Source organism: Somniosus microcephalus, chromosome 4 (assembly GCF_052327205.1).
Source record: "Somniosus microcephalus isolate GS21.2 chromosome 4, FLI_Smic_1.0, whole genome shotgun sequence".
In the NCBI taxonomy this organism is placed as follows: Eukaryota; Metazoa; Chordata; class Chondrichthyes; order Squaliformes; family Somniosidae; genus Somniosus; species Somniosus microcephalus.
Window position 1 is genome coordinate 339,084,801 of NC_140990.1, and position 72,089 is coordinate 339,156,889.

Below are 72,089 nucleotides of genomic sequence, written 5' to 3' on the forward strand. Positions count from 1 at the left end.
GAAATAAAGATTGAGTTATTTCAGTGTGATCCTTGAGCTCTGGGGCTCCTCGCCCATATTATGAGGTGCCCACCATTGCATTATCGACCTCATAATATTCTGATTGCTAACACTCTGAGCACAGTCTCTGCTTTACTGCGTCCAAATGATACCTATATTCCTCAGACACAGAATATCCACCGGGATCATTTGCTTCACACCCTGAATGTAATGGAATTGGATTAGACACGACTGTGGAACTGTGGGCCACTTCTTCATTCGCTCCGTTCTCAGAACAACGACGGGCAACCAATATCTAGCCCGGGTCTAAGTGGCACTGAGACTGCAGTGTGCAGACTCATCAGCAGAGTGAAGCGCTGCCGAGCACATGAAGCTAGGCTGACACTGCAGTGTAGTATCGAGGGAGACCTGCACTGTCAGAGAGGCAGTACTGAGGGAGCGCTGCACTGCCGGAGGGGCAGTACTGAAGGAGTGCTGCACTGTCGGAGGGCCAGCACTGAGGGAGCGCTGCACTGTCGGAGGGTCAGTACTGAGGGAGCGCTGCACTGTCAGAGGATCAGTACTGAGGGAGTGCTGCACTGTTGGAGGGTCAGTACTGAGGGAGCGCTGCACTGTTGGAGGGTCAGTACTGACGGAGTGCTGCACTGTCGGAGGGGCAGTACTGAGGGAGCGCTGCACTGTCGGAGGGGCAGTATTGTGGGATCGCTGCACTGTCGGAGGGGCAGTACTGAGGGAGCGCTGCACTGTCGGAGGGACAGTACTGAGGGAGCGCTGCACTGTCAGAGGATCAGTACTGAGGGAGCGCCGCACTGTCGGAGGGTCAGTACTGACGGAGCGCTGCACTGTCGGAGGGTCAGTACTGAGGGAGTGCTACACTGTCGGAGGGTCAGTACTGAGAGAGACCTGCACTGTCAGGGGGGGCAGTACTGAGGGAGTGCTACACTCTCGGAGGGTCAGTACTGAGGGAGTACTGCACTGTCAGAGGGTCAGTACTGAGGGAGTGCTGCACTGTCAGAGGGTCAGTACTGAGGGAGCGCTGCACTGTCAAAGGGGCAGTACTGAGAGAGTGTTGCACTGTCGGAGGGGCAGTACTGAGGGAGTGCTGCACTGTCGTAGGGGCAGTACTGAGGGAGTGCTGCACTGTCGGAGGGGCAGTACTGAGGGAGTGCTGCACTGTCGAGGGGCAGTACTGAGGGAATGCTGCATTGTCAGAGGTGCCGCCTTTCGGATGAGACGTTAAACCGAGGCTCCGTCTACCCCCTCAGGTGGACGTAAAAGATCCCATGGCACTATTTCGAAGAAGAGCAGGGGAGTTATCCCCGGTGTCCTGGGGCCAATATTTATCCCTCAACCAACATCACTAAAAACAGATTATCCGGTCATTATCACATTGCTGTTTGTGGGAGCTTGCTGTGCGCAAATTGGCTACCGCGTTTCCCACATTACAACAGCAACTCCACTTCAAAAGTATTTAATTGACTGTAAAGCGCTTTGAGATGTCCGGTGGTTGTGAAAGGCGCTATATAAATGTAAGTCTTTTCTTTCTTAATGGGGGCCACTAAATCTTGCAAGCTTGCAGCCTGTAAGCGCTGAGTGTGCAGCTCCAGTTCTATTCTGGGCCATTCTGTTTTAATTCCAGACCTGATCTGTAGACTTTCACTATTTTTAATTTGCCCCCTTTTCTCACTTATTTCCTTGGGTCATCTATTCACGTATTCTTTGTTTCTTTCATGTTTCTCTCTATTACCTGACTAAGATCATCTTTTACATTCTGCAGCCAACTCCTGCTTTTTTTTTTAAGCAGGTTAAAGCTTGCTCAACCCATTTTTTAAATTTGCTTTTGGGATGCTGCCAGCACTGGCAAGGCCTTATTTATTGCCCATCCCTCGCTGCCCTGTCATACGTAAATAAAGCCCCTTTTTGGTTCACAGCCTGAGGCTCTGTCTGGTAAGAGTGTACGTGATATATTCCAGCTGCCTGGGTATAGAGTAAGGGGTCCATGTTTTTATCCCTGAGTTTAGTTTATCTAAATATTTAGGTAGAAAAGGGTATACTCCAGATAGTAAGGTGTTGTATCCATGTGTTAATGGAGACACGGAATGCAGGAGTTGGTTTAACAGGTGTTTACTGAACAAAGTCTGGAGGTGAACTAAAAGATACAAGACACTATACAGGCTTATATAGCCCGAGTGGCCACTACCGGCATTACAGTACACAGGGGCTCTTAAAGGCACATACACCACAATTCCTCCCCTTTTAGACAACCAGTACATAACATTTTAAGTAACCATTAATTAACATGTTTACAAGAACAATAATCTACACATTTGCTACAGTTAATCAATTATAAGTCAGTCTCTCTGGAGGCTTCCTGACTCGGTCCGGATAACGCCTCGGTGGTGAAGTAGTTTTCGGTGGTGTAGTAGGTTCTTTTGGCAAGGTCGATTCGGCTTGAATGCCAGTGTCGGGTTCATCTGGTTCCAGTATCACCGGATCGAAGGTAGATACTATGGGTATCTCTGCTTCATTAGGCGTATAGAGTTGTGGTGTAGGTTGTCCCTTTTTGGATGACTCCATGATCTGGTCAGCATGGCGCCTTATTATGCTTTCTCCAATGTCCACGGTATACATCAGCGGTCCTAGTCGTGTGCAAATAGTTCCAGGCTGCCATTTCTCGGTACGGTAGTCCCGGGCCAAAACCTGTTGACCTATCTGGAAGGTTCTAGTTGGCCTTTCATTCATGCCTTGAAATTGCCGGTTCTCCACGTCCCTTCTGATGTTTGGCTTGATCAAATCCAGCCGGCATCTTAGGCTTCTATTGAAAAACATCATGGCGGGAGTTTGGTTAGTAACCACATGTGTTGCATTCCTGTATGCAAACAAGAAGTTATCTACCTTATGCTGTAGATTTATGTCTTCATTACCCATGGCCTTTATGGCCTTCTTGAAGGTCTGGACAAACCTTTCAGCCAATCCATTGGTGGCGGGATGGTATGGGGCGGACGTGTAGTGCTTAACCCCTTGTTTTTTAAGAACTTCCTGAATTCTTCGGACACAAATTGCGGTCCATTATCAGAACAGATCTGTTCAGGCAGCCCATTCCTGGCAAATATGGTCCTTAATACTGTGATGGTTTTTTCCGTGGTGGTGGAGGACATCTTTATTACCTCCGGCCACTTGGAGTGTGCATCAACCGCGATTAAGAACATTGAGTCCATAAATGGACCAGCAAAGTCGATGTGTACCCTTTGCCAGGGAGATGAGGGCCACTCCCCTGGATGTAGAGGGGCTTGTGGTAGGGCGTTTTGGACCTTCTGGCATCCTAGACAGCTCTTGGTCATTTCTTCGATGTCTCCATCGATACCTGGCCACCACACAAACGCTCTGGCTAGGTTCTTCATTTTCACTCCACCCAGATGCCCCTCGTGAAGCTCCTTTAGCACTTTATCCTGGAGTTTGGGTGGAATCACCACTCTGGATCCACACATCAAGGTTCCTCGGCACACTGACAGCTGTTCTCTTCTTTGCGAGAATGCTGGCAACAGTGGTTCGCCATGTGCTGGCCATCCCTTCACCGTTAAATCGTAGACTCGTGAGAGAGTCGGGTCATTTCTCGTTTCCTTTTCAATGGTAGAATTTGTTACTGGTAGACATTCTACTATGGTTGAGTGGAACATCTCCACTGGGTCCACTGTAGGTGCCTCTTCCACCGTTGGCAACGGTAGGCGCGATAAACCGTCAGCATTCCCATGCTGTTTTGATCCTTTGTATTCTATGTCATATTGGTGTGCCCCTAGGAAAAGGGACCACCTCTGTAGCCTTTGCGCTGTCATAATGGGAACGCCCTTTTTAGGGTTGAATATGGAGACGAGGGGTTGATGGTTAGTCAACAAGGTAAATTTTTGTCCGTGTAGGTAATGGTTGAATTTCTTCACTCCCCATACCAGGCTGAGTGCTTCCCTGTCGATCTGGGCATAGTTACGCTCAGCTGAGTTCAATGAGCGTGACGCAAAAGCTATCGGCCGCTCCGAGCCATCAGGGAATTTATGCGATAATACCGCTCCTACGCCGTAAGGGGATGCATCGCACGCCAGTCTGATTGGCAGTGATGGGTTGTAATGAGCCAAAACTTCCTTGGACGTGATCAAGCCTTTGCATTTATGGAAGGCACGTTTACAGTCTTCGCTCCATTTCCAAATTACTCCCGTTTGTAGCAGTTCGTTAAGAGGGTGCAGAACAGTTGACAAGTTCGGTAAAAATTTATGATAGTAATTTATCAATCTCAGGAACGACCTTAATTGTGAGACATTTTCAGGTGCTGGGGCTTTTATGACCACTTCAATTTTTTCAGGTGACTTATGCAACCCTTCCTCGTTAATTATGTGGCCACAATATGATATTTGTTTCTTGAAAAATTCGCACTTGGGGCGATTTGCTCGTAGGCCCCGTTCTCTCAGCCTAGTGAGCACCTGCTCCAAATTGGCAAGGTGCTCGTTGTCGTTTTCTCCTGTTACAAGGATGTCGTCTAGGTAGCATTGAGTCCCCGGAATCCCTTGGAGGACTTGCTCCATAGCTCTTTGCCAGATAGCTGGAGCGGATGCTACTCCGAAAACCAGTCGATTGTACTGGTACAGGCCTTTGTGTGTGTTTATCGTGAGATACTTTTTAGAGGCCTCTTCAACCTCCATCTGTAGATATGCCTGTGCCAAGTCAATTTTGGTGAAACGTTTCCCTCCGGATAGTGAGGCGAAAATATCTTCTATCCTCGGAAGAGGATACTGTACCGTGTGAAGGACCGGGTTTAGAGTCACCTTGAAGTCCCACAGATGCAAATTTTTCTCTGTTCTTCAGATTTACCATTATTCAACGTTTTCTTCATGACCGGGACGATGGGTGTTGCCCACTCGCTCCAATCTATCTCGGATAACACGCCTGCCTTTTCCAAATTCTCCAGCTCTGCCTCGACTGCTGGACGAATTGCGTATGGCACCGGCCTTGCCTTAAAAAACTTGGGAATTGCTGCATCTTCCACTTTTATTGAGGCGGTGACGCCTTTCAAGGTTCCTAGTTCCTGTTGAAACACTTCTTTGGCGTTGGCCAAGATGTCTTTTAATCGTTCAGGTATGACGTCATCATCATTTTTTTTCTTACTGGTCACCGTCAGTGCCTGAATGGAGTGCCAGTCTAAACGTATCTTCCTGATCCATCCATGTCCCAACAGCGGTGGACCACCATCTTGCAGAACGTATAAATACAACTTCTGTATTTCCTTGCCGTTGTATACAACAGGCACCCTTATTTTCCCCCTGGGGTATACTTTCTGCCCCGTATATGTTTTCAAGATAATGGAGGTGTCTTTCAAAGGTATATGCGGAAATAGCCGCTCGTAATCCCGTCGACTTATGACGGTCAGAGCTGATCCTGTATCGAGCTCCATTTTAACTGGGGACCCCGCTATCGTGAGGGTAACCCAAATGGTCTGGTAATCTTCTTTGGCAATTACATTATGTAATTTGAGACAGCTTAGTCTCTTGTTTCCGGAGTCGCTATCGCTCTTCTGGTCTTCGGAGCTACTGTCCATCATCATTTGTACTTTTCTGTACTTTTCCTTATTGATTTTTTTTCTGTCAGTGGATTTTTTTTTCCAGATCGGCACGCACGTGCAATGTGTCCCATCTTTCCGCATTGCCTGCATGCTTTGTCCTTGAACCAGCAGTCCCTCTGGTCATGGGTGGATCTGCCGCAGCGATAACATCTCTCGAAACCCTGTGTCATTTCATGGGTGCCGAAGTCCTGTGGCTTTTGCTGTATCTCTGCAGCTCCTCTTGCTGCTGCTTCGTATGATACAGCCACACTGAAAGCCTTGTCCAGTGTTAAATCTTTCTCCGAAAGTAGCCTTTTCTGTGTTCCTTCACTTAGGAGACCGCAGACGAATTTGTCTCGAAGAGAATCTGCCAGTCCTGCCCCGAATTGGCAGTGCTTTGACAGCTTCCTTTATTCGGTGAGGTAATCAGCGTTACTTTCATTCTTGTGCTGATTCCTCCTGAAGAATTTGAATCGTTCCGCTATCAGCAGCGGTGTTGGGTTTAAGTGCTCCTGTAGGGTATCAACAATCTCCTTAAAATTCTTGTCCATCGGTTTGGCTGGAGTGATTGAGTTTCGTAACAGCCCGTATGTCCTTGTGCCCATTAGATTTAGAAGTACCGATGCCTTTTTATCATCCTCTATTTCATTCGCTGTGCAATATACCTCCACTCTTTCCACATATGTGGTCCAATCCTCTACATCACTATCGAAAGCAGTAATATTGCCAGTCTTAGGCATCCTGAAAAAAAAATAGCACCTCCCGTGCTTTCCTTTCTTCCCTGCCGAGAAAAAATGGCGCCTCCCGCGCTTTCCCGCCGCTGCTGCTGCTGACAACGCTGTTCTCCACGGTTTTTATTTATACAGATATTTTTAATAGTCGGAGACTCGTTCCCGCCGGACTCTCTGGGACTTTTCCCTCCCTCTGCTTGGTCCGAACGCCGACCTGCTTTGCAGCGCTGGCCGTCTCCCGAGTGCTCCACCCTCCGTCTCTGTTGGCCTCCACCTTCACTGCTCGGCCCCGCTGCAGGGCCAGCCGATCGAGCCCCAGCCCGCCGCCCAGGAAGGATTATTGCAGTACCTGCCACCAGCCCGGCTAGCTGGTGAAACCAGTTTTTTCTTTTTTTTTCTTCGACCTTTGTCTGAGGAATCGATCTCCTTGAGGTGCTGCCGAATTGCAGGTAAGTCCGTTTCCAATTTGTCGCCACTGTTGTATCCGTGTGTTAATGGAGACACGCAATGCAGGAGTTGGTTTAACAGGTGTTTACTGAACAAAGTCTGGAGGTGAACTAAAAGATACAAGACACTATACAGGCTTATATAGCCCGAGTGGCCATTACCGGCATTACAGTACACAGGGGCTCTTAAAGGCACATACACCACATAAGAGGTGTGAGGTCCACTTGCAGGAATGGCTAGTGACACTGAACCTGAGAAAATAGCTGGCCCTTTTTTAAATGCGAGTCAACCTGTGGCTTGCATACAGGCACAGGTTCTCAGTGAATCTGTCTGAAACTTGCAAAGTATCAGCTGGTCAGATACCCCCATAGTTAGAGATAGAAAACTCAGCAGCACCACCAGCAGGACAGTCAGGAGCACTGCAGCTGCTGACACCAATCATATTGAAAGCCCTCCTCAGATTGGGTAGCGCTAACTTCCTCTCCAACTCGGGTTCCCAACTCTGGTTGGAGCGTATTCCATAAGGCTTCATCACATAACCGCTCATCTCCAACCACTCTGCCCGACACTCCCACCATCTTAATCTAAATGTACACTCTCGGGAGCCGCAAGCCTACATTTCGTTGTACTGCACTTGTACACTAACAATGACAATAAAAGTTGATTTGATTTGATTTGATTTGATTTTGACTAGTTGCCTGTCTTGTCAATTCGAGATTGAGGCTCTATCTGCTCTCTCAGGTGGACGGAAAAGATCCCATGGCACTATTTCGAAGAAGAGCAGGACAGTACTCCCTGATGTCCTGGCAGCACCTCCCAAACCCGTGACGTCTACCACCTAGAAGGACAAGGGCAGCAGGTGCATGGGAACAACACCACCTCCAAGTTCCCCTCCAAGTCACACAACATCCTGACTTAGAAATATATCGGCCGTTCCTTCATCGTCGCTGGGTCAAAATCCTGGAACTCTCTCCCTAACAGCACTGTGGGAGCACCTTCACCACACGGACTGCAGCGGTTCAAGAAGGCGGCTCACCACCTCCTTCTCGAGGGCAATTAGGGATGGGCAATAAATGCTGGCCTTGCCGTCGACGCCCACATCTCATGAATGAATTAAAAAAAAATGATCATTATTACATTCCTGCTTGTGCGCAAATTGCCTGCCTCGTTTCCGACATGTAAAGTGCTTTGGGACGTCCTGAGGTTGTGAAAGGCGCTATGCGAATGCAAGTCTTTCTTTACTGCTGCTGGTAGAAGCAGGTTCAATAGTAACTTTCAAAAGGGGGATTGGATAAATACTTCAAAAGGAAAAATTTGCAGGGTTATGGGAAAGGGCAGGGGAGTGGGATTAATGGGATAGCTCTTTCAAAGAGCCGGCACAGGCACGATGGGCTGAATGGCCTCCTCCTGTGCTGTATGATTTTATGATAAGAGAAGGTAAATCAATGTGCAGCGATTGATAGGTGCCAGTCTTGGATTGTGAATGTTTACTGACTTCGCCAATGGCCCAGTGAATGTAGGTGCACCAGTGCCGTGCTAAGCCACACAGGCCAAAATGCTCTAACTCCAATTCCTGATTTGCTGTCTTGGCAAATGTCAATGTTCCAATTGCCCTCAGTGCTCCTAAGAAAGGTGTCCCTGTACCAATATCTAATTGGAGAATTCCCCCCGCACCCTCCCACCATGGCAAGCTGCCATTTTCTGGCTGCACAGGCAGGTGACGGAGATGTACTCGTGGTGGTGGCGGTGCCTGCCAGCCCCATTTAAATTAGGTGCCCTCTCACTGACCCCACAGGCCCTGGTGAGATTAGCGCTAGGTGCAATCCCAGTATAAATGCCAGGGTTGCTAAAGTCCTTTAGGGAAGGAAACCTGCCGTCCTTACCCGGTCTGTGCCTATATGTGACTCCAGTCCCACATCAACGTGGTTGACTCTGAACTACCTTCCGCAGTGGCCTAGCGAGACACTCAGTTGTACCAGAGCCTCTAAGGATGGGCAATAAATGCCGGCCTTGCCAGCGATGCCCACAACCCGAGAATAATAAGGCATGCCCACTATTATGTTACCAGCTCCATAATGTTCTGATTGCTAACACTCTGAGCACAAGACTACGCTTTGCTGCTTCCAATTGATACCCATATTGCTCAGTCACAGAATAGCCACGAGGATCATTTGCTTCACAGTTTCTACCCTGTATGTAATGGAATTGAATTAGACACAGCTGTGGAACTGTGGGCCATTTCTTCAGTCACACCATTCTCAGAACTGACCTTGTTCCACCTTTATTTTGGTACAGACAGGTTGCCGCGTGCTCCAGTACTCCAGGACATTCTCATTTATTCAGACTGAGACCCTCCAGCAACTGTGTCTTTACAATGAGCGCCTCCTCTATTTGGCTTTTCTCTTGACAGGAACTTTGCTGAGGTTTACTGGAGAGCACTCAAACAGGGCCATCTCTGAATTGACTTTTTAACCTTGAAAACCTTTCAACAAACTAAAGTCCTTCAGTCAGTGTCACTCACTCCTCACAAGTATTATTCACCATCAGGTCTCAGCATTGCTTACCTTGTAGCCAATGTGAATTACAACCCGTGTTTTATCCAAAACAAGACAGTGCTCTATTCTGGGAGCCATGACAGGGCAACCGAGCTTGATTCGTTTCTGATGAAAAGAAAAGGAAGGCTTGCATTTCTATAGTGTTTTTCACCACCTCAGGACCTCCCAAAGTGCTTTACAGCCAATGACATACCTAGGTCACCATCACTCTTGTAATGTAGGCAAATCGGCAGCCAATTTGCGAACAGCAAGATCCCACAAACAACCATGTGGTAATAACCAGATAATCTGTTCTAGTGATGCTTGTTGTTGAAGAATAAATATTGGCCCCAAGACACCAGGGAGAACTCCCCTGCTCACCTCCGACAGTGCAGCACTCCCTCAGCCCAGCACTGGGAGTGTCAGCCTAGATTTTGTGCTCAAGTCTCTGGAGTGGGACTATGAACCCCCAACCTCAGCGTCCCTGTGCTAACGAAGGGAAGCAAAGCAGCTAAGGATCCCAGTCTCGTGTACGCGCGGCCGTCAGATCTGATGTGCTCACAGGGAAATATGCTGCCGGTGCCCACTGTCCAAGCTGACATGCTCAGAATGGCCATTGAGCTGAGGTGCCGGAACACGGCAGAGCCAATGGGTAAATTCATCGATCGCAGGGCTACAACACTGCATTGCTCATTCTCCAACCAGCACTATCTTTGACAACTGCTGCACTTAACCCCATATCCAGCATGAATCAGGAAAGAAGGGAAGGTAACAACCAAAACACCAAGCATCTTGGGAACCAGTTCCAATTTTACTGAGGAAAAATGTGCATGTATATCACACCATAGGATGCCTCAAGTACTTTGCAGCCTATAAATTGTTATTGTCGTCACTGTTACATGGGCTGCAGCCAATTTGCATCTCGTGAGTTCCCACAAAAGGCAAATTGGGCAAGTGACCACAAATCTATATTTAGGTGCTGGTGATTGAAGAAGGAATGTTGATCATTACAACTCCTTCCTCTTCTTCAAATAGTGTCACGGGATTTTTTTACATCCGTCTGACCAAGTGAATGTAGCCACCGTTTAAAGTCCCATCCAAAGAGACCACTGTCCCCCCAGTACTAGGGCAGGGTAGCCTAGTGGTTATGGTATGGGATTAACAATTCTGACACGGTGAATTCAAATCCCACCATGGCAATCCGGGAAATTGAATTTATTAAATCTGGTGATTTGTGGGCTGGTGCCAGTTAACATAACCATGAAATGATACCAGATTGTCATAAAAACCCAATTTGATTCACTAACGTCCTTCAGTGAAGGGAACCTGTCATAGAAATTTACAGCACAGAAGGAGGCCATTTGGCCCATCGTGCCTGTGACTACCGTCCCACTATGTGATTGACTCGCCCAGCAAATAGGGCTGGGCAGAAAATGACAGTGTGGCCCATATCCTGGGAACAAATAAAGAAGAAAACATATTGTACTGGAGAAATAACAACAGAACATGCTGGAAAAACTCAGCAGGCCAGGCAACATCCGCGGAGAGAAATAGAGTCAACGTTTCGGGTCAAACCCTTTATCAAGACTAAAGAGGCACAGGGAATGAAATAGTTTAAGAGGCCAGGCTGGGAGAGAACAAGGAGTGGGACTTTAAACGGTGGCTACATTCACTTGGTCAGACGGATATAAAAAAATCCTGTGACACTATTTGAAGAGGAAGGAGTTGTAATGATTAACATTCCTTCTTAATCTAAATGTACACTCTCGGGAGCCGCAAGCCTACATTTCGTTGTACTGCACTTGTGCACTAACAATGACAATAAAAGTGATTTGATTTGATTGATTTGAAGAGAAGTGAAGAGACATTAAGAGGTATTCAAAACGAGACGAGATGGTGATAGGACTACTGGAGACAAAAGACGGCTCTAGATTAGGTGTGAAATGCGCTGGCAGAATGGGAGACAGCTAGAGCCGTCTTTTGTCTCCACTAGTCCTATCACCATCTCCTCTTGTTTTGAATACCTCTTAATGTCTCTTCTTCTCTTTTGTTCGCTCCCAGCCTGGCCTCTTAAACTATTTCATTCCCTGTGCCTTTCCAGTCTTGACAAAGAGTTTTGACCCGAAACGTTGACTCTATTTCTCTCTCCACGGATGTTGCCTGACCTGCTGAGTTTTTCCAGCATTTTCTGTTGTTATTTTGGATTTCCAGCATCTGCAGTTTCTTTTAGTTTTTGCTTGTAATGTTTCAATATCAGTTCTTCTAGTTTAAAAACATTCACTGGAGTATGAAGCACTCAGCCAATTTACAGCCAACTGGAAGGAAACTGTTGCTTCTCACTGGCCTCAGAAAAGCGAAGAGCTGTTGAAAGATCTGACTGTAATTGGAACTTGAAAGGTCAAAGTTTGAAAGCGGAATTTTGTGACTGGTGTCACTTGAAAAAGAAGGAAGACGGGCTTGCATTTCTCTCGCGTCTTCCACGGCCACTGAGCGCCCCAGAGCGCTTTACAGCCAATGAAGCACATTTCGAAGTGTAGTCACTGTTGAAATGTAGGAAACGCGGCAGCCAATTTGCGCAGAGCAAGCTCCCAGGAACAGCTATGACACCTGGCAACGGTGCTGTAAACTAGATGTGCAGCAACTTTTGGACTCGGAATCTGAGCCAAGTTTACTGATTTAAACAAAAACAAATTGCAGTTTAGCTGAGGAAGCCTCAGTTATGAACACATACCAGTAACTTCAGAAACTGCTGAGTTTATAAAATACACCAGTGAGTACTCTTGTAAAATGAATATTACAGTAATTGTCACTGTCTCAGCTTCAGTCCCCAATCGTCACCATCAGCACGTGCTCTGGGATTGCTGTGCTAAACCACAGCTTGGGAGATAATTCAAGGATTTTTATTGGTCTATATCTTGAGGGCTAAAAAAAAAGAACTTGCATTTCTATAGCGCCTATCACGACCACTGGACGTCTCAAAGCACTTTACAGTCAATGAAGTACATTTTTTTTAAGTGTAGTCACTGTTGTAATGTAGAAATGTGGCAGCCAGTTTGCACACAGCAAGCTCCCACAAATGACAATATGATCATGGCCAGATAATCTGTTTTTAGTGATATTAATTGAGGGATAAATATTGGCCCCAGGACCCTGGGGAGAACTCCCCTACTCCTCTTCGAAATAGTGCCATGGGATCTTAATGCCCTGGGAGAGCAGACAGGGCCTCAGTTTAACGTCTCATCCGAAAGACGGTACTTCCGACAATTAATAGCAAGTTAAATGTATATATACAGGCAAAAGAGAGACTGGTTAAAGCAAGAGGGAGATAGGGTGAACATGAAACAATAGTGAAAGACTAAATCGAGAGCGTGAAGCAGGGAATTGGAAAAGGAGGAGATCAAGGACATTCAAAATAATGGTCGATTTTATCAGTGCATGATGAACATTTACACAGAGAAAAAGGATATTCACACATTAATCAGGATGTACACAGAGGGAACTGGTATAGTCACAGAGGTAATGGGAGTATCTGATCCACACTAATCGCATGAAAGGCTTCTCTCTCTGTTAGCTGAACAAGGAAAGCAGCATGCTATAGCCCTGCTGATTACCACCTCCGACCATCCCACAGCTGATCAATCAGTTGAATCAGCCATGTTGACCACCACTTGCAGGAGGCAAGGGCACAGAATGCACTCTGGGTGAGGGACTTCAATGCCCATCACCAAGAGTGGCTCGGTGGTACCACCACTGACCGAGCTGGCCGATTCCTGAAGGACATAACTGCCAGACTGGGCTTGTGGCAGGTGGTAAGAGAACCAACACGAGGGAATAACCTACTTGACTTTGTCCTTGTCCTCACCAATCTACCTATCATAGATACATCTGTCCATGGCACTATTGATAGGAGTGACCATAGCACAGGCCCTGTGAACACCAAGTCCCAACTTCACACTGAGGACACCCTCCATCGTGTTATGTGGCACAACCATCGTGCTGAATGGGATAGACTAATAACAGATCTAGCAGCTCAAAACTGGACATCTGTGGGCCATCAGCAGCAGCAGAATTGTGTTCCACCGCTTACTCACCAATAACCTGCTCATCGATGCTCAGTTTGGGTTCGGCCAGGAACACTCCACTCCAGACCTCATTATAGGTTTGGTCCAAACATGAACAAAGGAGCTGAATTCCAGAGGTCAACTCAACTCAACTCAACTCAACTTTTATTGTCATTGTTAGTGCACAAGTGCAGTACAACGAAATGTAGGCTTGCGGCTCCTGAGAGTGTACATTTGGATTAAGACATTTAAACATTCAACATACATTTGGCTTGTAGTATATAGAAGGTGAGAGTGACTGCACTTGACATCAAGGCAGCACTTGACCACATGTGACACCAAGGAGCCCTAGTAAAACTGAAGTCAGTGAGGAGCGGGGGAAAGTTCTCCAGTGGCTGGAGTCACACCTGACACAAAGGAAGATGGTTGTGGTTGTTGGAGGCCAATCATCTCAGCCCCAGGACATCGCTGCAGGATTTCTACGTCCCTGCTGATCAGCTAGCTGGCTGGTCTAATGCAGTTATCAGATCCTGAAATCACTAAGAGACAGCAACATTCATCCCAGCTGCCAGGCCGGGAAGCCGGAATGCAGGGTGCTATCTAATCTGCCACCCTACTGCCACCAGGGCAGCAGCCTGTGCTTCAATGGAGGTGAAGGCACCAAGTGGTCTCCAGCTGCTTCTCAGGTGGGCATCTGCTGCAGATTGCAGTGCAGTTGCCACACACTCCATTGATCTCAGCAACAATGTGAAAGCTTCCCTGATGTTGTTGCACATGAAGGCTACCAGTTGTTACATACTCTCAAAGATTGACCTCAGAGCCTGTACGCAGGTATGATGTTTCTCGAACATCCTTCTTTTCAGGCAAGTACCCACAGGTTCTCAGATCCACAACTCCAATGACATAAACAGTATTCTCCTCTTCCTCTGTCAGGAAGATGGCACATCCTCACCCACTGATCACTCCTCTGGCTCCCTTGTGTTCTGTGAATCACAAAGTGCCACATTCTTACTGCACGAAACAAATAAAGGAAACTACGATGGTATGAGGCGCAAGTTGGCTAGGATGGATTGGGGAACATTACTTGACAGTGGATAGGCAATGGCAAACATTTAAAGATCGCATGGATGAACTACAGAATTTGTTCTTCACTGTTTGGCATAAAAATAAAACAAAAAAGGTGACTCAACCGTGGCTAACAAGGGAAATTAGGGATAGCATAAGATCCAAGGAGAGGGCATATAAATTGGCCAGAAAAAGCAGCAAAACTGAGGATTGGGAGCAGTTTAGGATTAAGCAAAGGAGGACAAAGGGATTAATTAAGAAAGGGAAAATAGAATATGAGAGTAAGCTTTCAGGGAACATAAAAACTGACTGTAAAAGCTTCTATAGATATGTGAAGAGAAAAAGATTGGTGAAGACAAGCGTAGGTCCCTTGCAGTCAGAATCAGGGGAATTTATAATGGGGAACAAAGAAATGGCAGAACAATTAAATACATACTTTGGTTCTGTCTTCACAAAGGAGGACACAAATAACCTTCCAGAGATTTCAGGGAATATAGGGTCTAATGAGAGGGAGGAATTGAATGAAATCAGTATTTGTAGGGAAATGGTGTTAGGGAAATTGATGGGATTGAAGGCTAATAAATCACCAGGGCCTGATAATCTACATCCTAAGGTACTTAAGGAAGTGGCCCTAGAAATAATAGATGTATTGCTGGTCATCTTCCAAAATTCTATAGACTCTGGAATAGTTCCCATGGATTGGAGGGTAGCTAATGTTACCCCACTATTCACAAAAGGTGGTAGAGTGAAAACGGGGAATTATAGACCGGTAAGCCTGACATCAGTAGTGGGGAAAATGCTAGAGTCCATTATAAAAGATGTAATAGCAGAGCACTTGGAAAACAGTGACAGGATCGGACAAAGTCAACATGGATTTACAAAAGGTAAATCATGCTTGACTAATCTACTGGAATTTTTGAGGATGTAACTGGTAGAATAGATAAGGGAGAACCAGTGGATGTGGTGTGTTTGGACTTTCAGAAGGCTTTCGATAAGGTCCCGCAGAAGAGATTGGCGTGCAAAGTTAAAGCACATGGGATTGGGGGTAAGGTACTGTCTTGGATAGAGAACTGGTTGGCAGACAGGAAGCAAAGAGTTGGAATAAACGGGTCTTTTTCCGAGTGGCAGGCAGTGACTAGTGGGATACCACAGGGATTGGTGCTAGGACCCCAGCTATTCATAATATATATTAATGATCTAGACGCGGGAACTAGATGTAATATCTCCAAGTTTGCAGACGACACAAAGCTGGGTGGGTGTGTGTGCTGTGAGCAGGATGCAGAGAAACTTCAGTATGATTTGGACAGGTTGGGTGATTGGGCAGATGCATGGCAGATTCAGTATAATGTGGATAAATGCAAGGTTATCCACTTTGGTGGCAAAAACAGGAAGGCAGATTATTATCTGAACGGCAATAGATTGGGAAAAGGGGAAGTGCAACGAGGCCTGGGTATCCTTGTGCACCAGTCGCTGAAGGTAAGCATGCAGGTGCAGCAGGTGGTTAAGAAGGCAAATGGTATGTTGGGCTTCATAGCGAGAGGATTCGAGTACAGGAGCAAGGATGTCTTGCTGCAGTTGTACAGGGCCTTGGTGAGACCACACCTCGAGTATTGTGTGCAGTTTTGGTCGCCTTATCTGAGGAAGGATGTTGTTGCCATGGAGGGAGTGCAGTGAAGATTCACCAGACTGATACCTGGGATGGCAGGAATGACGTATGAAGAGAGATTGAGTTGATTAGGCTTATATTCGCTAGAGTTTAGAAGAACGAGAGGGGTTCTCATTGAAACATATAAAATTCTAACAGGACTAGACAGACTAGATACAGGAAGGATGTTCCCGATGGTGGGGGAGTCCAGAACCAGGGGTCACAGTCTAAGGATAAGGGGTAAGCCATTTAGGACTGAGATGAGGAGGAATTTCTTCACCCAGAGAGCGGTGAACCTGTGGAATTCTCTACCACAGAGGGCAATTGAGGCCAACTTATTAAATATATTCAAGAAGGAGTTGGATATATTTCTTAAGGCTAAAGGGATCAAGGGATATGGGGAGAAGGCAGGGACAGGGTACTGAATTTGGATGATCAGCCATGATCTCATTAAATGGCAGAGCAGGCTCGAAGTGCCGCATTGTGATAGGATACTCCTGCTCCTATCTTCTATGTTTCTATGTTTCTATGTAATGGGAAAAAATAGTCTGATTGGAGTCTTGAGTTCTACTTTCCAACCAATCTGCATTATGGTAAAAATAAAAGCATTAATTATATTCTGAATAGAAGTAGGCTCGGTGCTATGGAAGAGCAGAGCGATTTGTGGGCACGGGACATTAAAGGCAGCACTTTAGGTTTATAAGGCTGTGAAAAAGCAAATGGAATTCTGGGTTCACAGGACATTAAAGGTTGTCAGAATCCAATGGAATTCAAGGTTTTATCACAAGAGGTACAGAACATATAAGCCGAGAGGTAATGATGAGCCTTTCTAAAATCTTAGTAAGACCTCAATTGGAGTACTGTGCGCAGTATTGCTCTCCACACTATAGGAAGGATATTGAGGCTTTAGAGAGGGAACAACACAGATCCACTAGGAGGCTGACTGGTACGAGGAAATACAAATGCAAAAAAAGACTCGGAATATTGGGTCTTTTTTAAATAGAACAACCCAAATTTCAGGGTGATATGACAGAAGTGTTGTGTATGTAATATGTGTGCTACTTTGAACCTATGGACAGGACTGCACTACTTGTTGGGCGTAGTGATACGCAGTACCACTCCTGGCCATAGGGGTATAAATAGTACTGTGGGTACTGATCTCCCCTCAGTTCCCGCCTGTGGGCATGAAGTAAAGACCTATGTATAGTCCCTAACTCCAACCAGTAAAGACCTGTTTGAGTTATACGTTTAAGCCTTTGTGTTAATTGTTCAATACAATACACATACTTAACACTGGCGACGAGTCTGATTCGGACCCTGCGGCAGTCACTCCACGGCAGCTTCGTCCACAGCCAGGACGTTGCAGAGAGGTTTCCACCCTCTCCACCCCACTGGAAGACATCCTGACCTCGGAGCCTCCATCGGCGACCGTCAGCTTCTTCTCCAGCTTGGTGGTGGGTAAGCCGTTGTCTGAGCCGGGCAGCGACGCGACAGGCAGTCGACCGCGTTGGCCGCACGAACGGGGCTGGGGGAGCTGGAGGAATAGGGCGCGAGAGCCGCTTCGAGCGGGAGGCGTTTCAACAGAGCGATCGCATCTCCTGATAAGAGCCGAGAGCCGCTTCGCGATCCAGCGATCGCATCCCCTGATAAGGGCCGCACTCGGGCGATCGCGGCGAAGATAAGGGCCGCACTCGGGGGCTGAAGGGAGACGGCGTCGGGGACGGGTGAAGACCGCCAAGCGCGGGAAAACCACCATTTTGTGGGCGGAGGACGACGGCAAGAGCGGGAAGCCGCCATCTTTGATAACAAGTAAAGAAAAGAAAATCTGAGAAATTGCAAATCTACAATGCCTAAACACGGGAATATTAGCACCTTTGATAGTGACCTCGAAGATTGGGCCATATATGTTGAAAGAGTAAAAAATTATTGTAAGGCCAATAAAATTCGTGACCAAGATAAAGCTCTAACATTATTAAATTTAATGGGTGCGATCACATACGGGCAATTGAAACACCTATTATCACCAGATGAACCGACGGATAAGACGTTCGATGAGATTGTTACTGTCCTGAAAGATCATCTAAACCCCACGCCGCTGATGCTAGCGGAACGATTTAAATTTTACGACAGAAGGCAGCTACAGCATGAAAGCAATGCTGATTATTTGCTGGAATTGCGTAAATTAGCGAAATATTGCCAGTTTGGAACGGGACTGACAGAGGCACTTCGAGACAAATTTGTGTGTGGTTTATTTAAACAGGATACACAAAAGCGACTGCTGGAGGAGAATGAGCTGACGTTTGAGAAGGCGGTCACTATGGCAGCAGCACACGAAGCCGCAGCGAGAGGCACGGCAGTAATGCAGCTACGGTCACCGGAGCTCAGTGCACACAAATTGGGTGTGAGTTCTGGCAAATGTTATCGTTGTGGAAAGACAACGCATGATCAGAACCAGTGTTGGTTTAAAAACCAAGAATGTAGGACTTGTGGTAGGCTTGGACATATAGCTAGAGTATGCAGGTCAGGGAAGAAGACCAGCAACAAGAAGTCACCGCAAGGAAAATACGCAAAGGTACACAAGGTGACCGAACAGGAGTCCGATTCAGACGCTAGCAGTAATGAACTGGCTAGCTTAAGCTGTAATGAACTGGCTAGCTTAAGAGTACTCAACGCTGGTAAGGGTGCAGACCTCCAGACAATTTGGGTCACTCTTCAGATAGAAGGAGTCCAAGTAAAACTGGAATTGGACACTGGATCGGCATTGACGGTCATAAATAAGAAAGATTACAGAAAGTTATTCCAACATATTCCCCTACAGGATACGGGGATTATATTGAAAACATACACGGGGCAAAGAGTGTACCCCATCGGGAAAATAGAGGTTGCAGTGGTCCACAAGGGCGAAGACAGTCAAATAATGGACTTATATGTGATATCTGAAGGAGGTTCTCCACTACTAGGACGAGAGTGGATTAGGAAAATGAATATGGACTGGCATTTCCTACAAACAATAACGAGTGAGAACTCGGTGAAGATAGTCGGCCCAGACTCTGGAACGGATGATGGTAAGCCCAACTCAGGTGCAAAAGACAAAGTTTCAGCACAGAATTCCACTGAGCAACAACAACATAGTTTAACTGTGGATTCTGAGTCTGGCAAGTCTACTGATGTGCCCATTTCTGAGGGACACCGGGCTCGAACTCAACTCCATTTCAAACTACAACAGCAATTAGAACAAATGCTTCGCCGTTGTGAGCAAGAGTTGAATGCAACGAAAGAGTTCTTTGATATAGAGTTGGAGAATCTGGAAAGACAACAGAAGCAGCTGATGGAGAAAATGGAGCAGGAGCACACAAAACGTCTGATGTCAGAGGAGTTAACGGTCAGCCAACTCCTGCATATGCTGAAGGCCAGGACTCTGAAATGGGAAAAACTTGAACACGAACTTCAATATTCAAACGAAAGGGGTTCGGAGCTCTCAAAGGTTATTGGAAGAGCTGAGGTGGCAACACAGACTGAGATGACTGCAACAGAGCAGCCCTTGGATGCCAAAAGTACGCTGACTCACGTCAACGTAGAACAACAGACCGCTGAAACAGTTGCTCCGGTAGAGGGATTGAATAGTCCGATCAATCAATCTCCAAAAGAAGTTGAAGTAGTAAAATCTCAAATGAGGTCATTAGTAAACGACTTGCTGAAAGCCCAGAAAAAGCTGGATGAAGAGGTACCCATGAAGAAGTCTCTTCAGGAAAGATGTCTGGACTTGGAACAAAAGCTGGCTAACGCCCAGCTGGGTATGGAGGAAATAGAAGACCCTCTCGCTGGCCTAGATCAGGACGACACCGAATATTACTATGTCCTGTCCTGCCCAACTTGTAACTTCGACTCCCACCATACAGAAATCATGGAGGAGCACCGAAAGTCTACGGAACATCGGGAGAAGGTGGCTCTACTACGGAAAAAGGAGGGAGAGAAGGAGGAACTGCGCATGCAGCTGGCAGCTGACAGTGGAGCCCAGAGAGTCTCCAAGAAGCAGAAAAGGAAAAGTCGAAACAGAAGATGACCCATCTGAACCATTATTACCTCTACCAGATCACACACGTGGTCCCTCCAAACGGAGCCAATTCAGTTCGGAAGTTCAAACTGTTAAATCCATGGAAGGACTATTGAATGAGTCACTCCAGCAACGTGAACCGACTCCACCACAGAGATTGAATCTGTGAACTGTTTTCCGCAGAGACTGAATCTGTGATCTGTTTTGACATGAAGTTATCTATGTATCTATGTTATTCTGTTATGTAAACCTGAAGTTATATATGTATATATGTTATTACGTTATGTTAAATGGGGAGATGACTGTAAAGCTAGGAAGGGAGGAATGTTGTGTATGTAATATGTGTGCTACTTTGAACCTATGGACAGGACTGCACTACTTGTTGGGCGTAGTGATACGCAGTACCACTCCTGGCCATAGGGGTATAAATAGTACTGTGGGTACTGATCTCCCCTCAGTTCCCGCCTGTGGGCATGAAGTAAAGACCTATGTATAGTCCCTACCTCCAACCAGTAAAGACCTGTTTGAGTTATACGTTTAAGTCTTTGTGTTAATTGTTCAATACAATACACATACTTAACAAGAAGTGTTTAAAATTCTGAAAGGATGGAACAGAGTAGATAGAAGCAGACAGTTTCCAATAGTTGTGTGGCGGCTTCAGCGGCATTTCCCCCTGCTCGCCGCCTGAGGGCGGTTTTTGAGGCCTCGGTGCGCTGCTGCCGTGCCTTCTGGGCCCCTCTCCTCACCTGTTTCTCGAGTAATTGTTCTCATCAGAGTAATTAGGCTAGTTAATAAAGTTGTCCTTGTCTTGTTCCTCTTTTGGTAGGACCAATCAAAAATAAACAAATAAACTGTAACTAATAGAACTTTACATAAACGTTAATAAATCAAATTAGAATTTGGTTATCCAAATTAATTATGCACTCCAGTCCCCGCGGCGCCCACCGGTCGCGGAAGTCCTCGAGCGTGCCGGCGGACACCACATGCTCCATCTCCAGGGCCACCCGGGCGCGAACATAGCTGCGGAAGAGAGGGAGGCAACCTGGCTGGACGACCCCCTCGACCGCCCGCTGCCTGGACCAATTGATGGCTTTCTTAGCCAGGCCCAGGAGCAGACCCACGAGGAGGTCCTTCAACCCGCTCGCTCCCCTCCGCACCGGGTGACCGTAGATCAAGAGCGTGGGACTGAAGTGCAACCAAAAATCGAGGAGCAGCCCCTTCAAATAATGGAAGAGGGGCTGCAACCTCTCACACTCCGTGTAAATGTGAAAAACGGACTCCTCCAGGCCGCAGAACAAACAGGCGGCCTGGGAGACCGTGAACCTACTTAAAAATATATTGCACGGGACTGCTCCGTGCAACACCCTCCAGGCCAAGTCCCCAATAGAACAAGGGAGGACTCCCGCATAGAGAGCCCTCCATTGGGGACCTCCGCCTCCGCCGGAAGGCAAGGCGGCACGCCACGGCGTGTCCGGACGGTAGGCGAAGATGACAAAGTGGAAAGTGTGCAGGAGCAGCCTGTACAGGAAACCCCTCCGCGCGGAATGAAAAGGCACGGAGGGTATTTCCTCGAGACGGCTCAAGTTGTGAGGCGCCGGTTCCCAAGGGGGGTTTCGGGGCTGGGCGCCGATAAGGAATTCCGTCTGAACAGGGGAAAGCTCGGACGGGATCGCCCCACGCGCTTGAGCCGCCTCGATACACCTCGTGGCGCCGGTGCACAGCGTCGCTTTCATCGACTCGATGGCATTGACTGCGAGCTGGACGTTGGCCCAAGACATGCGCCGCGCCAACTCCTCCGGCGCCATCCAGCCCGCTCCTCCGCCATCGAGCAGGTCCCCGACTCTAGTCACCTTGCCAGGCACAGCCCTGCCCTCCGCCAGCCACCTGAACCCGTAGACGTGGAGGTGCGGATTTCTGAACAGCGGCTTCCGAAGGACAGCCGCCATTCCTGACGGGGGAGAGCTCCGCCTGGAAGTGACGTAGTTCCAAACCCATAGCAGTTCCTGGTAGAAGACAGGCAGCTCCCGCAGGCTGGCACGCGTGCCGCCCACTTCCAAAAACAGGAGCTGCATGTCGTAATTGAGGCCGTGCAGCTGGCGGAAAAAATACGTCGCCAGCGCACACCATCTCGGAGGATTCTTGACGTACAGGTATCTCTGCAGCGTCTGAAGACGGAAAGTCGCAGCCTGGGTGCGGAGGCACACCAGCGCCTGACCGCCCTCCCTAAGCGGGAGACTCAGAACCGCGGCAGAGACCCAGTGCTTCCTTTTGCCCCAGAAGAAGTCGATGAGCTTCTTCTGTATCTTGGCGACAAACGCAGGGGGAGGGATCAAAGTGACGAACCGGTACCACAACATGGTGGCCACCAGTTGGTTTATGACCATCGCTCGACCCCTGTAGGACAACACTCGGAGCAATCCTGTCCAGCATCCTAAGCGAGTGGTGACTTTGGCCTCCAACTCTTGCCAGTTCGCCGGCCAGGCGTCCTCGGCAGGGCTAAGGTAGACTCCCAAGTAGAGGAGGTGCGTGGTGCTCCAGGCGAAGGGCCTGAACTCCTCCGGCAGGGAGTCCACCCGCCACTGACCCACCAGGAGTCCGGAACATTTCTCCCAGTTGATCTTGGCGGAGGATGCGTCCGAGTAAATCTGCTGGCATTCCCGCATCCTCCGCAAGTCAGCGGGATCCGTGACCGTGAGGAGCACGTCATCGGCGTAAGCCGAGAGGACCACCTCCACGCCCGGCCCTTGCAGAGCCAGTCCCGTCAACCTCTTCCGCAAGAGGCGCAGGAAAGGCTCTACGCAAACGGCGTATAACTGGCCGGACATGGGGCACCCCTGACGCACCCCCCTCCCGAAGCGAAGGGGCACCGTCAAGGACTTGTTAACTTTAATCAGACACTCTGTGGCAGCGTACAGAAGTCGGATCCAGGCGACAAAATGCGTCCCGAACCCGAATGCGCGCAGAGTCCCGAAGAGATACTCATGATCTACCCTGTCGAACGCCTTCTCCTGATCCAGGGAAAGGAAAGCGACCGACAGACCAGCCCTCTGGGAATGGTGGACCAGGTCCCGGACCAGAGGAATGTTATCATGGATGGTCCGGCCCGGGACCGTGTGGGACTGGTCGGGGTGGATCATGTGGGCCAGCACGGCGCCTAGGCGAGCAGACATGGCCCTGGCAAAAATTTTGTAGTCTGTGCTGAGGAGGGAGACCGGGCGCCAGTTCTTAAGGAGGCGGAGATCGCCCTTCTTAGGCAGCAGGACAATAACCGCCCTGCGCCAAGAGAGGGGCATCTCCCCGGTCGCCAAACTTTCCCCCAGGACCCGTGCGTAGTCGCCCCCCAAGACGTCCCAGAACGCCCTGTGGTACTCCACGGTCAGCCCGTCCAGCTCCGGGGACTTTCCCCTGGAGAGCTGGCGGAGGGCGCCGGTCAGCTCCTCCAGACTCAGAGGAGCGTCCAATTTTTCGGCGCCCTCCAGGCCGACCTTCGGCAGGTCCTCCCACAAAACTCTGCGCGCATCCTCGCTGGACGGATCCGGAGAGAACAGAGCCCCGTAATAGGTGTGGGCCTCCGCGCTGATTCCCTCCGGATCCGAGACCAGAGATCCGTCGTCGGCCAGCAGCCCCAAGAGCTGCTTACGGACCCCCCGTCTTTTTTCCAGCGAGTAGAAGAAGGGGGAGCCGCGGTCCAGGTCCCGCAGGAACTGGATCCGTGACCTCACGTACGCGCCTCGGGACCCGACGAGCTGCAGGTCCTTCAGCGCACCCTTCTTCTCTTCGTACACCTTCCGCAGGGCTGGGTCCTCGACGGCTTGACCGAGACGGGACTCCAGGTCGAGCACCTCCTTCTCCAACTGCCCGACCCGGGCCTCCCGCCTCTTGGTCGACCCCTTCGCGTACTCCTGACAGAAGAGATGGACGTGAGCCTTGCCCACATCTCACCATAGCCTCAAGGGGGGGAAGCCCCCCCGCTTCCTTCTCCAGTCGGCCCAGAACCGACGAAACGAATCCTGGAACCGCGCGTCCTCCAGCAGCAGGTTGTTAAAATGCCAGCACGTGGACCCCCACCGCGCGCGCAGCAGAACGAGCTCCGCCCACACCAGGTGGTGGTCAGTGCATGGCACCAGTCGCATGGAAGCCGCCAGAACGCAGGAGACGTACGCCCGGGAAATATAAAGGCGGTCGATTCTGGACCATCCTCCTCCAGACCTCACGCTAGTGAAGGCACTGGCGTCGGGGTGGAGATGTCGCCAGACGTCCACCAAGTCGAAGGACCCGACCAGGTCCCTCAACTTCTCCATCGCCGCCGGGCATCGCTGGGGGGCTGAACGGTCCCTCGCCTCGAGGGTGCAGTTAAAGTCCCCCCCCGAGGATGACGCACTCGCCCGCGTCGATGGAGCCCAGAAGAGCGGACACTTCTTCAAAGAAGCGCACTTGCTGTGCACCGGCCTGAGGGGCGTACGTGTTCACTAGATGGAGCGGCACGCCCCCCAGGCGAACAGTGACCTGGAGCAAGCAGCCCGGCACGTGCTCCTTGACCCCCAAGATCTCCGGCTGAAAATGCGGGGCCAGCAAGATAGCCACCCCGCTGGAAACGCTGGAGAGGTGACTCATGCTGACCCCTCCTTGCCACTCCAGGAGCCACGTGGCCTCGTCTCCCGGAACGGTGTGGGTTTCTTGCAGGAAGCACACCGCATACTTCCCGTCCCGAAGGACCGAAAGGTTATTAAATCTGCGGCGAGCCTCCCTGCTGCCGTTGATGTTGAGGCTGGCTATGGATTTCTTCATAACAGAAGCATAGTGCAACCTCTACCTACACCTAACGGGGGGAGGGAGCGCAGCCGCTAGTCGACCGCCACTCCCTCAGCAGCCCAGTGAGGAACGACCTGAGCCGACGCAGCTCGAGCGGGCTCACGTCCGCATCCGCGCCCATGGTCTTGACGGCGGCGTGGACCGACCCGATGAGCAGCGCCAGCTCCGATCACCTGGCGAGGGCCAGCCGGGTCTTGTTTTGACGACCCTGGCACACGGCCACAAAATCCCGGAGTTCCCTGACGGGAATGAGGGGAGACTCGGCGAGGGGCACGAGGTCATCCATCACCTCGTCGGCGATGGAATCCAACTCGTCCTCCGCGCCCATCACCGAGTCCCCGTCCTCCTCCAGGGGGTCACCACCAGTGGCCGACCCGTCCGTCGCGCAGTGTGCAGTGAACGGCTCGGCCGCATCGGCCGGCCCCGCCTCCGCCCGGATCCCACCCCCAGGATCGGTGGCGGAGGATTCCTCCCTGGGCTCCTCCGGGGGCGCCGGGCCAGAAGACGGCGGCGGTTCAGAGTCCCCCACCGCCCCAGATGCCAGAACGCCCGGAGAAATCGGGGAGAAAACAAATTGAAATTCCACCAGGACGTCCGGCGCCAGAGGCACAGTCAGGGGGCCTTCCTCCTCCTCGCCACCAGTCTCCGACACAGCGGATGGGGTGTCCTGGACTAAAATTTCAGCCAGGTCGAGCAGCCCCTGGGAAATGTCCGGGTCGCATTGGGCGACCGACCCAGACCCCAGGCTGCCCGACCCGGCGAGGGGTAATAGGACAGATAAAATATCGATTTCTGCCGCGGGTTGTTCCGCGACCCCCCCCATGGGCAGGGTCTCGTCCCCATCCCCGGGAGGCACATGCTGGACAGACACATCTGCCTCAGCCTCCCGAGGGACAGGCGACCCCTGCCAATCGCTGGTGATGGTGACAGCGGGGGATGGGGGGCGCAGTACCCGCGGCGGGCGACAACTCCCCCTGCTCGGAGGGACCTCCCTCCTCCCGGTCCTCCTCCTCTTCCAGGGGGTCGCGCCTTCTTTTTAACATGGAGGGAGCGAGGGAGACCTCCATGTCTGCAGGGGCCCCCTCCTCTGCTCCCTCCGGCGGAGCAGGTTTGTCGGGTCCCTCGGGCCCGAGCCCGGCCGCAGGTATCGGCGTTTCCGCCTCGGCGGTCGCGACCACAGGCTCGGGCACGAGATCCCTCCCACCCTCGTCTGCCCCGACCAACTCCGTGATGAGCGCGGGTGTCAGGGGCTCCAGGTTCAAGGGCTCGCCCTCCCCGGGGGGACCCACCCTAAGGTGTTTGGCTTTCCCCCGCGCCTTCCTCCCCCCCGCCGGAGGCCTTGATGGCATCGGCCTCCGACGATGACCGCGCATTGGTTGTTTGGGGGGCGCGGCCAAACCCGGGGAGAGGAGCAGCGGCGGCGCCCGCCTTGGCCGCACCAGACGATCTGGCGGCCTTGGAGGTGGGGCAGTTTTTCCGGATGTGCCCCACCTCCTTGCAGGCGTGGCACCGCACACCGTCCGCCGTCCAAAAGGCGCGATAGGCGGTCGCCTCATGGAGGATGACAAATGCCCCGTCGGTGTCCTCCTCCCGCGCCAGCTGAATAAAGACCTGGCGCCGGAAGGAGAAGACGTGCCGAAGGCTGGCTTCCCGGCAGCTGAGCGGGATAGGTGCGATCCCCGACCTCACCTCCCCAAGTTGGCGCAAATGGGGGAGGAGGAGCTCACCAGGAATATAGGGCGGGACGTTGGAAATAACGATCCTCCACGCGGTGGCCTCAAGAGGATCCACCGGCAGGAAGGCCCCGCCCACGGTGAGCCCCTTGGTGACGGCCAGGGACACCGCCCGCTCCGACCCCAGGAAGAACACAGCCTTCCCGTACATTTTTGAGGCGGCGAGGATGGCTGAAGGGCCGACAACCCCAGCCATGGCCTTTACGCACGCCTCAATTGTCATTGTGGGGTGGGTGTAGCTCTTCACCCCAAGCTTTTTAGTTATTAAAGAGAAAGGTGATGGGGCGGCAGAAGCAGCGGGAGCAGCCGTGGCTGCGGCTGCCACCGCCACATATGACCTAGCCGGCCCCGCCACTGGCGAAGAAGTAGACGCCATTATGGGGTGGTTTTTATAAAGGGCTACACCCACCCCAAGTCACAGGCCTTAAGGTGTTAATGGCCTCCGGTTTTTATTTAAAGTCTTCCCTTGAGCAGAGGGAGCTGTTAAATTAAAGGCACACCTCTCCCCTTGTTGAATGGAATTGGGAGAGGGGCCTTCTCCCCTCTGCTCAAGTGGCAGTTAAGAAAAAGATTAACGGAGGTGCCTCTTGAGAGAGAGAGCAGAGAGAGACAAAGAGAGAGAGGGGGGGTGGGAAGGAGGGAGCCGCAAGCGCAGGGTTGCCACTCAGGATGGTGGGTGGGTGGGTGTCGGCAGGGGTGCACTCCCCGATGGAAAAAATAAAGTCTCTGAAGGTGTTCTTCTGGCAGGGGGAGAAGATGTCTTCGCCTGGGAAAGCTGGAGAATGCCCAGGCTCAGCCCTACACCAGGTCTTAACAATGTATTAATGATTTAAAGGCTTCACCTAGGCAGCTCCAGCTGTCCCAGGCCAGGCAATAGAAGGGGTGCTTATTAGTGCTGTGTGTGGCCTAGTATTCTACAAGAGCCACACACACACACAGACACCCCTTGGTGTTCCGGCCAGTCTTCTTTCCTCCCCCCACCTACAATACAAAGTCTTTTGGGGAATGCACCAAATGACACCCACCTGCAGATGTTTCAGTGGAAGATGTTAGCCTTCCCTCCTTCCAGGCAGTTGATGGTTGGTGTCGATGCTGCTCCTCTCCCCTCTCTCCCTCTCCCGGAATGGAGGCCAATTTGGGGAGGCAGTGGTGGAAAGGCCTCTCCTCTAGTAGATGTTGGCCTCCTTTTCCCTCCGTCCTCCCTCTCCAGGCACCTCAGTTGTAGTTGTTGCTGGTAGATGGTAGTGGTGGTCTGGGGTTTCTCCTTCACCTCCACTCCCTGGTCAAGGAGACCACCACTTTCCACTCTCCTGCAGCTCGACCAGCAGCACAGAGAGCAAGGCAGAGAATGAATAAGGTTGTCCTTGTCTTGTTTCTGGGCCTCTGGCCTCACCTGTGTGTTGTTAATGTATTTGTCTCCTGTCTCATTTGAATAATTATGTCACGTGGCCACTCTGGCCTGTATTTAAGCTTCCTGTTTCCTGTCCTCTTTGCTCAGTCCTGGGTTCGCCTGCCTGCAGGTAGCAGCTCTCTCGAGTCTCTCTGTGTTTTCGAGTTTCAAGGAATCTCCTTTCGAGTGTTACTATGTCTCTGTGTTTTCGAGTCTCAAGTGAATCTCCTTTCGAGTGTTACCCTGTTGCTATGTTCTCGAGTCTCAAGGAAGCATCTTTCGAGTTCTACCCGGTCTCGAGTCCTTGGATAGGTCCTGCGCTTGGGTCCACTACCGAAACCCTAGCAAAACGGCCCCATGAATGCACGGCCCCATGACAAGTTGAGGGGTCAAGAACATGGGGCCATTGATCAAATGCAAGAGACCTAGAACAGATGGCTGGAGAAACTTCTACACTCAGTCTGTTGTGAGGATGAAGAATTATTTTCCAGGGTTAGTGGTTGAGGCAGAAACTTTGTCCATATTGAAGATTAGATTAAGGTCAGAACATGTGGAGTCAGGGGACAAATAGCAGAATGGAGAGCAAGTTGGCTACAAAACAGAAAACGGAGAGTAGGGGTTAAGAGGTAGTTACTCAGGCAGGCAAAAGGTGGGAAGTGAAAGGTGGGAGTCCATGTACATAGATCATTAAAATGTCATGAACAGGTGCAGAAAATAATCAAAAAGGCTAATGGAATGCTGGCCTTTATATCGAGAGGACTAGAATACAAGGGGGTAGAAGTTATGCTGCAGCTGTACAAAGCCCTGGTTAGACCACACCTGGAGCACTGGGAGCAGTTCTGGGCACCACACCTTAGGAAGGACATAGTAGCCTTGGAGGGAGTGCAGCATAGGTTTACCAGAATGATACCCGGACTCCAAGGGTTAAATTACGAGGGGAGATTACACAAATTAGGGTTGTATTCCCTGGAATTTAGAAGGTTAAGGGGTGACTTGATTGAAGTTTTCAAGATATTAAGGGGATCAGATAGGGTAGATAGAGAGACACTATTTCCGCTGGTTGGGGAGTCTAGGACTAGGGGCATAGTCTAAAAATTAGAGTCAGACCTTTCAGGAGTGAAATTAGGAAACACTTCTACACACAAAGGGTGGTAGAAGTTTGGAACTCTCTTCCGCAAATGGTAATTGATGCGAGATCAATTGTTAATTTTAAATCTGAGATTGATAGATTTTTGTTAACCAAAGGTATTAAGGGATATGGGCCAAAGGCGGGTATATGGAGTTAGGTCACAGATCAACCATGATCGCATTGAATGGCGGAGCAGGCGCGAGGGGCTGAATGGCCTCCTCCTGTTCCTATGTTCCTAAGTGGTGTTCCACAAGGATCAGTGCTGGGACCACTGTTGTGCACCATTTACATAAACGATTTGGACTTGGGAATCGCAAGTACAGTTACAAAATTTGTGGACGACATCAAATTGGCGGGGGGGGGGTATCGTTAATAAAGAGGAGGACTGTGACAAAATACAGGAAGACATTAATAAACTTGCAGAATGGGCGTGTAATTGGCAAATTAACTTTAATATAGACAAGTGTGAGGTGGTACATTTTGGCAGGAGGAATAAAGAGGCCACGTACTGCTTGGAAAATAAGTGTTCAAATGGGATAGAGGAGCAGAGGGATCTGTGGGTACAGAGTCACAAATCACTAAAAGTAGAGATGTAGGCCATAAAAAAAGCAAACATTTCTAGAGGGATAGAATTGAAAAGCGGAGAAGTTATCTAAAACTTGTATAGAACCTTGGTTCTCCATCACTTGGAGCACTGTAAACAGTTTCATATCATAAAAAGGATATAGAGGCCCTGGGGAAGGTACAAAAAGGATGATACCAGAACTGAAAGGTTCTAGTATGTACTGGAAAGGCTGAGTATGTTTAGAGTGGACAAGTCACCTGGGCCAGACGGCTTGCATCCCAGGTTGCTAAGGGAATTGGGGGAGGAGATAGCGGAAGGGCTTGTCATAATTTTCCAATCTTCCCTAGATGTGGGGAGGTGCAGGAGGATTGGAAAGTGGCAAATGTGACACCATTGTTCAAGAAAGGGTGTAAGGACAATCCTAGTAACTACAGGCCGGTCAGTTTAACATCAGTGGTGGATAAAGGTTTAGAAAAAAGGAAAAAATTAAAGGGCATTTGGAGAAGTTTAAGCTAATTAAGGAGAGCCAACGCGGATTTGTAAAAGGCAGACCGTGTTTGACTAATCTAATTGAATTTTTTGATGAAGTAACTGGGAGGATTGATGAAGGGAATGCAATGGATGTTGTCTACATGGATTTTTGGAAGGTGTTTGACAACGTATCACATAGAAGGCTGGTTAACAAAATTGAGGCTCATGCAATAGGTGGGTCAGTGGCAGCTTGGATAAGGAATTGGTTTAAGGACAGAAAACAGCGAGTTGTGATAAATGGCTGTTTTTCAGACTAGAGGATGGTAGACAGTGGCGTTCCCCAAGGGTCAGTGCTGGGGCCACTGCTTTTTTTGATATATATAAATGACCTGGATATTGGAATACAGAGTAGAATCTCTAAATTTGCCGATGACACCAAACTTGGGGGTGTGGCAAACAGTGAGGATGATACCAATCGACTGCAACAGGACATAGAAAGGCTAGCAGAATGGGCAGACAAGTGGCAGATGGAATTTAATACAGAGAAGTGTGAGGTGATGCAATTTGGCAGAAGGAACAGGGGGAGGCAATATAGATTTAATAGCACAGTTTTAAAGAGTGTGCAGGGACAGCGGGACCTGGGAGTTAATGTGCATAGGTCCCTGAAGGTGGAGGGAAATATTGAGAGAGTGGTTAGCAAAGCATATGGGATCTTGGGCTTCATAAATAGAGGTATTGAGTACAAAAGTAGAGAAGTTATGCTGAACCTTTATAAAGCGCTGGTTAGGAGTATTGCGTCCAGTTCTGGTCACCACACTTTAGGAAGGCACTTGAGAGGGTGCAGAGGAGATTTACCAGAATGGTTCCGGGGATGGGGGATCTTAGCTACAAGGACAGGTTGGAGAAGCTGGATTTATTTTCATTGGAGCAAAGGAGGTTGCGGGGTGACTTGTCGAGGTGTACAAGATTATGACCGGTTTGGATAGGCTAGACGGGGAAAGGCTGTTCCCACTAGTTGATGGTACAAGGACCAGGAGACACAGATTTAAGGTTTTGGGCAAGAGATACGGGGGGGACATGAGGAAAAGCTTTTTTATGCAGCGAGTGGTAATGACCTGGAATTCGCTGCCGATGGAAGTGGTGGAAGCGGAGACACTGAGCCTAGAAATTGGGTATAGCCCCGTTTGGGGCGTTAGAATTGGCGGAGCGCAAATTTTATAGCCAGACGCAGCTTATCGACACCTCGTGCGATATTGGGTTGCAGCGCCCCAAAGGTGATTGAGGCGCGAGTTCAGGCGTTACACGGGGCACCTAAGGCGCTAACATGCCGGCGCAACCCAATATCGGGGCGTCCAGCCGCAGCGCAGGTGCTCTCAATTACCCATGACCACGAGACTTCCAGGCGCCGGCCAGCTCTTAAAGGGGTGGGTCAGGCAGCTCCAGCATCCACACTCTGCGCCTTGTAGGCCTGCAAATCGGCGCAGGCCCTTCTCTGGCGCAAAAAACTTGGAGCAGATGGAGAGGGTGAGACAGAGAGCAGAGCGCTTCACCAATGAGTTTCTGGAGGAATTAGTGGCCGCAGTGGAGCGCCGGCGAGATGTCCTCTACCCCGACAATGACAGGAGGCCTAATCATAAGGACTACCGACGAGCTTGGAGGGATGTTTCTCAGAGGGTCAACTCCAGCAGCATGGCGACCAGGAGCCCTGTGCAGTGCAGGAAGAAATTCAACGACCTCACTCGGGTTGTGAGGGTAAGTGGAGTTAATGTAAACTTATGCATCCCTCCATTATCACCTGACTTTATGGCTACAGGGTGCGCTATGCCCCACTGGCCATCTGTCAGCAAGCACCCATGGCCCTTTCTGGTCACACACATGCACATTTCACTCAGGGCATCATGTAAGGGCTGTTCCACCATGGGGGGCATGAGATGATAACCCAGGGCATTATGTAAGGGCTGTTCCACCATGGGGGCATGAGATCATAACTCAGGGCATCATGTAAGGGCTGTTCCACCATGGGGGCATGAGATCATCATTCAGGGCATCATGTAACATCACTTCCCGTCCTTTGCCCTGCAGGCCAAGCTGGCGAGAAACTGCAAGGAGCAGCTTCACACCAGAGGAGGCCGTCCTCAACTGGAGCCTCTGACGGATCTCGAGGAGAAAGTCCACCAGATTGTGGGAGGACGCCTGAGTGGTCCTGTCACCACTGCAGCTGCCGACCCCATTGTCCACAGCGATGGTAAGGTTCTCTACTATTACAGCTGTCACCTTCCAGTTGTTTCCCCCGCCAGCATGCTTTCTCAATGTGGACCCATGTCACAGCATTGCCGCACTGTTGCATCCCTTGCTGCCAAACTGTCCTTTTGCTAAAGCCACTCTTCAACCTCCCTGCTTTCAGATGCTGCATCACCAGCTCGGGAGCCGGCCCCTCAAGCTGCCAGTGCCAGTGCCTCCGGAGGCGACGACCAGGAGGAAGCCAGACCATCCATGCCAGCCTCAGGGGAGCCACCGCATCTGGAGACTGGGGGTAGTAGTTCCCTTGAGGGGAGGGGGGGGTGCTCTGATGAGGAGCCAGTTGCAGGAACCAGCGGCCTACAGCAACGCGCGGGGGGTAGGGACGCTCGGGGGCCGTCTCCCTGGAGGGTGAGGCAGGCCACCATGACTGCTGCACAGAGTGCAGAGGAGGTGCGTAGCCTTGCCGAGATGAGCGCCCAGGCCCGGCTCTGGCACACTGAGCTGACGGCTGCAGTGGGGAGGATGCCTGAGTCGATCAACACACTGGCAAAGAGTGTGCTGGACTTTGGGGCAGCAATGGAAAGGACTGTCCAGGGCTTCGGCCCAGCAATGGAAAGGTCTGTCCAGGGCTTCGGCCCAGCAATGGAAAGGTCTGTCCAGGGCTTGCCGAGGCAGTGGAAAGGTCTGTCCAGGCCTTGTCCGAAGCAGTGGAAAGGACTGTCCATGGCTTTTCCCAAGCACTGGCACCTGCCACGCAGGTCCTCACTGCTGCCACGCAGACACTTGCTGGCCTCGTCCACACGCAAATTGAGGCCACGCGAACACTCTCTGCTGCCACCCTAGCTGCATCAGGCAGGATCACCCCAGGCCCTTGCAGCACCACAGCAGGCCATGAATCTGTGGAGCAGCCGATTGTGGCGTATGATCCTGTGCGGCCCCGTCAGAGTGCTAGTGTTTCGGCCGACCACGGTGCAGGTGTCCTCTCTCTGCATGTGAGCAGTCCTGATGCCACCGCTGGCACGTCAGCAGAGCAGCTGCCACCACCTGTGCGGCAGACTGTTAGCAGACATGCCCAGTTAGAGCAGCCTGCTTGCGGGACCTCCAAGCCCAGAGGTCGTCCAGGCCGCCCCTCAGGGGCTTCAGCGCTACCAGACACTCAGCAGGCGTCCCCCAGCCTTGACGCAGCCACTGGGGTCCAATTACGGAGGAGCTGCAGGGAGGGAAGGGGCCGACCTCGTAAGAGGAGTCGGTCTCCATCAAGGGGTCACCAGTAGAGGGAGGTGCTAAGACGTCTCTTTTTCCGGATTTAAGGCCGTCCACACCTGCTGTGTTTGTTTGTTATGGTTTGGTTAGTTTTGCTGGGTTGCCAGACAGTTATCTGTTAGTTTGTTAGTTATGATTTCTGTTACCATTACGTTGTCATGCTGGAAGGAGGCACTTGTTTGAAAATAAAGAAAACTTTTTATTTACAATCGAGCTGTACACTATTTACAATCATCGAGGCCTTCATAGGCTTACAGCGAACTGGAGGGCGCTGTTCGAATCACAGCCACCATTCTGTCCGAGGGGCCTAGAACCGAGTCCTTATGAGCCTCTGACGAACGGCCCTTCCAGTTTCTGGAGCCCTCCCATCTTCCTCCTCCTCTTCCTCCTCCTGATCCTCCTCGCCCGCATGCTCCTCCTCCTCCTCCTCCTCGTCCGCCTGCTCTGCTGGACCTTGAGGGTCGGCTGGCATTGGCTGGGTGCGTCGAATGGCCAGGTTGTGGAGCATGCAGCAGACAACAACGATGCGCGCCACATGCTTCGGCGAGTACTGTAGGGCGTCCCCCGAATGGTCTAGACAACGGAAATGCTGCTTCAGCACACTAATTGTGTGCTCCACAATGTTCCTGGTGGCCTGATGGCTGTTGTTGTAATGCTCTTCTGCCGGGGTGCTGGGCAAACGGAGCGGGGTCATAAGCCATGGGCAGAGAGGATAGCCCTTGTCGTCCAGAAGCCAGCCTCGTGGGTGAGCCGGGGCCTCAAAAAGGTCAGCCACTGAGGTCTGCCGCAGGATGAACGCGTCATGGCTGCTCCCAGGGAATTGTGCGTTCACCGCCATGATCATCTGCCGGTGATCACAGACCAGCTGCACATTAAGGGAGTGGAAGCCCTTTCGGTTACGGAACTCCTCCGGATTCTGCAATGGTGCCCGCAAAGCCACGTGTGTGCAATCAATGGCTCCCTGCACCATGGGGAAGTCCGCAATAGCCGCGAAGCCCCGCGCGCGCTCCCCCTGCTTCTCCAGCGTCACAGGGAAGGTGATTAATTCGCGCCTCCTTTTGTAGAGGGCAGCTGTCACTTGCCGGATGCAGCAATGCACCGCAAATTGAGAGATATTTGATATGTCCCCAGCTGCTGCCTGAAACGATCCGCTGGCGTAAAAGTTGAGCACAACAGTGACTTTCACGGCCACCGACAGAGAGGTCCTGCACCGTATTCGTGGCTGCAGATCCCCAGCAAGCAGGTGGCACAGCTCAGTGACAACATCCTTACCAAATCTGAGCCTTCGCAGACACTGCTCCTCCGACATGGTAAGGTAGGAGACCTGCTGCCTGAAAACCCTGGCAGCGTATGGTCGGATTTGGCGACATCCATTGGCCCTCCTCCTTCTGGCCAATCCCGGCCCTCTCTCCCTCCATCTCTGTGCCCTTGCCAGTTGTTCAGCCAGGATGACGTTCCCCTCCAAAGCAGCTCCCATTATTCTGGCCGACGAGTAAGACGCAGTCAGCTTTCTGGATCCAACTGTTCTGGACAGGGCTGAAGGTCCCAAGGCTCCTCTGGCTCAATAAGAACAAGTCTGTGTAACCGAAGGTCTGCAACTCTCTCCAGCAGCGAGCAGTATGGCCAGGCCAAATGGCTGCCGGTTTTATACTAGTGCTGTCCCCTTTAAAGAGCGCCCCCCGAGTCCGAGAAGGACATGGTAACGTTCCATCCAACTGTCACTAATAGCGCCAGGCGGAACGGAGGGGGGCGCCATTGAATTTCCGGTACGGGGCGCCAAAAAGGCGTTGCACAATGAAATGACGTCATTATCTGGCTGCGCCCGCAAGTGGGCGCAAAGACTTAGCGCCAGCGCTAACAGGCTACTCAATATGGCAGGATGCGCTAGGATCACTGTGCACGTCCGAAAATTGGGTAACGCCCCAAATCTCGGGCTCTTTAGGCGCTAATCGTTGGCGCAACCAACCGAATTTCTAGGCCTGAATGTTTTCAAGGGGAGACTGGATAGGCACTTGAGGGAAGTAAACTTGCAGGACTACGGGGATAGAGCGGGGGAATGGGACTGACTGGATTGCTCTACACAGAGCCGGCATGGACTCGATGGGTTTAATGGTCTCCTTCTGTGCCGTTATGACTCTATGGGGGAAAAATTCGGTCTCTTTGCACCTCCCATTAGCGCCCTAATGGGGCGCAAAGCAACTAGCGCCCGGGCGCGGTGATTTTTGCGGCGCTCGCGAAATTGACCAGAGTTTTTGCGGCGGCGCTAAACTCTACTGCCACCATCTCATGCGCCCGCAGATTGTGATGTCAGTCGAGCGTGTAACGCCCCGGTGGTGCCCCGGACCGGATATTGAGTGGCGCCCCCTCCTTTCCACCTGCCGCTAGCAATGACAGGGAGAGTGGAACATTTCCCATTCGGTAAGGGGCTGTGGGGAGTGCTATTTAAAAGCGCCCTCTTCCTGCCTTTTATTGTGGGAGACAACTTTGCACCACTCTTTCTGAGAGAGAGAGAGAGATTCTGAGAGAGAGAGAGAGAGAGATTCTGAGAGAGAGAGAGTGAGAGACTTCTGCAGAGAGCCAACGCTGTGTGAAGTAGTTTTGGCTACTGATCATCACTTTGCAGGTTCTTTTGGATTTGACCTTCATTACTTCGATTGTCAAGAGACTGTGGGGGCTGCACTGATTCGGGGCATCATCCTGCGCCTGCAGAATCGGAGGCAGCAGAGACGCAGAGAGAGAGTGGCAATCATGGCCAGAGGGAGGAGGGCCAACAGGCCTCTGCACAGGAGACCTTACCCTCCCAGGGTATTCCGGGAGCAATTCTCCTACATTAATTTGTCGGAGGAGCAGTGTTTGCGCAGGCTGCGCTTCAGCAAGGAGGTGGTCACTGAGCTCTGCCACCTGCTGCAACCAGATCTGCATCCTCAACTGAGGACCAGGACGTCTCTGTCGGTGGCAGTGAAGGTGACAGTGGCTCTGAACTTTTATGCCTCTGGCTCCTTTCAAGCAGCTACTGGGGACATCGCCAATATCTCCCAGGTTGCTGTCCATTGCTGTATCTGGGAGGTGACAAATGCCCTGTATAAAAGGAGACGGCAGTACATCTCTTTCCCGATGACCCGGGCCAAACAGCATGAGCGTGCATGTGGCTTTTCGGGGATAGTGGGCTTCCCCATGGTGTAGGGCACCATTGACTGCATGCATGTGGCATTGCGGGCACCGCATGAAAATGCAGAGGTTTTCCAAAACTGCAAGGGGTTCCACTCCTTAAATGTGCAGTTGGTCTGTGATCACAGACAGCTGATACTCGCTGTCAATGTCCGCTATCCTGGCAGCAGCCATGATGCTTTCATCCTACATAGAAACATAGAAGATAGGAGTAGGAGTAGGCCATTCGGCCCCTCGAGCCTGCTCCGCCATTCAATGAGATCATGGCTGATCATCCAAACTCAGTACCCTGTCCCTGCTTTCTCCCCATATCCCTTGATCCCTTTAGCCTGAAGAAATATATCTAACTCGTTCTTGAATATATTTAATGAATTGGCCTCAACGGCCTTCTGTGGTAGAGAATTCCACAGGTTCACCACTCTCTGGGTAAAGAAATTCCTCCTCATCTCTGTCCTAAATGGCTTACCCCTTATCTTTAGATTGTGAACCCTGGTTCTGGACTCCCCGACCATCAGGAACACCCTTCCTGCATCTAGTCTGTCTAGTCCTGTTAGAATTTTATAAGTTTCAATGAGATCCCCTCTCATTCTTCTAAACTCCAGCGAGTATAAGCCCAATCGACCCAATCTCTCCTCATACGTCATTCCTGCCATCCCAGGTATCAGTCTGGTGAATCTTCGCTGCACTCCCTCCATGGCAAGAACCTGCGCCAGACTGGTGTGCCAGACCTTTTCCAGGCACCGCATCAGCCAAGTGGTTGGCTCCTCAGGGACAAGGGTTATCCACTCTGCACCTGGCTGATGACGCCGCTCCGTAACCCCAACATCCCTGCTGAGCTGCAGTGCAATGAGAGCCATATTGCCACCAGGAACATAATTGAGCACATGATTGGCGTGCTGAAGCAATGGTTCCGCTGCCGTGACCACTCAGGAGGAGCCCTGCCTTACTCTCCTGAGCGAGTCTCCCTCTTCATAGTTGTTTGCTGCATTCTTCATAACCTTGCAATCCTCAGGACCCAGCCAATGCCACCAGGCCTTGGTGCACCACTGGAGGAGGAGGAAGAGGTGGAGGAGGATGATCAGCAGCAGCACCAAGGCGGGAGGGAGGCCCACAATGTTGCCTCTGCAAGGGCCATCCGTGAATGGCTGATAACAAGCTGCTTCTAGACCCCTACTCAGAAGATGGCTTCTGGCATGGAGAACAACATGATGGAAAGCAGCCCGCAACCCCAAAGCCGGCCAAGGCAGCAATGATTCCAAAGACCTAAAGTACATTTTGAATACAACAACTTTTTTATTTTACAAACTCAGTGTGTGTCATTTATTCATGACAAACAAATGGAAACAAACACAACAAACATTAATTAACATAACTGGTTCTCACAACCTGGAGATAATGGCCAAAACACTAAACAAAAGTTATCAGACTGTGATGAAATAACTCTGTGTTCTGGCATTTGTATTGTTGTTGTTATTGTTGTTGTACTTGTTAATGTCTGGAATGTTCCACCGGTGTAACCACTAATGTTCCTCCCTAGCCCCGCCCCTCTTCTGGAATGTTCTACCAAGGGCTGGGTCGGTGATGACTGTGTTAGCTTGATGCCATGTTCTTACTCAATAAAAGCCTTTAGTTTTAAGCTTTAACCTCATGGATTCAGGCAGTTATTTGGCACATCAATTTTATTAAGTAACAACTTTTGGAAGATGGATCAATTTTTGAAACCAGAGCGTCTGGATATCGATCCCCATTCGGCAGACGCGTCGAAGAAATTTACGCATTGGCTTCGATGTTTTGAACACTTCATCGCATCGGTCGATTCGACGGTTAACAAGTTGGGTCTTCTAACCAACTTGGTAAGTCATCAAACTTACTCGATAATTGAAGATATTACCAAATATGAAGAGGCCCTCGCAGCCCTTAAGGCCCAGTACCTTAAGTCGGTTAACGAAGTATGCGCCAGGTATCTTTTGTCTACTCGCAGGCAATTACCCAAGGAATCTCTGGACGATTTCCTGCAGGACCTTAAGGCTTTGGCTAAGGATTGCAACTACAAGGCTGTCTCTGCCATAGTGTATCAGGCATCCGCGATTCTTTCATATCTGGCCTCCGATCTAATTATATTAGACAGAGACTCCTCGAGAATGACTCGTTAGTTTTAAAAACGGTCGTCGCTACTGCTCGATCGTTAGATGTAGCCCAGAAGAGTTTAGAAGTGTATGCATCAGCCCATGCGTCTCTCTCAGCCTCGTGTGTTCCGAGTACGGAAGCATCCATAACACCAATGGAGCCTCCACTTAATCCTATTGTTGCGGCTGTACCCTATGGGTCTAAGTGTTATTTTTGTGGCCAATCTAAACACCCCAGGCAAAGATGCCCAGCCAGAGAGGCTACCTGTTTTAAATGTAAGAAACGGGGACATTTTAGTAAAGTGTGTAAGGGTAATCCTGTACCCGATGTCTTTTCTGCTGCCGCCCATCGTTTTACTCTAGCCTCAGCTACGGTTGACCAGACCATACCGTGTTCCTTGTCGAAATCTATGATGGACATCAAGATTAATGGTCGTCCTACTGGGTGTTTGATAGACTGTGGCAGTACTGAAAGTTTTATACACCCCAACCTTGTTAACTCCTGTTCATTGAAGGTGTATCCTACTCGAAGTGAAATTGTGATGGCGTCCAAGTCCCTTACTTCGGAGGTAACTGGATATTGTAAAGTCACATTGACCGTTAAGGATACGGAGTATAAGGACTTTAAACTCCTCATATTACCTCAGTTGTGTGTAAATTTAATTTTAGGCTTGGACTTTTAGTGTCAGCATGAGAGCGTCACCCTTAAGTATGGTGGATCTCAGCCTCCATTCACAGTCTGCGGTCTTTCTACTTTAAAAGTAAGTCCGCCTTCTTTGTTTGCGAACCTTGCTCCTAATTGTAGACCTATAGCGACTAAGAGTCGATGGTATAGTTCAGAAGATAAAACATTTATAAAAGAGGAAGTGGAAAGGCTTCAACGGGAGGGAATTATCGAACACAGTAATAGCCCGTGGCGTGCCCAGGTGGTGGTGGTTAAAACTAATGAAAAGAAAAGACTTGTGGTCGATTATAGCCAGACTATAAACTTGTATACCCAATTGGGCGCCTATCCTTTGCCTCGTATTTCTGAGATGGTGAACCAGATAGCTCCGTACCGCATGTTCTCCACCATTGATTTAAAGTCTGCCTACCATCAACTCCCCATTAAAATAGAAGACCGACCTTATATGGCCTTCGAAGCTAATGGGTGCCTGTACCAATTCCTTAGGGTGCCCTTTGGAGTGACGAATGGGGTATCCGTCTTCCAACGGGAGATGGATCGTATAGTGAATGAATACGCATTGGAAGCAACATTCCCGTACCTGGACAATGTTACTATCTGTGGGCGCGACCAACGGGCGCATGATCAAAATCTCACGAAGTTCCTAGAGACTGCAAAGAGGATAAACCTGACCTACAACAAAAACAAGTGTACCTTCATGAAATAAAGAGTAGATTTGCCTTTCTAAATCTAGGCTTTATTAACCTTAAAAACCCAGCAGCACATCTTCAACACCCAGTCCCAACCAAGGCTGTGGAGAACTGAATTTAAGATGGCCACCACAAATCACATGACATCAACTACCAATGAGTTTACAGCATACATCTCAAGGCAGGAAACAGACAACCAATCACAATACTTCTTACAAAACAAGAATAATCACCACATTCACCCCTCCTTTTAAAACATACTCCAACCTAGATAGCCATTACAATTGACAATTAATTATTTATAACTAAAACAATACAAATATAATATTTTAACAATTTTAAAACATTACTATCAAATTATTTTAAAAGTCCATTTTCAATCAGTCGACCGGATATCTTGTTCGTGTCGACCTTCTTAACCTTGGTGAAATTCCTTGCCCTCCCACACCAGGAGACACGGAAGTATCTTCTGCAGGAAGGCTATCCATATCCCGATTATCAACGGTTTCCGGATTAGAAATCCCATCAGGAGGTAAACTGGGACGGTCATGAACATCCATCGAGGGCTGACTAATAGAATTATAATTATCTGCAATAGGATTGGAAATATTCGTAGTATCTGTGACGACATCCACATTATCTGAATCATGACTATTGTTAATATCCTCAGAAGAGGGCTGGCCACCACAAGGAGCCAAATCTTTAATTGAAACAGTACTTTCTTTCCCATCTTGGAATCGAATATGAGCATATTGGGAATTTGCCTCCAACAGCTCCACCTCCTCCACTAAAGGATCATATTTTGACAATCTAACATGGCGTCAAAGCAGCACAGGTCCCTGCATAGTAAGCCATGAAGGTACCGAATATCCCATAGTAGATCTCCGTGGATAGTTAAAGAGCCTTTCATGGGGGGTCACATTAGTAGCCGTTGAAAGCAATGATCTAATGGAATGCAGGGCATCAGGCAATACCATTTCCCACTGTGTATTCTTAAGGTTCCGGGATGTCAAAGCCAACATAACTGCCTTCCAGATCACCCCATTATATCGTTCGCACTGTCCATTACCCTGGGGATTATACGGGGTAGTTCTACTAGTAGAGATTCCCTGACTCTGGAGGTATTCCATCAACTGGGAAGACATAAAAGAACTTCCCTGATCCGAATGGATATACGCAGGCATCCCAAAGATGACAAAAAGTTGAGTCAGACATTTGATAACTGTAGCAGCTGATACGTCTGCGCAAGGAAAAGCAAAAGGGAACCTTGAAAACTCATCCACAACAGTAAATATATATCGATTCTGAGTCATTGAAGGAAGAGGCCCCTTAAAATCAACACTCAAATGTTCAAAAGGAGAAGTAGCCTTTATAAGATGAGCTCATTGAGGCTTAAAGAAATTCGGTTTACACCGAGCACAGATAGAACATGATGAAGTTATCCGCTTGACGTCTTCAACTGAAAAGGGCAAATTCTTACTGCGTACGAAGTGTATCATCCTCGTAACACCAGGATGGCACAAAGCATTATGAAGATTAATAAGCGTATCTCTATGAATCACAGAACAATAAGCCCTCGACAGCACATCAGCAGCAACATTATCCTTCCCTGGACGGTAAACTATATCAAAATGGTAGCATGCCAACTCAATCCTCCACCTCATTATTTTATCATTCTTGATCTTTCCAAAATGTTTGACATCAAACATAAAGGACACAGATTTTTGGTCAGTTACCAACGTAAAATGTCGCCCCGATAAATAATGTCTCCATTTACGCAGTGCTTCTACTATTGCATACGCCTCTTTCTCTGTTGAGGAGTGTCTTTTCTCACTATTGTTCAAAGTACGTGAGAAAAAGGCCACAGGTCTTCCATTTTGGTTCAGAGTAGCCCCAATTGCAAAATCAGAAGCGTCCGTCTCAATCACAAAGGGAACCTGCTCATCAATAGAATGCACAACTGCTCCAAGGATATCCTTTTTGAAATTATCAAAACACGTCCTGGCCTCCCATGATAGAGGATATGTCGTAACCCGAATAAGGGGCCGGATCTTCTGCGAAAAGTTTGCAATCCAATTAGAATAATAAGAAAACAGTCCAACAACTCGTTGCAAAGCCTTAGAATTAGTAGGACAAGGTAAATCAATCAATGGTCGCAGGCGTTCTGGATCTGGTTTAATCTTGTTTCCCGAGATAATATACCCCAGCAGATTTACCTCAGTGGTCGAAAAGATACACTTCTCTTTATTGAAAGTTAAACCAACTTTTTCCGCAGCTTGAAGGAATCTTTCTAAATTAGAATCATGCTCCACCCTTGATTTGCCACACACCGTGATGTCATCTAAATATGAAAAGGTGTCAGAGAGTTATCACTTATAAAAGCATCCATTGCCCGTTGAAAACAGGCAACACCATTAGTAACACCAAATGGTACTCGGCAAAACTGATACAGCTTTCCGCCAGCCTCAAAGGCCGTATATGGTTGATCCCTCTTAACAATAGGAATCTGATGATAAGCACTCTTTAGGTCAACAGTGCTAAAAACCTTATACTGAGATACTTTGTTGATAAGCTCATCAATCTTAGGCAAAGGGTACGCATCTAATTGAGTATACCTATTAGTAGTTTGAGAGTAGTCTATCACCATTCGTTTCTTATGTCTCTCGTTAGTGGTGACAACTACTTGTGCCCGCCAGGGCGAACAACTAGGTTCAATGATTCCTTCCAATAAAAGACGTTGAACTTCAGAATTAATAAATTCTTTATCCTGACTGCTATACCTTCTTGACTTGGTAGCAATTGGCTTACAATCCGGCATCAAATTGGAAAAAAGTGATAATGGAGAAATGGATAAAGAAGTTAATCCACAAATAGATAAAGGTGGCTTAGTTCCTCCAAAAGAAAGACTGAGAGACTCGTGTAATTGAAGCACATCATGACCAATCAAAATATCCGCACAGAGATTAGGCAAAACAGATAGGCATATATCAGTATACGTATTACCTAGAAGAATTAATTTCACAAGGCAACAACCAGCTACTTGTGAGGTGAGAGTCGTCTGAGCCATACACACCTGATAAGTAACAGGCAAAATTTTCAAACGCTTCTCCTTCACAAACTGAAGACTTATAAAACTCTCGGTACTGCCCGTATCTATAAGGGCCTTCACTTCTAACCCATTAACTTGGGCCGTAACTATAGCTTTATTTAGGCCATGAGCAAAGGCAGCAGAAACTGATGCAATAAACGCCCTATCTAAAGGCTGAATAGTCGCAGAGGAGGCAATTGATTTACAAACACGTGCATAATGACCTCTCTTGCCGCATTTACTACACACAGCCTCCCGAGCAGGACACTTCAGACGAGGGTGCCGGGCGTTCCCACAAAAATAACACTTCTGAATCCTAGAGGCAACAGCAGCCAAAGTAGAAACTGTTTCAGAATCTGGTAAACCACTCCTATTAAGTCCACATAATTCCTTTTCATCCGGAACTGCCGAAACCACAGTCGCAGGCCGATTAAAAAGAGCGTAAGAATCCGAACTTCTCTGAGCCAAATCCAATGTAGAGGCTTGCTCAAAAGCACTCTTGAGATCCAAAGTCTTATTTTCTAATAATCGCTGACGAATTGATCTAGACAGTAATCCATTAATAAATGCATCCCGTACCGATTCTTCCTTATATTCTTCTGCCGACACGGCATTATAATTACAGTTAGCACCAAGGCACCGAAGTGCTTGTAAATAAGCATCCAAAGATTCTCCCACCTGCTGCCTACAGGCAGATAGAAGATGACGTGCAAATACCTCATTCTTTGGTTTAACAAAAATCTTTTCCAATGTAGCAATAGCCAATTCGTAAGTTTCACAGTCCAAGATATACTTATACACATCCGGAGCAATGTAGTTGATCAGTATATTCAACTTATTTAGAGACTCTTGATCCAACACGCCCAAAAAGTTTTTAAATGTACGATACCAGTGTTTCCATTTATCATCCACTCCAGCAGAATTAGGGTCAGCTTTAAATCGTTCCAGTTGAAGATATCGCTCCATTCTAACAAAAGGTTAATAAATTGAAATAAAGAGTAGATTTGCCTTTCTAAATCTAGGCTTTATTAACCTTAGAAACCCAGCAGCACATCATCAACACCCAGTCCCAACCAAGGCTGTAGAGAACTGAATTTAAGATGGCCACCACAAATCACATGACATCAACTACCAATGAGTTTACAGCATACATCTCAAGGCAGGAAACAGACAACCAATCACAATACTTCTTACAAAACAAGAATAATCACCACACTTCAATACTACACGTTTGTGTATTCTTGGTTGCGTTGTGGAGAATGGGGTAATCGGGCCAGATCCTGAAAGATTACGCCCACTTAAGGAATTACCTTTACCTCACACTGTAAAATCGTTAAGAAGGTCTCTGGGATTCTTCTCGTACTATGCCCAGTGGGTGGCTACCTACTCAGATAAAGTCCGACCTCTTATTAAGTCGATGTCTTTTCCGCTATCGGTGGAAGCTCAGGAGGCTTTCCTTAATATCAAATGGGACATTGAGAAGGCAGTGGTATGTGCCGTGGATGAGAAGATCCCTTTTCAAGTGGAAAGTGATGCATCTGATTTTGCGTTACCAGCAACTCTTAACCAAGCTGGTAGACCAGTAGCTTTCTTCTCTCGTACATTGCAAGGACCAGAAGTTCGGCATTCTTCAGTGGAAAAGGAGGCACAGGCGATTATCGAAGCAGTCAGGTATTGGAGATATTATCTCACTGGCCAACGTTTTGCGCTCATTACTGACCAGTGGTCCGTGGCCTTTATGTTCAACACTAAGCAGAGAGGCAAGATCAAAAATGATAAGATTTTAAGATGGCGAATAGAACTGTCAACATATGACTATGATATTCAGTACAGGCCTGGAGTATTTAATGAGCCATCGGATGCTTTGTCACGAGGAGTATGTGTTAGTCTAGGTATAGATAAGCTTCAAAGCCTCCATGACGCACTCTGCCACCCTGGGGTTACCAGAATGAACCATTTCATTAAGTCCCACAATCTACCCTACTCTATTGAGGAGATTCTGTGATAGTAGATTGGCGGTTAGGATCAGATCAGCCATGATCTTATTGAATGGCGGAGCAGGCTCGAGGGGCCGATTGGCCTACTCCTGCTCCTATTTCTTATGTTCTTATGTCCGGACAATGACCAGAACCTGTCGTGTTTGTGCTGAATGCAAACCCCGCTTCTATAAGCCGTCCGAGCCAGCTCATCTTATTAAAGCAACTCGACCATTTGAGCGTTTGAGTCTCGATTTTAAAGGTCCCCTTCCATCAAGCGACCGTAATGTCTATTTTCTTAATATTATAGATAAGTACTCTCGGTTCCCTTTTGTTATCCCCTGTCCGGATGTGACTCGTGCTGTTGTAATTAAATGCCTCTGTCAACTGTTTTCCTTGTTTGGCATGCCTAATTATATACATAGTGATAGGGGTTCTTCCTTTATGAGCGAAGAATTGCACCAGTTTTTGCTATCGAAAGGGATTGCAATAAGCAGAACTACCAGCTATAACCCTCGTGGTAATGGGCAGGTCGAGAAAGAAAATGCGACAGTGTGGAAGGCTATCGTACTGTCTCTGAAGTTGTGAGGCCTGCCGACCTCTCGCTGGCAGGATGTCCTGCCAGACGTGCTGCATTCCATAAGGTCTCTTTTGTGTACAGCGACGAATGCCACCCCTCATGAAAGGATGTTTAGTTTTCCAAGAAAAGCTACTAATGGAGTAATGTTACCCACATGGTTGACGACCACAGGCCCTGTGTTGTTGCGCAGACATGTGAGAGGCCACAAGACTGATCCACTGGCGGAGGAAGTATAACTCCTCCATGCTAATCCCCAGTATGCGTATATTCAATATCCGGATGGGCGAGAGGATATGGTCTCTATTAAAGATCTTGCACCTGCTGGAGCTCGAAAAGAGTTCAACTCTGAGAGTAGAGTTTTCAATCGTGGTATTGGACCTTCAGAGACATAAACCCTCAGTGTGGAAAATACTGATGATTCTGGGAATTCAAATGAACCGGAGTTAGTACCCCGGGAGGAGCCTCAGCAAGAGTTACATCGTTCCCAGAGGGTTATCAGACCTCCTGACAGACTGAATCTATAGCAGGGGGTGAATGTGATGAAATAACTCTGTGTTCTGGCACTTGTATTTGTATTGTTGTTGTTGTTGTACTTGTTAATGTCTGGAATGTTCCACCGGTGTAACCACTAATGCTCCTCCCTAGCCCCGCCCCTCTTCTGGAATGTTCTACCAAGGGTTGGGTCGGTGATGACTGTGTTAACTTGATGCCATGTTCTTACTTAATAAAAGCCTTTAGTTTTAAGCTTTAACCTCATGCATTCAGGCAGTTATTTGGCACATCACAGACGAACCTCGGCCTTTAATAAAAACATTCCCAACATTTCTTGAGACCTCCTACTTTTTGCTCTTCGAGGGTGATCTCCATCCACTGCGCACTTCCCCCCCCCTTCCCACCCTACTGCTCTTCCATAATTGGGCCCCAGTGGCTGCAGCAAGGCTGGTGGAAGGCTACTGATTGTCAAAAGCTGAGACTACAGATGCCCTTGAAGGATGGCCTCGACCAGCTCTGGGCCTGGTGGGCCCGGCTGCTGACTGCACCAACTCTGCATGGGCAGCAGCAGTCTGGGCTACAGGCGTTGGCAAGTGCAATGGGGAAGTGCCAGTGGTGGGTGTAGTGTCCGGGTATCAATAATACTCGGACTGCAGGAGAACAATAAAACAGGTATTTACTGAACAGAGGGTAACTCAAGACTGAAGTACAGAAGCATGCTAGGGCTTTTTATACAGGTGTGGTCACTGCCAGTACTGCAGTATAAAATCAGTTCTTCTCTTAAAGGTACATACACAACAATTCCTCCCCTTTTAGATAAAAAGTACATAACATTCATTTAACAACTAAATAATAACTAATTACAATTACAATTTTCTCTGTACTACATATATCAACTGAAATAATTATTTATAAGTTCAGTCTTTGAGGAGGCTTCCTGATCCTGACTGGATAGTGCCTTTCTCGAGTATCCTGTTCTTGCGGCGGAGTCGATTCTGGCTCATTGTCATTGGTTGGTTCGTCAGCTTCCAATACCACTGCTTCTGAGGTAGACGCAATCTGTACTTCGGGTTCATTACCAGGTGCACATGCTCGTGGCATAGGTTTGGCTTGTTCTTGTGACTCTAGAATCTGGTCAGCATGGCATCTCACGATGCTCTCTCCAACGTCCACTGTGTACATTAGTGGTCCCTGCCGTGTGCATATCGTTCCTGGCTGCCATTTTTCTGTTCGGTAGTCGCGGGCCAAGACTGGTTGCCCTATCTTGAAGCTCCGGGTTGGCTTCTCATTGATGTGCTGGAATTGCTTACCTCAACATCTCGTCTTATGTTTGGTTTGAGCAAATCCAGGCGACATCTTAGCCTTCGGTTGAAGAACATTATGGCTGGAGCTTGGTTGGTGACTGCATGTGTCGCATTCCGGTAAGCAAACAAGAAATTATCTACCTTGTGTTGTAGTGGTATGTCATCGTTATACATCGCCTTTATTGCCTTTTTAAAGGTCTGAACAAACCTCTCAGCCAATCCATTTGTGGCTGGGTGGTATGGGGCAGATGTGTAATGTTTCACCCCATTATGCCTCAGAAACCTCCGGAAATCCTCGGACACAAACTGTGGCCCATTATCGGAGCAAATCTGTTCTGGCAAGCCATTCCTGGCGAAGATGGCCCGTAGGACTGCAATAGTTTTCTCCGTGGTGGTGGAGGACATTTTGATGACCTCTGGCCATTTCGAATGGGCATCCACGGCGATTAGAAACATTGAGTCCATAAATGGACCATAAAATCAATGTGTACCCGTTGCCATGGAGATGAGGGCCACTCCCATGGGTGTAGAGGGGCCTGTGGTGGTGCATTTTGGACTTTCTGGCATCCTGAGCATCTCTTGGTCAGGTCCTCAATTTGTTTATCGATTCCCGGCCACCACACATAAGCCCTGGCTAGGCTTTTCATTTTTACCCCTCCCAGATGACCCTCATGAAGTACATTGAGCACTCTGTCTCTCAACTTGGGTGGAATTACCACTCGGAATCCACACATCAAGGTCCCCCAGCACACTGACAGCTGTTCTCTCCTTGGCGAGAATGCTGGCAACAGTGAGTCGCCATGTGCTGGCCATCCCTTCACCGTCAAATCATAGACCCGAGAGAGTGTCGGGTCATTTCGGGTTTCCTTCTCTATACTTGAGTTTGTAACAGGCAGACATTCGACTATGGTCGCATGGAATATCTCAACAGGGTCCACTGCAGGTGCTTCCTCTACCGTAGGCAATGGTAGGCGCGACAGCCCATCAGCGTTTCCATGCTGTTTCGTACCCTTGTACTCTATGTCGTACTGATGTGCCCCTAGAAAAAGTGACCATCTTTGCAGCCGTTGCGCCGTCATCACTGGAACGCCCTTCTTTGGGTTAAAAATGGAGACCAGGGGCTGATGATCAGTCAGTAGGGTGAATTTCTGCCCGTGCAGATAGTGATTGAACTTCTTCACCCCCCACACCAGGCTGAGGGCCTCCCTGTCAATCTGGGCATAGTTACGTGCGGCTGAGGTTAACGAGCACGACGCAAAGGCTATTGGCCTCTCTGAACCGTCAAGGAATTTGTGTGACAGCACCGCTCCAATGCCGTAGGGAGATGCATCACATGCCAACCGAATCGGTTGTGTTGGGTTGTAGTGGGCCAATACTTCTTTTGAAGTGATTAGGCATTTACATTTCTGAAAGGCACGCTTACACTCATCACTCCATTTCTATGTTACTCCAGTTTGCAGCAGGGCATTCAGTGGGTTCAGAATTGTAGATAAATTCAGCAAGAACTTATGGTAGTAGTTCACCAACCCAAGAAACGACCTCAGTTGCGACACATTTTCCGGTGCTGGAGCCTTGACTACAGCCTCAATCTTGTCTGGTGACTTATGCAACCCTTCCTCATCAATCATGTGGCCACAATACGAGATTTGTCTCCTGAAGAACTCGCATTTGGGGCGGTAGGCTCGTAGCCCATATTCCTGCAATCTAGTGAGCACCTGCTCCAGGTTGGCAAGGTGTTCACTGTCATTTTTGCCCGTAACCAGGATGTCGTCCAAATAACACTGGGTCCCTGGGATCCCTTGCAGGACTTGTTCCATCACCCTCTGCCAAATAGCCGGGGCTGATGCTGCCCCGAATACCAGTCGATTGTACTGGTAAAGGCCTTTGTGAGTGTTTATCGTGAGGTATTTCCTAGATGCTTCTTCCACCTCCATTTGTAGATACGCTTGGGCCAGATCAATCTTCATAAAGCGTTTCCCTCCAGATAGTGAGGCGGAAATATCTTCTATCCGTGGAAGAGGATATTGTACTGTGTGCAGGACTGGGTTCACAGTTACCTTGAATCCCCACAGATGCGAACCTTCTTCGGCTCCCCAGGCGTGCTGCTCAATGATTTCTTCATGACAGGAATGATGGGTGTGGCCCACTCGCTCCAGTCCACCTTGGACAGCACACCCGAACACTCCAGACTCTCCAGTTCTGCTTCAACGGCTGGGCGGATCGCGTACGGTACCGGTCTGGCCTTAAAAAATTTTGGGTTTGCGTTATCTTCGATTTTTATCGTTGCCTTTACTCCTTTTAGAGTCCCAAGTCCTTGTTGGAACACCTCTTTCGCGTCAGTTAGAATTTTTGACAGTCGTCCAGGTGTGACGTCATCATCCTTTTTGTCAGTCACAGTTAGCGCCTGAATGGAATGCCAATCCAATTGTATTTTTTGGATCCATTCACGTCCCAATAATGGTGGTCCTCCATCTTGTAGTATATATAGATACAGTTTCTGTGTTTTCTTGCCGTTGTAATTAACTGGCACCCTTATTTTTCCTCGGGGTAGACTTTTTGCCCCGTGTATGTCTTCAATACAATGGACGTGTCCTTCAAGGGTATGTGTGAGAATAGCCGCTCATAGTCTCGTCGATTCATGACAGTTAGGGCTGATCCTGTATCCAATTCCATCTTTACTTGGGACCCTGCTATCATGAGGGTGACCCAAATGGTTCGGTGATCCTCCTTTGCGATCACGTTGTGTAACTTTAGACAACTTAGTCTCCTGCTCCCGGAGTCATTATCACTCTCCTGATCTTCCGAACTACTGTCTGTCATTTTTTTTACTTTCTTGTACTTTTCCTTAGTAGTTCTTGTAGTGTTGGTTTTCTTTCCCGACCTGCAGACTCTTGCTATGTGTCCCGTTTTCCCACATTGCCTGTATACTTTGTCCTTAAACCAGCAGTCCTTCTGATCATGGGTTGTTCTGCCACAGCAATAGCACATTTCTGCTCCATGTGCCATTTCGTTAGCGCTGTATTCTTGTGGTTTCTGTTGTATTTCCGCAGCTTCCTGTGCTGCTGCTTCGTAGGATACTGCCATGCTGAAAGCCTGTTCTAGCGTCAGGTCCTTTTCCGAAAGTAGTCGTTTCTGGGTTCCTTCACTCTGGAGCCTGCAGACAAACTTATCCCGTAAGGTGTCTGCCAGTCCTGCTCCGAACTGGCAGTGCTTCGATAACTTGCGTAGTTCCGTAAGATAGTCAGCATTGCTCTCATCTTTGTGCTGGTTTCTTTTATGGAACTTGAATCTTACTGCTATCAGCAGCGGTGTAGGGTTTAGGTGTTCCTGTAAGATATTAACAATCTCTTCAAAACTTTTCTCCATTGGTTTAGCTGGGGTAATTAAATTCCGCAATAGGCCATACGTTCTTGCGCCTATCAAATTTAATAATACCGACGCCTTCTTTCCATCTGCCACCTCATTTGCCTTGCAGTACACTTCAATTCTTTCCACATACGTGGTCCAGTCTTCTACCTCGTTGTCGAAAGCAGTGATACTGCCACTCTTCGGCATCTTGGCTGATATAAATGGCACCTCCCGCGCTTTTCCTTCTTCCCCAATTGAATAAAATGGCGCCTCCCGCGCTTTTCCTTCTTCCCCTTGCTGCCACGCTGCTCCTAGCGTTCTACAGGGTAATGGCGGCGACCCGCGGCTTCGGCGCGTCTCACTTTTCCTTCCCCTCGTTTTATTTTCTATACGCTGCCCGGTTCTTGAGCACTGACCGCGCCCTGTGCGCTCCACCCTCTCTCTCTCTCTTTTCCTCCCGACGACGCTGCACGGCCCCTTTGCAGAGCCGCTCGATCGAGCTCGAGCCCGCCGCAGTCCGGAAGGGTCAGCGCACTACCTGCTACCAGCACGGCTTGCTGGAACACCTCGACTGGGGAGCCAAGCCTAGCTCTCCACAGCCTCCCCTGCAATTCTGCGATGGATCCCTGGGCGGTTGCCCGCGGTCGACGCCCGTTGCTCTGACTTCGACCTCCAAGAAGCTTCTCTTCAGGGAAAGATCCCCGTGAGGTGATGCAGTACTGCAGGTGAGTTCGAACCTGCCCGTCGCCAGTGTAGTGTCCGAGTATCAATAATACACGGACTGCAGGAGAACAATAAAACAGGTATTTACTGAACAGAGGGTAAACTTAAGACTGAAGTACAGCAGCCTGCTATGGCTTTTTATACAGGTGTGGTCACTGCCGGTACTGCAGTATAAAATCAGTTCTTCTCTTAAAGGTACATACACAACAATTCTGGTCACGAAAGTAAAGGCCCATGGGATCCTGGGCAAAGTGGCAAGTTGGATCCAAAATTGGCTCAGAGGCAGGAAACAAAGGTTAATGGTCGAAGGGTGTTTTTGTGACTGGAAGGCTGTTTCCAGTGGGGTTCCGCAGGGCTCAGTACTGGGTCCTTTGCATTTGTGGTATATATCAATGATTTGGACTTGAATGTAGGAAGTATGATTAAGAAGTTTGCAGATGATAGAAAAATTGGCCGTGTGATTGATAATGAAGAAGAAACCTGCAGACTGCAGGAAGATATCAATGGACTGGTCAGGTGGGCAGAACAGTGGCAAATGGAATTCAATCTGTGAAGTGTGAGGTAATGCATTTAGGGATAGCTAACAAGTCAAGAGAATATACTATAAATGGTAGGACATTGAGAAGTGCAGAAGATCAGAGGGACCTTGGAGTGCATGTCCACAGATCCCTGAAGGTAGCAGGACAGGTAGATAAGGTAGTGTAGCACCGGCGTACCGTCTACAAGATGCACTGCAGCAACTCGCCAAGGCTTCTTCGGCAGCACCTCCCAAACCCGCGACCTCTACCACCTAGAAGGACAAGGGCAGCAGGCGTATGGGAACACCACCACCTCCAAGTTCCCCTCCAAGTCACACACCATCCTGACTTAGAAGTATATCGCCAATACTTCATTGTCGCTGGGTCAAAATCCTGGAACTCCTTCCCTAACAGCACTGTGGGAGCACCTTCACCACACGGACTGCAGCGGTTCAAGAAGGTGGCTCACCACCACCTTCTCAAGGGCAATTAGGGATGGGCAATAAATGCTGGCCTTGCCAGCGACGCCCACATCCCATAAATGAATGAAATAAAATAGTATTGCTGTTTGTGGGAGCTTGCTGTGCACAAATTGGCTGCCACGTTTCCTACATTACAACAGTGACTACACTTCAAAAATACTTCATTGGCTGTAAAGCGTTTTGAGACGTCCGGTGGTTGTGAAAGGCGCTATAGAAATGCAAGGCTTTCTTTCTTTTCAATCTGTGGGATTTTACTCAGCTCTTTGAATTACAGAATGTATTGCAACACCCACTTCTATTTAAGGGGATACACACTGGACAGCCCTATCACTCCGCTGAGATGCAAAGCTGTGTTCATGTCACCAAACATTGCATGAGCCTGTGAGCCATCCTCCTGTTTGTGTCTGGCACGTTAGACGGTCAAGAAAATCATTGTCTCAACTTACAGGCGGGCAAGAAACACCGGCCACGTTTTGAGAAGGTATGCGGATATTAATCAGCACTTTAATTGAAGTTATCTTATTTTTTGTACTCAGCAAGGTGAGGTATGTTGGTGCTGGGAATCAGATCACTCGCTCAAACATAGGAGTGTTTGGTCCCTTCTTTAGACAGTGCTTGCATTTGGAGCTTCACTAAGGAAGAGCCCTATTAACGTTATTGGCCCAGAAATTCGGGTCTCCACGTGTGAGTACGCACGGGGTACTCACGCGTAGGCCCAACGAAAGTGCCGGTTTCCTGCATGCACTGTGCATGCGGGGGAAACCGGAACTTCCGTTCCCTTGAAAGAAGGGGTTGAGAGGTCGAACACGTGCGCAGGAGAGGCAGCGCGTGCGCATCGAACTTAGGTTTTTTTTGCAGATTTCTCTGGGAGGGTAAGTCTCCAGCAGTTACACTTTTAAAAAGCAGGCGTAAGGCCTGCTTTTAACAAGGTAAATGGTGAATTAATTAAAATTAAAACATTTTTTCCACAGGTTTATTATTTTTAAATACTTTAAAGAAAGGTAAGTTTATTTTTAGCCCCGTTAGAAAATGTAATTAATTTTTCAAAAATTTAAATTATTGTTTAAAATAGTTATTTCATGTCATTTATAATTATTTTAAAAATGTAATTTAAAAATTTTTTTATTTGAAGTTTTAGTCATGTTTTGGGGCTTATAGTATTCATAGGTTTGACAGCTCTTCCTGTCAATTTTATGAATGAAGCATTCATAAGAACATAAGAACATAAGAAATAGGAGCAGGAGTAGGCCAATCGGCCCCTCGAGCCTGCTCCGCCATTCAATAAGATCAAGGCTGATCTGATCCTAACCGCCAATCTACTATCACAGAACTGTCTCCTGAATCTAACAGAATTAGACACACGAACTAGGAGCAGGATCAGGCTACATGGCCCCTGGGCCCACTCCACTACCCACAGGGCCATGACCGATCCGAACCTAGACTCATGTCCAAATACCTGCCCGCTCCCCGTAACCCTTAATTCCCTTTACTTCTAGGAAACTGTCTATTTCTGTTTTAAATTTATGTAATGATGTAGCTTCTGCAGCTTTTTGGGGCGGCATATTCCATGGACCTACCACCCTCTGAGTGAAGTAGTTCCTCCTCATCTCAGTTTTGAAAGAGCAGCCACTTATTCTAAGACTATGCCCCCTAGTTCTAGTTTCACCCATCATCGGGAACATCCTCCCCGCATCCACCCGATCCAACCCTTCACAATCTTATATGTTTCAATAAGATCGCCTCTCATTCTTCTGAACTCCAATGAGTAGAGTCCCAATCTACTCAACCTCTCCTCATATGTCCATCCCCTCATCCCCGGAATTAACCGAGTGAACCTTCATTGTACTGACTCGAGAGCCAGTATGTCTTTTCTTAAGTATGGACACCAAAACTGTATGCAGTATTCCAGGTGCGGTCTCACCAATAACTTGTACAACTGAAGCAATACTTCCCTATTTTTATATTCTATCCCCCTAGCAATGAAAGCCAACATTCCATTGGCCTTCTTAATCACTTGCTGCACCTGCATACTAACCTTTTGAGTTTCGTGCACCAGGGCCCCCAGATCCCTTTGTACTTCAGTACTTTCCAGTTTCTTGCCATTAAGATAATAACTTGCTCTTCGATTTTTCCTGCCAAAGTGCATAACCTCACACTTTCCAGTATTGTATTCCATCTGCCAAATCTCTGTCCATTTACTTAGCCTGTCTATGTCCCTTTGCAGGTTTTTTATGTCCTCCTCACTCACTACTTTCCCTCCCATCTTAGTATCATCTGCAAACTTTGATATGTTACACTCGGTCCCCTCCTCCAAATCGTTAATATAGATTGTAAAGAGTTGGGGACCCAGCACTGACCCCTGCGGAACACCACTAGTTACTGATTGCCAGTCTTAGAGTGAACCATTTATCCCAACTCTCTGCCTTCTGTTAGATAGCCAATCCTCTATCCATGCCAGAATATTACCCCCAATCCCATGATTTTTTATCTTAAGCAATAATCTTTTGTGTGGCACCTTGTCCACTTTTGGAAGTCTAAATACACTATGTCCATTGGCTCCCCTTTATCCACCCTATATGTTACTTCCTCAAAGAACTCCAGCAAATTTGTCAAACATGACTTCCCCTTCATAAAACCATGCTGACTTTGTCCTATTAAATTATGATTATCCAAATGTCCTGTTACTGCTCCGATTGGCTCTCCATGGCCCACGTGATCCAAGGGGACGCTTCAAACTAACTGCGCCCCTGGGATACACAAGCACTGTGCGCCGGCAGTTGGAGGAGGCCCAGGATCGGAATCCCACGCGGGCCCACAGCTCAACGGCCGGCGCGCTAGGTAAGTGCAGGTCGGGGGCTTGCACCCGCGGGAAGCCTCCGACCCGAATTTCTCCCCTGAAGACTTGGTGGGTAATTGCCCCACACGGTGCCCTACTGGATCCTCCAGACCAGGAAAGTTCCAGCTGCCTTTGGACCAGTACAATAGGCCTCAATGTCCACAGGCAAGAGAAAGAAAGAAAGACTTGCATTTCTATAGCGTCTTTCACAATCACCGGACGTCCCAAAGCAGTTTACAGCCAATGAAATACTTCTTGAACTTCAGCCACTGTTGTAATATAGGAAACACAGCAGCCAATTTGAGCACAGCAAGATCCCACAAACAATGTAATAATGACCAGATAATCTGTTTTGTTTAGTGATGCTGATCGAGGGATAAATATTAGCCAGGACACCAGGGTTCTTCAAAATAGTGGCCATGGGATCTTTTACATCCACCTGAGAGAGCAGATGGGGTCTCGGTTTAACATCTCATCCAAAAGACGGCACCTCCGACAGTGAAGTGCTCCCTCAGCACTGCACTGGAGTGTCAGCCTAGACTTTTGTGCTTACGTCTTTGGAGTGGGACTTGAACCCACGACTTTCTGATTTAGAGGCGAGGGTGCTGCCCACTGAGCCATGGCGGACACTGACGATGAAGTACTTTTGAAGTGTTGTCGCTGTTGCATTGTAGGGAAAGGCAGGGGGAGGGTTGATTCTGATCAGCATCTCGTGACCCCTGCTGGAAAATTATTGGTTGCCGAAATTGGAAACAAGGCTGGACGTGGATGTGTTGCCCCTATGGTAGAATAGCCTGCTGGTACTCACTGTGCTGGCTCATATAGAAAGAATGCTCACATGAGTGAGGTACACGATGGGCCAAATTGCCTCCTTCTGTGCTGAAATTTCTATGATTCTATGAGTGAGGTACAAGAGGGCCGTGGCAGCCTGTCCCAGAGTGAGTCGTTAACTTTAGAGGAATAGATGAGTACATTAGGAAGGCAATGTTTGTATTGGGTAGTAGATGGCATTGCACAATGTGACCCTTAGAACAGAAGTGAATTTCCTGGAATCCCGCTTAATCATAGAATCATACAGCACAGATTGAGGCCATTCGGCCCATCGTGCCTGTGCCAGCTCTTTGAAAGAGCGATCCAATTAGTCCCACTCCCCCTGCTCTTTCCCCATAGCCCGTCAATTTTTTTTCTTTTCATGTACTGTAAATATTGTTACATGGTCCGACTGTCTCGGAGCCTCTTTTCTTCGATAAGCAATAGTCCTCGAAAACTCTCCAACTCCCAGCTTCCCTCTTACTCCCCTCACCTTTTAGAGGAAGGGATGTTCCTCTCCCTCAACTATTTGAGGGAGTACAGCTCCCAAACTCACCTCTGAGGCATCGGTTTGCAAAAGGGATCCTGGGCTAAAGTCTGGGACCCTGAGCACTGGATTATTACACCGCGCTAGGCTCACGGCCCTGAAAGCAGTCTCCGCCTCAGGGGTCCACCGCACCAGCTGTGGTGCCGTTGCTTTAGTCAGGCCGGTAAGGGGGAGCAAAGTCCGGGATCCCTTTTCAGCTGTCCTCAAAATCTCTCCGGCAGAAGGAGAGGAAAGATGAGAAATTAGAAAGGGAAGAGTCAAACCTGCAGATTCAGGTCTGAAGTGAAAGGAGAAAAATATTGGAGACCGACCAATATTGGGGACCAGTCCCAAAATGATAATACACACTCCAGGGACTGATTCTCCCCATTCCTTTCAACGTGTCCAGCCTTTCAACCTGCTCCCCCCCTTCCCCCCAGACACCGAGAGGTACACCGCACATTCCCAGCTCCCACTGCTGTAGAGAGAATGGCGACTATAGCTGTGAAGTGATCAGAGCCAGTGTTCAGATGAGGACTGCGGAGTGTCGGGGAAGGTGGAGGGATCCGGGTCAATTTTGTGAGCTCCCTGCATATGAGGAACTCACGGGCAAGCTTTGCACAACTTGCTGCCCTCCCTAACAGCACTGTGGGAGCACCTTCACCACACGGACTGCAGTGGTTCAAGAAGGTGGCTCACCAACACCTTCTCAAGGGCAACTCGGTATGGGCAATAAATGGCGGCATTGCCAGCGACATCCACATCCCGAGTACGAAAAAAAGTCCTCATTGGATGGATAATTCCCAATACTTGCTGGCTGCATACAGCAGCCTGAATTCAGCCTGGTTGGAACAGTGTCGGAGCAAAGATAGGGAGATCAGAGAATGGGAAGATCAAGTGGCAAGTCACAAAGTGTTGGATATAATGGCTTCATGAATGGAAGCTGCTACTAAAGGGACATCAGGTACCGTGAAGTGAAGGTTAAGGCTGCACAGTTTTTTACTGCTCCTTTTCTCTAAAGTCCTATAACGTGGTGGGTTTCATCTATTTCCAGTTGTTGAACTCTGCAAAATGTCATCCAAGTAGGTGGGAAATGAACACTGAAGCTAGACAGGTTGACACAGAACACTGGACACGTTGAAAGGAATGGGGAGAGAGGCAGAGGGGACAATTTTGACTTTGTGTGATAGAGTAAAGCCGGCGATAATGAATCAGCGGCCCGTTTTATATCTCTCCTGATTTTTATTTCCATTGAAGTCAATGAAAAAGAGTGACAGAGAGAAAGAAAGAGAGAGAGAGGCAGAGACAGAGAAACAGTGACAGAGATAGAGAGAGAAATAGATGGAGACGCAGACAAGAGAGAAAGAAACATAGAGAGAGAGAGAAAGAAACAGAGAGAGAGAGAGAGAAACAGAGAGAGAGAGAGAGAGAAAGAAACATAGAAAGACAGAGAAAGAAGCAGAGAGAGAGACAAAGAAAGAGACAGAGAGATAAAGACAGAGAGAGAGAAAGATAACTGTCAAAGGGCAATTGGACATGTACTTGAAGAGGACTAATTTGCAGGGTTACGATGAGAAAGTTGGGAAGTGGGACTAATTGGAGAGCTCTTTCAAAGAGCCGGCACAGGCACGATGGGTCGAATCGCCTCCTTCTGCGCTGTCGGATTCTATGATTCTAACAGAGCCAATTTTGCTGTGATTTGCACCAGAGAATGCTTAATCACTGGGAGTAAAGCATAGGAAATGGGGCGGAGATACATGATGCTGGCACGATAAATGGAACAATTTTGAAACGTGTAGATGAGCAGGGAGACCTTGGTCTCCATATACACAAACCCTTAAAGGTGGCGGGGCGAGTTGATTAGGTGTATATGGGATAGGTTACTTGGTTTTATACAGAGAGGAATTTAATATAAAAGCAAAGAGATGCTCGAACTTTATAAATCACTGGTTAGGCCTTGGCTGGAGTGTTGTGGACAATCCTGGGCCCCACACTTCAGGAAAGGTGTAAAGGCCTTAGAAAGGGGACAGAGGAGGTTTACCGGGATGTTACCAGGGATGAGGGACTTCAGTTATGAGGAGAGGTTGGAAAAGTTAGGAATGTTCTCCTCGGAACAGAGAAGGTTAAAAGGTGACCTGATAGAGGTTTTCAAGATGATGAGAGGTTTTGATCGAGTAGAGATAAAAACTATTCCCTCAGGCGAGGGGTCAATAACCAGCGGTCACAGATTCAAATCATTGGAAAAAGATCTCGAGGGGAGATGAGGAGAAATGTTTTCACTCCGAGAGTTGTCGGGATCGGGAACGCTCGACCTGAACAGGTGGTGGGAGCTGATTCCATCAATAATTTTAACAGGGAGTTGGACGGGTTCTCGAGGATGAGGAACTCACAGGGTTACGGACAATACGCGGGAGTGTGTGACTGAGCACGACTGGTCTTTCAAAGAGCCGGCACAGGGACGACGGGCCTTCTTCTAGGACTAGAAATTCTTTATAGACTAAAAATGGTTAAGCTGTGTACATGAAAATCGTTTAGGCTGCACACAAAATTCATCCTCATTCCTCATTAAAATGATTGCAGTCATGATTCTCGTCTAAAAACCCAAGCTCATTGGTGTTACACTGAAAAGATGGACCAATACGGGGGGCAGTCTAAACGCAAATAATGATTGCCATAGGCTTTTTTCACTACTTAAAGGGGAGGTTCATTGATGCTGCAGCACCTTATTCTCAGCATTATTGGCTGTGCAGCTGCCTCAACAACCACAAGAAAAAGGACAAGCAGAAGGAGCACTTATTTACAAATGTTCATGGCAGAGCACCGCCCCAGGGAGAGAGCCTGGGGGTTTTCCGATAAAGCTTTGGAGGCATTGGGTTTAGTGGTGGAGAGAAGGTGGGCTAGTCCTGTACCAACTGGCAGGAGGCCCTCGCCACAGGTCTGACGGACTCTGTGGAGGGAGCTGGCACACCACGTCACGGGCAGCACTGTGGTCCCCAGGACCCACACACATTGCAGGAGGAAGTTTAATGGTCAGGGTGAGTGAAGGCTTCAACAAATGTTACATACCACCATCTGTACCACAAGCTTCACACACTGCTCAATGCACCACACTCCCAGCACTCACCCACCAACAATCTCTGCCTAGCAACACTCACACCCACATCTCACACCTTGCACACATTGACAGCTATTCAACTATGGCAGGTACAAAGGTCATTAGTTATTAGAATTCAAGTGACATGTGACATGAATCAACTGAGCAGCCTGCGGGTGGCACTGTCTAGGGAGAGTATAAATACTCGGGCATGGGCTCAGCTTGCGCAGGACATTCTTAACAGGAACTAGTGAAGGACACAACTAGACCTCCATGTTGTAAAACAGTTGATTAAAGCTTTGTTTAACGCTTAGACCAAGTGCCTAGTAGTTTTCTTACATCAACATGTGTGATATATTTATTGATAAATTTATTAATGGTGTTTGGAATATTTTGTGGTCTCTCTCATTTTACCTTTGCGCCCAGGAGGACGCTGTGATATGGCCATCAGACAGGGATTGTATGATGGAGATGTGGTGAGCTACAGGGATCTGGGGTTTCATTCATGTGAATCGGAGTCTGATGAGCCGGTCACGGAAAGCCCGTCAGGAAGGCCGATTGTCTCGCTGCCTCCGCCCCTCCTCCTCCTCCTCCTCATCCCCCTCTGCCTTGTTGTTCTACTGCGGTGGTCCCACAATCCCTGCTGGCAAGGGCTGTGCCCTCATGGTGGCCAAGTTGTGGAGGGTGCAGCAGACCACCACAAATTGGGACACCCGCATTAGCGAGTAGGAGGGCTCCTCCTGAGCGGTGAAGGCAGCAGAACCGTTGCTTCAGTAGGCCGATGGTCTGCTCGATGATGTTCCTGGTGGCAGCATGGCTCTCATTATATGAGTGCTGAGCAAGAGTGTTGGGGTTGCGCAGGGGAGTCATGAGCCAGGTGGAGAGCAGTTCACGCTTGTCTCCGAGCAGCTACCCGGGAACTTGACGTGGTGGCTGGAAAAGTGCTGGCACACCGGCCTGGCACAGGATGAAGGCTTCGTGGCTGCTGCCAGGATAGCGGGCATTGACATTGAGGATCCGCTGTCTGTGGTCGCACACCAACTGCACATTAAGTAAGTGGCAGCCTTTATGGTTTCAGAAGATCTCAGGATTGTTGTGCGGTGCCCGCGAAGCCACGTGAGTGCAGTCAGTAGCCCCCTGCACCATCGGGAAGCCTGCTATCCTGGCAAAGCCACATGCATGCTTGTCCTGCTTCTCTCTGGTAATCGGTAAGCCAATTCTCCTGCTGTAGAGAGCCTTAGTGACCTCCCAGATGCAGCGATGGATGGCGAACTGCGAGATGTTAGATATGTCTCCTGCTGTAGACTGAAAAGATCTGCTAGCAATGAAATTGAGAGCGACGGTGACCTTGACTGCCACTGAGAGGGCCTTGATCACCCTGGTCTGAGGCAGCACGCTTTTCCTTCTTCCCCAATGGAATAAAATGGCGCCTCCCGCGCTTTTCCTTCTTCCCCTTGCTGCCACGCTGCTCCTAGCGTTCTACAGGGTAATGGCGGCAACCCGCGGCTTCGGCGCGTATCACTTTTCCTTCCCCTCGTTCTATCCTCTCCACGCTGCGCGGTTCTTGAGCACCGACTGCGCCCTGTGCGCTCCACCCTCTCTCTCTCTCTCTCCCTCCCAACGACGCTGCACGGCCCCTTTGCAGAGCCGCTCAATTGAGCCCGAGCCCGCCACAGTCCGGAAGGGTCAGCGCACTACCTGCTACCAGCACGACTTGCTGGAACACCTCGACTGGGGAGCCAGGCCCAGCTCTCCACAGCCTCCCCTGCAACTCTCCGATGGATCCCTGGGCGGTTGCCCGCGGTCGATGCCCGCCGTTCTGACTTCGACCTCCAAGAAGCTTCTCTTCAGGGAAAAGATCCCCGTGAGGTGATGCAGTACTGCAGGTGAGTTCAAACCTGCCCGTCGCCAGTGTAGTGTCCGAGGATCAATAATACTCAGACTGCAGGAGAACAATAAAACAGGCATTTACTGAACAGAGAGTAATTCAAGACTGAAATACAGAAGCCTGCTATGGCTTTATATACAGGGGTGGCCACTGCCGGTACTGCAGTATAAAATCAGTTCTTCTCTTAAAGGTACATACACAACAGTGGGAGCAGGAATGCTGTCATCCTGAGCGAGGACAGCAACTCCCTGCTCGACTGACACACTGGCACTCCCACGGGGCAGCACCTCAGCATGCGGAGCAATCAGCTGGAGCACAGATTGCTGGCCTGCTGCGGTGCGGTGAGAGCCCCGGGAAATGTGTCCGACCCAGCGAGGGTGGCAGCAGTCAGTACTTGCGTGGCCTCAATCTGAGACTGCATGAGAGCAGCCTGAGATTGGATCACGGCAGCCAGTGACTGAATTGCAGCGCTAAGCAGTTGCTTTGCATCGGCCTGTGCTGCAGCGGAGTGCTCCACACTCCTAGCCAGTCCATCAATGCTTTCAGGCACCCTTCCCATTGCACCCATGAGCTCAGTGTGCATGTCCACCGCCTGGGTGTTCATTTCAGCGATGAGCCGCTCCTCCTGTGCGTCCAGTGTAGCAGGACTCACTGGCCTACTCTCCCTCTGGGGTGAAGGCCCCCAAGCTTCCCTACCCCCATCACGTTGCTGCAGCCCGCTGGGTCCCAGAGCTTCACCCTCATCAGACCCTTCCCCCCTGCTCCCCTCCAGGGAAGACGTGGTCCCAGTGTGGACATGGGCTTCCTCGGGAGAGGGTGGCGCTGATGCTCCGGCTTCCTCTTCCTCCTCGCCTGTGGCTTCACTCCCACTGGCAGCTTCAGGGCCCGTCTCCTCAGCTGGTGAATCACCATCTGAAAACAGGGAGGTACAAGAGTGACTTTAGCGTGAGGACAGGGGGGCAGTAAGGGAAGAAGGACTGGAGCGATTTAGTAAGTTGGATTGAAAGTGTCAAAGGCTGGTGTTGTGAGGGACAAGTGGAATGAGAGAGGAGAGAAAGCTGATGACCTTACCATTGATGTCCCGAACGGGGTTGACCTCTCCAGCAGTGACGGGACCGATCACCTGGCTTGCCACAATCCTGTCGACGCGCGCCTCAAGATCGCTGAGGGGGTTGCAGCTGAGGCCGCCCTCCACCCGTCCGTTGCTGCTGTCTCCTGTTGTGAGATAGCTTGGCCTGCAAGAAAAAGGATGGCGTCTGAGTAAATATACAGCCATGGTCTTGCCTGATGTGCTTCCCATAGTTGAATAGCCCTTAATGTATGCAAGGTGTGGAATGTGCGTGTGTGTTTTATGAGATGGCCATAGGCCTTGGATGAGTGTTGGGCATTAGGGTTTTACACCCTCTGGCCATAGAGTGAGGTTGAGGTGGAGCGATGGTGAGGTATTGAAAAGCAGCCACTCACCCTGACCACCAGAGTGAGGTCGTTGAACTTTTTCCGACATTGGGTGTGGGTCCTGGGCACCAGGCTCCTGGAGGAGACGTGTTGAGCCACCTCCCTCCAGACTCTTCTGTATTCACGGGGCAATGGCCTCCTGCCACTCTCTGGGTACAGTATTGATCTTCGGCGCTCCACTGCGCCAACCAGAGCCACTGAAGCCCGGTCGCTGAAGTGCTGAGCTCTTTCCCTGGGCCTCTCCATTGTTCTTTCCAGCAGATTTGATGTACAGGTCTCTCCAGGCCGAGATTCAAGGCTGCAATGAGCAGGGTGTGGCTGGAGAGCAAGAACTGGCCGTCTGTGTTCCGTTGCTGACTGACATCACATGAGCTTCGCCAGCGCTCTGAGGTAGCGCCTCGCTCCTCGGCGTTAGTGCCTTAAGAGAGGTGTGTAGCGCCTGATTTAGCCCTCCAATCACCTCCAGGGGCGATAGAAGCCAAGTTTGCAGTCGGAGGCGATAATTAGCGCCAGGCGCTAAACTTTGCGCACGGCCGATAATCGCGCCCTAAACGGGGCGATACCGAATTTCTCCCCCTATGACTCTATGGCCGCAATTTTGCCGGCGCTCAGATGTCAGTTTTGGAGGCGGATCAGGAGGTAAAATTGCAAATAATGAGGGCGGGTTGCGATCCCGCCGTCAACCCGCCTCCGTGCAACTTTGCCAAAGGCGGGCTCCCAGACTCCCGCTCAGTCCCACCTCCAAGCGGCGGGATGGGCCCTTAAGGCAGTTAACTGTTTGTTAACTGCCTGGATAATGCCATTTTGACAGTCATTTTACATTTTGCCACTTTTTCAGCGTGTTCGATGCCGTTCCCAAACCACGGCAGCTGATTGTGTCGGGTTCACCAGTGGCTGTCTTGTTCACAGTTCCAACATAAAAACAGAGCTCTCAACAAGGATCAGTTGCAGGTGGCAGAACTTTGTTTTTTCAGGTCCTGGAAAACTTTTTGCAGGTCTACTGATCTTGGAAGTGGTGAAGCTGAGTTCCATCTCCACTCTCACCTCCTGGGAAAACCCTCTCCCCACATTGACTGAGCGCTTCCTCAACGGAGATATCTACCAGCAGCAAGGGAACCATTTACTTCCTTTCATCATGGACCTCAGAATCGGATGAGGAGCATCCACGGCAGCAGCAGAACCAGGCAGCTCAGCAGCAACAGCAGCAGGAGCGCCAACCTCCTGCTCACCCACTTGATGCTGCACAGGGCAGAGGGTGTCAGCGCAGGGATGCACGTCGCCGCAGGAGATACCCCCAACACAGGGTTTACAGGCCGAGGATGACCTTCCTCAACATGACTGAGCAGCAGTGCCAAAGGAGGCTGAGACTTTCGCAAGGCGTAGTCGCTGACATCTGCGCAACGCTGCACCAACACCTGGAGCCCAGAGGAGCAGGTGAACACTCCTTACCAGTGGCTGTCAAAGTCACCATCGTCCTCAATTTTTTTTGCTTCAGGGTCCTTCCAGGGATCATCAGCAGACATTAGTGGCATCTCCCAGTCAGCCGCACACACTTGCCTCACGCAGGTAACCGATGCCCTCTTTGCAAAGGCGCACAATTACATCCACTTCTCAACGATCAAGCGAGTGTAACCGCGCGTGTGTTTGGCTTTGGAAATATGGCAGGCTTGCCAAGGGTACAGGGCGTCATAGACTGCACACATGTGGCCATTAGGGCAGCCCATCACAATCCAGCTGTTTTTGTCAACTGCAAGGGCTTCCACTCCCTCAACGTGCAGCTGGAGTGTAACCACAGGAAGGACATTTTGCATGTTTGCGCCAAGTTCTCTGGCAGTTGCCATGATTCGTTCATCCTGCAGCAGTCTACTGTGCCTCCACTCTTCAATCCACCAACCCAACTTTACGATGGCTACTTGTAGAGAAGGGTTATCCCCTGAACACATGGCTGATGACGCCGTTGAGGAGGCCATCGAACGAAGCTGAGGAGCGCTACAATGCCAGCCACATTTCGACCAGATCCATCATCGAGCAAACCATCGGCTTGCTGAAGATGCGATTCAGATGCCTTGATAGATCAGGTGGAGCCCTAAGGTACTCAGCAGCCAGGGTCTCCAGAATCGTCATGGTCTGCTGTGCACTGCACAACATCGCACAGCATCGTGGTTTGCAGCTGCCTGAGGAACAAGTGGCTCAGCGCATAGCCTCCTCAGATGATGATGAGGAGGAGGAGGAAGAAGGCCTTGCGGAGGCGGATCAGCCAGCTCCAGCAGCACGCGAGCACATTGCTGCCTGGGATGCAAGGGTTGCACTTATCTTTGCCAGATTTGCCTAGGTAGACGAATAAAACACATGTGGCTGGCACCTTCTTATCACACCATAGACAATGGACAAGAACCCGTGGGTTCCTATCACTCTGACCACCATCATTACAAATGCAAGTCTCCCTGAGCCCTCAATGTAAACTTCCATTTCCGAGATCACATAGGCCAGAACTTCAACTGTTTGCCATCGCTTCTGTTTAATCAATGCACAAAAGGATGACAATATCAAAAATTAAAGGCAACAGAACAGAACACCCAAGTGACTACCCTTGTGACTAATTGTGTTTTATCTTCCTCTTACACATGCTTCTACGTGGTGCTTCCCCTGTGGCTTCAGCAGATGTGGAGGCACCTTGCTCATTTCATACTGTTCCTGCTTCGACACCTTTGGCGGGCATCCTCTGGGTTTGCGAGCTTGTGAGGGCTCAGCAACAGTCTGCTCCTCCTGCGTCTGTGCAGGGGCTAAGATGCCAATCTCAGTTGGGTGAGGATTCTGGTGGGGTCTGACCGAGGGCTACTCAGTGGCATGGGAGTGCGAGCACTTGGAGAGGAGCCCCCACTTCCTTGTTGCCTGCCACCAACATCCCTCTCATGGGTCAGCCCCACTTCAGTGCTAGCAAGTGGCTGGACAGCGCCTTGCTGCACTTCAAGGGGGCCGTGAGGACTCGTATATGCACTGGCAGTCCTACTCAAAAGGACTTTCATGAAGCTCTGGTTTCTCTGCTCAATAGCTGCCCATTGCTCCTCCAGAGATGTCAGTCTATTCTGAACATTCACCATGTTTTCCAGATTCTGGCAACTTACTTCCTCCATGGCCGTAGCCATCCTCTCCTCTACCATAGCCACCCTTTCCAGAGAGGTAGCCATCCTTTCCACGGAGCTAGCCATCCTTTTCACGGAGGTTGCCATCCTTTCTGTGGTGGTGCGTTCATGCGCCATTGCCTCCACAAAGGCACTGCTCATGTTAGAGATGGACTCCTCCATCCTCTCCACATTCGAAGTAACCCTGGAGACAAAACCTGCCAGAGACTCCTGCACTTATTCCTGGAGTTCCAGCACTGCTCTCTTTCTGGATTGACCCGGAGGCACAGGGTCCACATGCAGCTGAGCAGAGCTGGGAGCACCCTGCGCCCTCCGACGAGGACTCTCCACTGTTGTCCCTGTCTCCACCATCTGCTGATGCTCACTTGTGAGCTGCGATACACCAGGTGACAACATTGCTCTATCTCGCAAAGGTCCCACCGAGGTGTGCGCATCTGCGCTGGGGCTGGGTGCGCTTAATTCTGCTGATGCTGCGCCCTCAGAGGTTGCAGGTTCCTCTGAGGAGTCTTCAGGCTCCGGCTCTTCCTCCTGGACAGTGGGGAGGGGGGCTGTCGATGGTCCTGTGGGGGAGTAAAGGCATGAGTTAGACATGTGATATTAACGTAGCATGCACATGGAATTGTGCAGATGATCATAAGTCAATCTGTATGAGCATCAGATGCCATATCAGTCACTCATGCAATATAAATGAGAGAGATGCAAATCTATACTCACTTTCCCTGAGCGGACCAGGTCATTGAGCCTTTTCCTGCACTGCACCCAGGTTCGAGTGCAGATGGATCTGGAGCTCACCTGCAGAGCAATTTGCAGCCAGACTGCTTTGGTTTGCTGTGGTGGCTTCTTTCGCCCAGAGGATGGGAAAAGTAGCTCCACGCGCCCTCTGACTCCCTCCACAAGAGCATGGAGGGAGTCATCATCAAATCGGGGAGTGGCCTTGGCCCTTGAGGTAGTCATGGCAGCAGTTGTTAGCACGAAATCCACCATCAAATAATGAGAGAATGATCCAAGGCTGCATGGGCCCCTTAAATGCAGCTGGGTGACAGATGTCAGCAGAGGCGAGTTACAGACCCAAAACACTAATTGGCCTGGGGAGCGCACACGCAGGGACTCAATTGCCCAATTAGGCCAAAATCGCTAATTTTTACCGGCTGAAATTGGCGGCGGGACCGGAACCCGCCGACCACCTGACCCGCACCCAACCCGCCACCAATGGGAAAATCGTGGCCTATGACTCAATGGGGGAAAAATCGGTTGGTTTGTGCCTCCCATTAGCGCCTTTAGAGGGCGCTAATGGGGCACAAAGCAACTAGCGCCCGTGCACGGCGATGTTTGCGCTGCTCGTGAAATTGACCAGACATTTTGTGGTGGCGCTAAACACTACCGCCACTATCTCCTGCGCCGGCAGATCGTGACGTCAGTTGAGCGTGCAACGCCCCAGTAGCGCCCCGGACCGGATATTGAGTGGCGCCCCCTGCCTTACCGCCTGCCAGTAGTAGCGACAGGTTGAGGGGAGCGTTTTGCAGTCAGGAAGGGACTAGGGGAACGCTATTTAAAGGCTTTCTGCCTTTTTTTTCAGCGACATTTTTGCACCACGCATTCTGAGAGAGAGAGAGAGAGAGAGACTTCTGGAGAGATTCAACGCTGTGTTGAGGAGTTTTGGGTACTGAGCAGCACTTTGCAGGTTCATTTTGATTTGACCTTCCTTGCATTAATTTAGAAGAGACTGTGGGGGCTGCACTCTGAACTCTTTCCCTGGGCCTCTCCATTGTTCTTTCCAGCAGATTTGATGTACAGGTCTCTCCAGGCCGAGATTCAAGGCTGCAATGAGCAGGGTGTGGATGGAGAGCAAGATCGACCCCCCCCTTTAAGAACTGGCCAGCGCCAGTGTGACTGTGTTCCACTGCTGACTGACATCACATGAGCTTCGCCAGCGCTCTGAGGTAGCGCCTCGTTTCTCGGCATTAGCGCCTTAAGAGAGGTGTGTAGCACTTGATTTAGCGCTTCAATCACCTCCAGGGGCGATAGAAGCCAAGAATGCAGTCGGAGACGATAATTAGCACCAGGCGCTAAACTTTGTGCCCGGCCAATAATTGTGCCCCAAACAAGCGATACCGAATTTCTCCCCCTATGACTAGGTTATAACTATCAGGAAAGATTGAACAGGCTGGGGCTCTTTTCTCTAGAAAAGAGAAGGCTGAGGGGTGACCTGATAGAGATTATGAAAGGGTTTGATAGGGTAGATGTAGAGAAGATGCTTTCACTTGTGGGGAGATCAGAACTAGGGGCCATAAATATAAGATAGTCACTAATAAATCCAATAGGGAATTCAGGAGAAACTTCTTTACCCAGAGAGTGGTGAGAATGTCGAACTCGCTACCACAGGGAGTAGTTGAGGCTAACAGCATAAATGCATTTAAGGGGAGGCTAGAGAAGCATATGAGGGAGAAAAGAATAGAAAGATATATTGATGGTGTTTTATGAAGAGGGGTGGGAGGAGGCTTGTGTGGAGCGTAAACATTGGCATGGAGCAGTTGGGCCACTCGATTTAAACCACCCGGCCCAAAACAGACCTGGCAACGCGGGGCCCCCCCAGCTATATGTAATAGATTGGATGGGTGGCTGAAGGAAAAAGAGGTTGAAGGGCTATAGGAACAGGACGGGTAAATGTGATTAGGACTATTTGCTGGCGAGAGGGTAAAGGCTGACACAGACTGGTTGGGACGAATGGCCAGTTTCCGTACTGTAACTTCTCTGTATTTCTATGGTTCTAATCCCAGTGAAAAAGATTAATTTTTCTTGTGAAACACTAACAAGCTGCCACATAAGTGGAAATGCTGATTGTTACCATGGAATGCCAATGGCTGGCACAAACTCCACACTGATACGAACATACGAATTAGGAGCAGGAGTCGGCCACTCGGCCTCTTGAGCCTGCTCCGCCATTCAGTAAGATCACGGCTGATCTCATTACTCCCGCCTACCCCCGGTAACCTGTCACCCTTTTGCTTATCAAGAATCTCTCTACCTCTGCCTTAAAAATATTCAAAGACTCCGCTTCCACCGGCCTCTGAGGAAGAGAGTTCCAAAGACTCACGACCCTCTGTGAGTAAAAATTTCTCCTCATCTCTGTCTTAAATGGGCGGCCCCTTATTTTTAAACAGTGACCCCTAGTTCTAGATTCTCCCACAAGAGGCAACATCCTCTCCACATCCACCCTGTCCAGACCCCTCAGGATCTTATATGTTTCAATCAAGTCACCTCTTACTCTTCTAAACTCCAGCGGATACAAGCCGAGCCTGTCCAACCTTGCCTCATAAGACAACCCGCCCATTCCAGGTATTGTCTAGTAAACCTACTCTGAACTGCTTCCAGCGCATTTACATCCTTCCTTAAATAAGGAGACCAATACTGGACACAGTACTCCAGATGTGGTCTCACCAATGCCCCGTATAACTGAAGCATAACCTCCCTACTTTTGTATTCAATTCCCCTCGCAATAAACAACATTCTATTAGCTTTCCTAATTACTTGCTGTACCTGCATACTAACCTTTTGCGATTCACACACTAGGATACCCAGATCCCTCTGCATCTCCGAGCTCTGCAATCGCTCACCAGTTAGATAATATGGTTCTTTTTTATTCTTCCTGCCAAAATGGACAATTTCACATTTTCCCATATTATACTCCATTTGCCAAACCTTTGCCCACTCACTTAACCTATCTATATCCCTTTGTAGCCTCCTAATGTCCTCTTAACAATTTAATTTCCTACCTATCTTTGTGTCATCAGTAAATTTAGCAACCATACCTTCGGTCCCTTCATCCAAGTCATTTATATAAATTATTAAAATGTTGCGGCCCCAGCACTGATCCCTGTGGCACGCCAGTCATTACATCTTGCCAATCAGAAAATGACCCATTTATGCCTACTCTCTGTTTCCTGTTAGCTAGCCAATCTTCTATCCATGCCAATATGTTACCCCCTACACCATGAGCTTTTATTTTCCACAATAACCTTTGATGTGGCACCTTATCAAATGCCTTCTGGAAATCTGAGTACAGAACATCCACTGGTTCCCCTTTATCCACAGCACATGTTACTTCCTCAAAGAACTCCAATAAATTGGTTAAACATGATTTCCCTTTCACAAAACCATGTTGACTCTGCCTGATTACTTTGAACTTTTCTAAGTGCCCTGCTATAACGTCTTTAATAATAGCTTCTAACATCTTCCCTAGGACAGATGTTAAGCTAACTGGCCTGTAGTTCCCTGCTTTCTGTCTCCCTCCCTTTTTGAATAGAGGAGTTGCATTCGCTATTTTCCAATCTAATGAAACCTTCCCCGAATCAAGGGAATTTTGGAAAATTAAAACCAACGCATCAACTATCTCACTAGCCGCTTCTTTTAAGACCCTAGGATGAAGTCCATCAGGACCCGGCTCCAACAATTTGCTCAGTACCACTTCCCCGGTGATTGTAATTTTCTTGAGTTCCTCCCTCCCTTCCATTTCCTGATTTACAGCTATTTCTGGGATGTTACTTGTATCCTCTATAGTGAAGACCGATGCAAAATACCTCTTCAATTCAACTGCCATCTCCTTATTTTCCATTATGAATTCCTCAGACCCACTTTCTATAGGACGAATGCTCACTTTGTTAACTCTTTTCTTTTAAGAATATCTATAGAAACTCTTTCTATCTGTTTTTATATTTCTAGCTAGCTTTCTCTCGTACTCTAATTTTTCTCTCCTTATGAATCTTTTAGTCATTCTTTGCTGTTTTTTATATTCTGTCCAATCTTCTGACCTGCCACCCATCTTTGTGCAATGATATGCTTTTTCTTTAAGTTTGATACTTTCTTTAACTTTTTTAGTTAACTACAGATGGTGGGTCCTCCCCGTGGAATTTTTCTTTCTCGTTGGAATGTATATATTCTGTGTATTCTGAAATATCCCCTTAAGTCAATCATTATTTCGAATTGACAAACTCTTGTTGCCATGCCAACCTCAGTGGAGGAGCTAATACAGATCTTGCCATTTCTAGTTCCCGATCACAATGGACTCACTGTACTCCCCTCTCTTTCTCCCTGCTGAAAACTGGCATATTTCAGACTTCTGTAGAGATTATTACAGCATCAGCCAGTCCACTATAGCGTCGATGTGTCCATCACGACAGTCCATCATGATGTGTCCATCACGACATCACAATGAACCTGTCCACGATGTGGTCTCCTCTACATTGGGGAGACCAAACGCAGATTGGGTGACCGCTTTGTGGAACACCTCCGTTCAGTCCGTAAGGGTGACCCCGAGCTTCCGGTCGCCTGTCATTTTAATTCACCGCCCCATTCCCACTCGGACCTCACTGTCCTCGGCCTCTTGCATTATTCCACGGAAGCTCACCGTAAACTCGAGGAATAGCACCTCATCTT